At 42.4% G+C, this 72,089-nt stretch overlaps 1 protein-coding gene across 1 annotated transcript; it reads right to left on the minus strand.

Annotated features, from left to right (window-relative positions):
• Positions 1–5,070: 5,070 nt before the first annotated feature.
• On the minus strand, positions 5,071–32,244 carry LOC110472315 (metalloprotease TIKI1-like). Its single transcript, XM_077790274.1, has 4 exons — positions 32,238–32,244; positions 16,820–16,910; positions 9,680–9,919; positions 5,071–5,793 (listed from the first exon to the last, which is right to left on the minus strand). Exons 2-4 carry the CDS (start codon positions 16,900–16,902, stop codon positions 5,613–5,615), a joined length of 504 nt encoding a protein of 167 aa, XP_077646400.1. The 5' UTR covers positions 16,903–16,910; positions 32,238–32,244; the 3' UTR covers positions 5,071–5,612.
• Between the last annotated feature and the right edge of the window lie 39,845 nt (positions 32,245–72,089).

Below are 72,089 nucleotides of genomic sequence, written 5' to 3' on the forward strand. Positions count from 1 at the left end.
CTCTCTGGGAAGACAATTCCTGTGGGAACCCCAGCCTTGTTTTGGGGCCACATGTGGTGGTGAAATTCCTCCTCCAACCCGTGCTTCCAAAGAAAAACTCCGCAGGCTTAGCTGTTCGGTCTCAAGGCAGTTTATTGCTAGTTATCTAACAGATTATGTTCTTGGACTGCAGCTATTTGATCAGCGGCCTGGGTAGAGGCACACACACACCCTGACATCCTCTCTATCTGCTGTCTTCTTCGTCTCTCTCTCCCGCCCAGGGTTGCTGCTATCTTTTATAAGATATATTACGTATAACATGTTTACAATTATTCCCCAATACCTACTACCTACGTTGCCAAGTGTTTTTCTACTCTAAACCAATCTATGAGTGCCAACATCACCAAGAACATGGAGGTAAGGAAGAAGAAGGAAGAAGGATGGGTTCAGCCCACTTTCCTCCATCTTAGAACTTCTGACCCCCATGTACAAAGTGAAAACCCCCCTGTACATGTGCTAAAACCCCCCTGTACAATACTAAAAAAATTTTCCCTCTACTTCGTAACTACTTATACTATACTATCTAACCTTTTGTGATTGCTTGTTCCACCTCCAAAGTTGGTAATTCATTCCATGGCTCAAACTCAAAATCACAGTTGTTTTTCAGCTGTCTGCCAGGGTCTAGAATGCTTCTGACCAAGGCCTGGAACCTCTAAAAATGTCTGAGAGACATTTTGAGTTCCCACAAATTCCAGTGCTTTATTATTCTTTCAGTGAACATTTTTTTGCTAATGTCCAATCTATACTTTCCCTGACATAGCTTGAGACTGTGTCCTCTTGTTCTGTCAGTCATTTGTTTAGGCAAGTGACTGCCAGAGAAGCCTTGGAGGCCCTGTGGCTGCTACAAAAGGAGACTGGGGAGAAACAAGGAAAGGGAGTAGATGGGAAGTGGTATAAAACAGACTGGTTTGCTGGTCACTACACTTGTCTGAGCACACTCTGTGCCTGATCAGTGAAGTTGTTCCTATCTTCTTTATTTAATCTTTCATTAAATACAGTGAGTGGTGGTCTTTGTCACTGTGACAAGAACAGTGAGCATCCTGAAAAACAGAAACTGTGAGGGAGATCAAAGCAGGTGAGGGACTCAGCCCCAGCAGATGGACTGAGGGAGGCCTCAAGTCACAAGCACACGTGCGTGGCACCATTTGCCATGAGGCAGAAGAGGCTCTGTATCCTCTGCCAACCCATTGTGTGCAGGTGTGGGGTGCATTTCGCTGGCACACCTCAAGTTGTACCAATCAGCAAGAAGAAGGTGCTGGGTTGGAGCAGAGGTAGCAAGTAGGCAGAGGAGCAGTGCTGGCACCTTGAGGGGACCTGTGATGGTATGGGACCTGTGAGATGAGCTTGTGAGCTCTGGATCTGTTAACTGTACAAAATGGAGACTTGTGAAGCATGCAAAAGGATTCAGCATCCAGATGGGAGTGGTGGATAGACAGAGAGGTGAGCCATGCCAGTACAAGCTGATTGTGTGCAGCAAGGCAGAGATGCTACAAAGACCTCTAATGCGTTACGTTTTACCACATACAGAACAGACATAAACACCTCCAGTTGTACAGCACACTTACCCTGCATTAAAAAAAAAATCAGAACTAAGAACTGCATTAAGAAATGCAGTTGCCAAATTGCAAACATGAAGAACTTTTAAAACAAATTTGAGTTTTAATGAAATTCAGGCGCAAGAAATTCCATGTAAAGCTTGAACACGTAAGTAGAGAAAGCAGACTAGACTAAACAGATAAATCCAATAAAGCACTGGGTATTTGAAGAATATTCAGCTTCTTTTTAGCAGCTGCCACAGAAATTTTAGAAGGTTTTTTTTTTTTTCGATTTTCAGGTTGTAAACCAATCTCTGTACTATACTTCATCATTGACATCCTAGTTCCTGGGCAATTTATTGTATATTTATTCACAGTGGTACACCTAAACACTTCATGGATTATCAGTTTCCATTCCTGCTGACTAGGTGATGAACTGTTGAGACAGTATGTGGCAGCTCTTCTTCAAACTTCTGTACTTGTTTTCTTTTCTTTATAGCTATTCAGTTCTTGGGCTCAAAAACAAAGCTATTTTCAGAACTCTGGAACACAACTGACTTTCCTCAAATATGAGTCTTACCATGGAAAACAACTCCGACATTACAGCTTTACCTCCCAAGCAGACAATGGACAAGTATACCCACAACAATAAATAAATAAATAAACAATGCAGTGAATTCTGCTGGGCATAGTACTTTTAGTGTGTGCAAGCTTCCACACATCCAGAGAATTTAGGCATCAAGCTTGAAAAAGCTTGAACAAATTTGAAGAGGCTCTTCTTCTGCCAGTCCATGATCCTTTTGCAAAATATGAATGCATCCTAGGCAATGTTTGGTGATTTCTATTGCAAAGGTTCAGTATTTTCTTGTCTGGTCCCAACATATTCTCTTCTAGAGAATAAGTTCCTTTGCCAAGTAATATTTTGATTAATACATTCTAGTTCCATAGGTAGCAGTGCAAGCTAACAGCACTGCAAAAAAACCAAGTAGCACTGTGTGGCATTTAAGAAGCTGGCACTCGTGTTGTAGGAAAAGCAGAGAAGCCCAAGTATGGGATTTCTATGTAGGATGAGGTTCCCAGCATGGCTGGTGTGTTTGCACAGCAGCAAAGTGCTTGTAAACATTAAGTCCCCAAGACAGAGAGAGGGCTGCTGTACTTGTGTTGCACATCTTTTTGCCTTCCATTCCAGGGCAGGAGACTGATACTCAAGGCTCTTGTTGCTTATAGCATCTCAGCCCCAGTACTTTTAATGGCTTTGTCCATTTAATCCACTTAGGTGTGAGTTTATATCCTTGAAGCTGTACTGGTATCAGAGAACAGCCTTGCCTGGTACCAAGCTCTGGGATGGGCTAAGTTGAGTTTATACTTATAACATTCCACTACATTAAAATCAGCACATGGAATGCATTTCCTGGAATGACCCAAAAAGCCAGGTGGAAAATCACAATAATATAATGTGTGACTGCATGCAGCTGCATATCTGCTGCAACGCAACTTGAAAAGACAGTGTCTTATTTTATTTTACTGCTAATCTGAACATAATCCAAATATCTGATTACTACCATTTCTTTAGAAAAGGCCACCTCCATACAAACGATGTCTCCCTAACCAACTTTCCAGCGGCAGGCAAGAGGGCATGAGGAGGAGCTCTGGTTCCAAATCCCCTCTAGCAGAGAGCTGAAAGCATGTCTTAGTCAACACCTTAATCTCAGAGCTACCTTAGAGCAAAAAAGATCTGCTCCATCTTTTCTTGGGACTGCAGAAGCAGCTCCTCCACTGGGTGTCCACGTGTGGAAAGCTGGACCTCTGATCTCCTGCTGGTACTACCCAGTGCTACTGGGCTGGGGGAGCAGAGAGGACAATCAGCCTGAACTGGAAGAAACCACTAGTTTAGTTCCCAGATATCAACCAAGTCCATGAGACCCTCAAAAACATCTTTATTTGATTACTTTGCAGAAAGAGTCCCAGGATGCAGCCTCTGTAGGCACGCTATCCATCACAATTTAAGTACACTTCTGTTCCTCTGACAGTCAGGCACTTAGAAACAGGCTACAAAATGAATTACATCACCAGAACTGAATTATCCACAATGCTACTTCAGGTCTCTGTTATTTCAGAGCATTTTATAACCAGTCTTTCCTCAGGCCAACCTAAGAAAAACATTGATGGCTGTTTCACTCAAGCCAGTTTCCCCCACAGAGATGAAGTTCAGGAGCCACCATGGAGGAGAAAACAAAGAAAAGGCAGCCTGGGGCAGTTTTACAGCAGCCTTGTAATGGAGAAAAGAAATTAAAACTATGCTTCAACCACTTTCTCCTAGTGCTTGTAGTGCTTTTTGTGCCACAGGAATGAGATGAACTCCTAAGGTCCCCTCCAAACCAAACCAAACCAAACCAACCCAGAGAGATTCTGTGATCCTTTGTGCCCAGTTTGTCACGCCTGAAGTGCATTTTTGTAAGTAACATACACTTCATACAATCTGCTCCCTTCAGGGGACATTCAGGTCCAGCAAAATAAGCTCCAGCCCCAACAGGTCTATGACCAGTGAAAGAACAACCAGAGAGAGAGACAGGGGAGCCTGGCTGCTGTGAAAAGCCAAGGAAGCCAAGAATGCATTCAGGTACTCAAAGTCTTGCAGTATTGTGTGTAAGAAGAAATAGACAACGAGATGGTGCTGACACATTTAATTCCCCACAATGCTGCTGCTAACTGTGACACTTAGCCTCTCCTTTCCCTGTTTTCCTCAGTAAATGGAGGAAATGGAGCCTGTGCACAAGGTCAGCCCTTCTGGAAATGGATTGAAATTTGAGATCAAGAGATGAAAAGCCTGTTAGGAAAGCTGGAATTTTTGTTGTTCCTCCTCTGACATTCTGTAGAAGACTGTGAAAAAGAGCTACTTTTTACAGGCAATGGAAAAAGCAGTGAAGTATATGTAAAGGCATAGGAAAGGAAACCTGAAGGTTTGTTGTCTCGCTGGGGCAGATGATTACTATCTTTCCAAGTTACTAAGTTAAAAGTAACTCCACACAGTGGCTCTAAGTTCACCCATGGGTGAAACTTAGATCTTCCCAGGCAATGAAACCTTACTAAGAGATGAGGGTGAAATATTGCTCACAAATTAAGTGTGATCACAAGAGAATGTCCTGTACAAATACAGAAAATCCATCACCAGTTCCAAGCTTCTTTGCACTCAACGGTCAACAACACATCTACTTCACACAGACAGCAAAGGACTTAAAACAAATTGGAAAGTCTGAGCAATTAATTAACTCAGTAGAAAACTTGAAAGGATTTTCTATAATTAAGTCTTAATTGTGCAAATCACCTCTTGAAAACTTATTTTGGAAGACTCCAACATTATGATTTGTGGAGTTCACACAGATTTGTTTTTTTCTTAAATGTAACACAAATTTGCACTTACGAGACCTCTGGCCACTAGAGGTTCAGGGGGACCCACCTTAAATAGCACCAAACAGACAGCAGACATATTCTGTTCACAAGTGTTCGCTGTTTTATTCTACTGTAGGTGTTGCTATGAACCTTTATATGTAATCTGGAGCCTTAACAAGCAAGAATTAAAAGCATTACCAGTAGAGACATAAAATACCAACTGTTTTTCCCAGCTGTGCTCAGATGATAAAAAATATTCTGTTCTAATAAACAAGTCAGTGGTGTGTAAATCTTTCTACAAGGCACTGAAGGTGAAAAATATGTACTTTAGTTGGGCTCAAACAGCTAAACAACAGCTATGTTATAGCGGCATTATAATCTCCCCAAAGCATTATGGGATAACATGAAATCATTCTTCTGCAAGAGAAGGATAAATAACACTTTCATTAAAATATCTTCTCCTGTATTGGGAAAGTCAAACCAGTTAATAGAGTTAATGATCCGGACTCAGGAAAAGGAGGCAGTTTAAGAACACCCCAAATAACAAGTGTCCCACTCATAGTCTTCTATTTCTTTTTTGCATCAGTTTTTTTTATTATTATTTTATTTTTTAAGGCAAGAGTCTTGCAGCTTGTATCCTCCTGCGTTTCAGTGAAGCATTATCTTATGCAGAGTCCAAGACAGTAGTGGAAGGAAGAGAGACTGGGACAGCTGGTGAGCACTGCTGGTGTCTGCACGAGTGTGTCCGGACCATCCACGGCCCCGGGGCTGGGGCTCGACTGTGATGTAGCCATTGATGATGCGGATCCGTGGAGGAGGGTCGGTAGCACTGCAAGGCAAGAGAAGAACATCAGTCCTGGCCCAGCCCACAGCTGCCCAGCAGCCACACAGCAGGAGCTGGTCAGCCTCCGTGACCCACTGCCAGCGTTCTGGGTCCATGCGAATCGTCTCTTGCCGACGCCCACCCTCGGTCAGGGGTGGCTCCGTGTGGTGGTAAAGTCTCTCCTCCAACCTGTGCTTCCAAAGAAAGGCTCAGCAGTCTCTGTTGTTCAATCTCAAGGTAGTTTATTGCAAGTTATCTAAAAGATTTTCTTCTGGACCTGCTGTGGTTTGCTCACAGCTCAGGCAGAGGCACACACACACCCTGACATCCTCTCTGACCCCGACTGCTTCTTCTCTCCCCACCCAGGGCTGCTGCTGTCTTTTATATGGTACATTACGTGTGACATGTTTACAGTTTTCCCCAATGCCTATTACCTATATTAAATGGTGCTTTTCTATCTTTTATATGGTACATTACATGTTACATGTTTACAGTTTTTCCCCTATGCCTATTACCTATATTAAATGCTGCTTTGCTACTCTAAACCAATCTGTGAGTGCCAACATCACCAAGAACATGGAGGTAAGGAAGAAGAAAGAGGGAGGACGGGGCAGGCCCAAATCCCTCCATCTTAAAACCTCTAACTCCCATGTACAAAACCAAAACCCCCCTGTACAGGACTTAAAACCCCCCTGTACAACATTCAAAAATTCTTCCCTTTACTTTGTGACTACTTCTACTATAATATCTAAAATTTGTGACTTCTTGTTCTTCCTGCAAGGTTGGTAAATCATTCCATGGTTTAAATCCAAAATCACAGCTGTTTCCAGCTGCCTGCCAGGGTCTCAAATGCTTCTGACCTGGGCCTGGAACCTCCAAAAATGTCTGAGGGACATTTTGAGTTCCGACAGTCTCTCAAACAACTTACACATTGACCCAAAGTCTGTGGTCTCTTGTCCCTTCCTCACACCTGTGGACAGCTCCCACACCAGCCCACAAGGATGAGGTGCTACCCAGCCAAACTGTGATGCAGACTTGAGGGGGAACAGTGAAGAGACTGAGGAGGGTGATGAGAGCACCAAAATACTGGCCCTGTCTCAAGTCTGCCCAGCCTGCCCATTGCTCCCACACAGTCGGTCAGGTGGGTAAGATGACCATATCCCTAGGCCCTTTCACCTAAAATAGATAAGAACAAAACAACTGTTGTTGCAGAAGAGTGTCACTGCAGGAGCTCTTGCTGAGCCCAGCTGGAGTGAGATGCCTGTTTTCTGAGCACATTTTCCTCAGCCATGTTTCATGCACCTTAGTGCAGACCCACCTTGTTCCGATACCATATGATCTCTTCCACAGGTCAGGAATTCCAAAGATTTACATGATATACTCCAAGCAGAGGAAGAATGGCTTCCAGAAACACATCCTAGATCACCATATTCCAGAGTAACTCCCAGTGGTACTCTGAGAGTACTCTGACATCATGATGAACAAGGACAGAATTAGAGCATACATGAGCTGCACTCCCATGATGGCAATACATGATGGAGGAGAGAAATTTGTATGTTCCATGCTAACGTAAACTGACCTGAACTGGGGGAGATCACACACCACAGCAGGCCAAGAGTCAAAAGGGTCAGATACTACACAGGTTGTTGTACTCTTTGGCAATGAAGTGAAAGGAATACTTGACACCACAGCTGTGTGACTAACATACCCCCAACACCACCTGGTGCTGTGTAGAACCTGAAGACAAATCAGGACAAAACTAAAAGCAAGTTCACCTGGCAAATACAAAAAATGAGTAATTTCTTCTGCACCCAATCCCCAGACGCTGTGCACCATTCTTGTCTTATTTCAGTCCACTAAGCAAAAATGCTTTGGGAAATTAAAGGCAATTACTATTCTTTTTAAAAACACTTCACTCTTCCTTACCCAAGGGGCTCCCCAGAAGATCTGAACAATAGTCAGAGAGAGAAGCCAGCTGGCAGCACATCAAGGAAATACAGCCAGCAGCTGATGCACACAGGGGCACGAACCAAGGCCATTCTGACAAACCCACTACAACACTATTAAATCACTTGAGCTACACCTTTCACACTTTCATTCTCACAGGAGGAATAACAGAATTATGTAGGTTGGAAAAGACCTTTAAGGTCATCAAGCCCCTTTGTAAACCTGAAAGCTGTGAGTGGCCCAGCAGCTTTACCTGTGTCTGCACACCCTGAGGGATGTTTAGAGTGAGGTAGAGCCCCCCGACAGCCTGGGCTTTGCAGCACTACAGGGACAGCAATCTCCCAGGCATCCTTTGTCTTTCCCAGCACTGCCATGCAGCTTCTCCATCTCCAGACATTTAAGCTCTTCTCTGATGCTAAGGAGTCGCCCCTACAAAGCATTTGTCGTCCAACACTGCAGTAAGTTCCTAGCACAAAGAATGACTTAAATAGAAGGGGAAGAAAGGAAACATAAAAAGAAGAAAAGAAAAGGAGCATTTTCTACTCCCATATTTATGCAGAATCTGCATGTGAAACACTGAACATGGCACTGTGCAGGCATGGTGGGAGTTTGAGACAGACATTCCTTAGCATTTCAACTAAACAAACTATCAATAGAAACTCCAAAAATCCATTCACAATCAGCTAGTATCAATCACATTAATAGAAAGTAAATGGTGCACTAAGAGACAAAATTAAGTGCAATCAGTATGGGATTTCTCATGTTGGTGAATCCTTAACTGTGTGTAGGTCTGTCAGAGGATATGTCACATGAGCATTGTCTCCCAAATACTTAATACTAAGGCTGAAGGAAGGAGCAAGGAAGGGAAATTGGTCTAAAAGATCTGACAGTGGCTGAATGCCTCAAAGAGAATGGGTGCTGCAGTCACTTGTGGCCAGTTGAGCCATGTATCATTCATAGTAGTGGTACAATTAGGATCCAGGGACATGACAGGAAAGGCATAGGAGAACCCTGCTGTACCCAGTAACCCGGGGAGCAGGAAGAAGTATTCTCCAGAGGGGGGACAAAACCAAATAATGTACAGGCTTTCATTGCAAGAGCTGCCAGACTTTTTTCTATTACCCCAACCTGTCTGGTTGTTTATGGTACCACAAAAATATAATGCCTTCAAGATGAGTATGGCAGAGATATAGACACACAAAGTACAAATTAAAGCAGATTTGGGCATGTGTGTTACCTGACAGGAGGAAAACATTAAGGTATACATTCAGTCACAGGCCCAAGTACAGGAAATGAGAGAAATTGGCTTTTTTTTTTTTTTTTTTTTTTTTTTTCCCTACATGTTGCTGTAGTTCTGGTAGGTAAGTAAGCTTTTCTGGATGAAAAGTAAGGGATATGTGTCAACGTCTGTCCCTCAACACAATAATTTTTTTTATATAAACTCTGCCATCCATTAAGCTGTCATACCTTTTCAGACTAAAATAATACAGAGACTGAAAATACTGCATGAATATTGCCCAAGTACAAGGAGAGCATATGCCAGGAATGGGAGTTTCCTCATATGCAGCAGCTTTTGGTTAAAGGTTCAAGGCTTTGATCTGTACTATCTACCACTGGACCCAGCCTTCCATGAAAGAGAGGACTGCCATATGCTCACAATCCCTCAAGCCCAAATGCAGAATGATCTAGACAAGACTTCCACTTGTTTTATGCCTAGTTTTCCACAAATCTAACTATGCAAAGAAAATAAATGAAAGCTTCCTTTTGCCACTAAAAGCACAAGAAACCTCGTGCAAATACTTCAGAAGAATCACAGCAGGGGAGAAGGTCAGATCCTGTCCACAGGATATATCTACCCTCACAGGACTTTGAAGGTCTGTATTAAACCATCCAAGTTAAAGTCCAGTTTGCATGACAAGCCATTCTCCCAGTCCTCATCCATTACCTTTCTTCAAGGCGAACCCAGAGGTCGTTAAATTGTCGCAGTTTTTGCTTCTTCTGCTGCTTTTTCTTCTTCTTTTTGTACTTCCTGTCCACTTTCATGAGCACATCAATGCTGTCGGGGAATAGCAGGTGAGGCAGGAACCCTTCCTCCTCCTCTTCCTCCTCTTGTGGGAGCTCACGGGACATGACATAGGGACTGTGTGGTGATGAAAAGGTTAACAAGGTTTTGGGAGATTTTCGGCTGGAAGAAAGAGAGAACACAGGTAACATTTAAAAGGGCTTTGAGGCAAAATCCTGTATCAAGATGCATACATATAAACTAGACGTTTCTCCCTGGATGCTCATTTCTCTGCCGTGTATTCCTGCACCCTCTTCCTTAAGTCAATATTGATTTTATCATCAAAATAGTGCTCTTTAGCAAAAAATATGTCTTTGGAAAAGAGGTTGTCTGTGTCAGAGGAAAGAATGCAGTTTGGATAAGGGTAGAGTAATTCTTGGTAATAAGCTTGCCTATCTAGAAAGAGACAAAAATGGAATCACTTCTAAGTCAGGGTCAAACCACACTTCTCTAGTCTGATGTGCTGCAGAACACAGACCAGATTATTCCTTTCAACATTCCTGCCCAGAGCAAACTAGCCCAGGGGACAAGGGGAAGGGGCAAACAAAACAACTAAAGCACACCAGCTGATGAAACCAGGTCTGGATCAGCACCTTTCACTGGTGGAGAAGGTAAGAAACAAGCTAGCCCACAGACTATGATCATGGCCACAGAAACACACCTTGAAAATTGTCACCTTTGAAGGGAAAGGCTTAGCATGCCATTAACAGTTACCTGGCTGCTGGACCCAGAGAAGGATGAGGTTCTCAATGATTCTATATCTCAGTGTTCAATGGCAAGTGTTCCAGCCAAGCTGCCCAAGTCAGGAAAGGCAAATGGGAGTATGAAGGCCCTAAGCACAATGTAGGAAAGAATCAGGTTTGAGACAATCTGAAGAGCCTGAATGTGCATAAATGCATGGGGTCTGATGAGATTCATCTGTGGGTCCTAAGGAAGCTAGCAGATAAGTTGCTAAGTCACTACTAATCATTTTTGAAAATTTGTGGCCCTGAGGTAAAAGTCCCAACATCTGGAAAAAGGGAAATATAACCATCATTTTTAAAAATATGAAAGTAAAGTCTCACCTGAAAGATTCTCCTGAAAATTAAAACAAACATGGAAAACAAAGAGGTGATTGGTAACAGCCAACATGGCTTTACCAAGGGGAAACAATGCCTGTTAAATTAGATTATCTTCTCTGATGGGGCTGCAGCATTGATGGATGTGACACCACAACTGCCATTGTCTGCCTGGACTTAGGCAAAGCATTTGACACTGTTTCACACCATATCCTTGTCTGCAAACTAGATAGACATAGATTTGATGGATGGATTGCTTGGTGGGTAAAGAACTGGCTGGAAGGCCACACGCAAAAAATTGTCCAGATGCAGCTCCTTGTCCACATGAAAACCAATACTGACTGGTCTCCCTCCGGGGTCAAGAGCTTTGTCAGTGGCATGTACAGTGGGATCAAGGGCACCCTCAGCAGGTTTGGCAGCAACACCAAGCTCTGTGGAGCAGATTGCACACTGTCAGGCAGCAATGCCATCTAGAGAGGCCTGGATAGGCTGGAGAGGCTGGTTCTGTCCAAACCCCATGGAGTTCAACAAGGGAAACTGCAGGGTCCTGTGCCTGGGTTGTGTCAATCCCAGACACAGCTACAGGCTGAGTGGAGACTGACAGCAGCCCTGAGGAGGACTCGGGGGTGATGGCTGATGAAAAATTTAACATGACCCAGCCATGAGCACTCCTACCCCAGAAAGGCAACGGGATCCTGGGCTGAATCCAGAGCAGCGTGGGCAGCAGGGGAGGGAGGGGATTCTGCCCCTCTGCTCTGCTCTGGTGAGAGCCCACCTGGAACCCTGCATCAGCTCTGGGGTCCCAGCAAAAGAAGGACACGGAACTATTGCAGCAAGTCCAGAAGAGGCTACAACACTGATAAGAGGACTGGAGCACCTCTCCTGTGATGACAGACTGAGGAAGACAGACTAGGTCTGTTCATCCTGCAGTAGAGAAGCTGCATAGAGACCTCATGACAACTTGCAAGGATCTGAAGGGAAGCTGGAGAGGGACTCTTTGTCAGGAATTGCAGTGACAGGAATAACAGACACAAACACAAACTGAAGAAGGAATGCATTTAGGCTAGGTATTGGGAGGAAATTCTTTACAGTGAGTGTGGTAAAATACCAGAAGAGGTTGCCCAGCGAAGTTGTGATGCCCCAACCCTGGCACTTTTCAAAGCCAGGTTGCATAAGACCTTGGGCAAGCTGGTCTAGTGGGAGGTGTCCCTGCCCATGACAGGGAGATTAGGATCTTTGAAATCCTCTCCATTCCCTTAACATTCTATGAGTCTATGATCAAGGAATCCTTTGGGCCTTCTAGTCTGCATCAACTGAAAGCACATTAGTTTTGGCACCACCAAGTTCACTCTCATTTTCTTCTTGATGAAGGCAGATAGTACAAAGCAGTGGATTCATAGCCTTTACAAAACATCACATCAGAGGACAGGTCTGACACATAAGAGGCCAGAGCTCAGCACACCATTCTGGCATTGGCTTCTAGGGTTGATCAGCAAAAAAAACCCAAAAAAACTCTGTTCTGCCACTTAGATAAAGCACAGCAAGGAGCATGAAATTGTGGTCTTAGTGGGTTTTACAGACAAGTATGGAGGTCTACATGAAGGGGAGGAAACTGAGAAATTGCATCTCTCTCATAAGCAGAGTTGAGCTTTGCACACAAGTAATGAGTGAGTGGGAGTCAGGCCTTGGCCTTCCAGCTGCCCAGATCCTGTATTAGGCTGGTAGCATTATGGGGAATTTCAAAGGAGCTCCAATGAGATATGTCACTGAAACTATGTGCACATTCAAACTGTCCTACAAGACAAATCTTACAAGACAAACCCCAAGCTGAGCTCTCAGAAAAAGCTCTCGGGGCTATGACTATTCAGCTTCCTGTAAAGATGATAAATTATAACAAACAAAAAAATGAAAAAAAAACCCAATCAGCTTCACTCTGATTAATGAAGATCTGTTTCTTTATTTTTAGAGCAAGCAACATCTCATCTATACTCTAAGGCAGGCAGTCTGCAGTGTCCTAAAAACTCATGGCTTTGCTGGCCTACATTTCTCATTGTTTGGAACAATTTTCCCTCATTACATGTTTATGACCACAAAGTCAAACCACTCTGTGTATACACAGAACCTAGCAGGAATATCTGACTGATTTTTATGGCTACTTCATAAAGAGAAGAAATGCAACAGTCTTCTGTAACAAAAGTGCAGACTGGTTTGGGCTGAAATTCAGGAAAGCAACAGAAAACCGCATACCACCAAGCAGAAACCTGCCTTTAATCAATGAACCTTCCCCAGAGCTGTGTTCCTTTTTCACAGGAGGTGGTCTGGAAGGAAGCATTTCAGCATGGGTGCAGTCTTCAAGCTAGCCCATCAATGTATGCACACTTATTTGATAGCAAATAGAGAGTACTTCCTGGAGAAGGGGAAATGAAGTTGTAGACTAGAACATTGAGAGAGTAGATGGAAAACAAAGACAATTTGTCTTACTCACTGCAAGGAAAATTAGAGTGATCACATGTTGAAATTTATATGAGAGAATCTGCTCCTGGTTATCAATGTCGTTCAAAATCATTGTGGAGTCACATATTGTCACACTTTATCACCTCTGAACTGTCATCACCCTTCAGCTCTCTTCCTCAGCTGCTTCACATCATCCACTCTTTAACTCCAACTTGCAGAGTGATGATATCTCATTATCTCTCTCCAGCAACCTGATTTAATCTGTTTCAAGATTGCCCATAATTCCCTTTTTTGCACCATTTATTTTCACTGTTTTTGTTCCTTAACTAAGTCACAGAGTAGGCAGCACCCCACACCTGTAGATTAGAATGCCATGCTGCCTGCAGCCTTCCCTTCTGAACCCACAGCCACACCATGGTGGAGCTCAGCACTGCTTCAGGTAGCAGATGTCCTCCATCCTGCATGGTAAGACATTTATTCTGATAGATGTGGCCTCAGACACATCAGTGTACCAAACCTCCTTTACAACACTTCCTGCAGGAAATTCTTCTAGAGACCATTGGAAAAGGCACACAGATTCAAAAGCCCATCCTTCTTCCCCCCAAGGCCTATTTCCCATCACAGCAGCTAAAGGAGCTTAGGGTGTCAGCAAGCACCTTAATTTTGGCTGTGATTGTGTTGAATATTTTACAATATACAACTACATTCTAAAAGCAGGAACAACAGTTAAAGACCAAAGTGAGTCAGAAGGAGCTTGACTGAACTTGTGGTACTATTTGTAAACTATCCTTTGCAATATTGCCTGCTTGGGGCACCTCTTTTGCCTTCCCTGCCTGGGAGGCACCAGGGAGAAGGAACCTTTCTGTCTCCAGCTAGGAGAATCCACCCCATTTGCTCTGCAGATGGAAAGTACACCTCAGGCAGCCCTGCCTGCTACAGGAAAATGAGCATGATTACTCTGCATCCTTATTGGTTCCTACACTCAGATATCTACAACATTTCTCACAAGGAACTTTTTGTTTAGCCAGAGCACAGGAAGCAGCAGACTGTGCTTCTGCAGTGAAATGTCACGTTGGAGGGAAAGGAGATGACTGCAGACTACATCCTGCTTGTATTTTAGGACCTCTCAACTAATGTGTCTGACACCAGAGCAGTCATTTAAACTCTCTGTCTCAGTACAACCACTTGCCTTTTTATCCTGTCTAATCATGAGCAGTGAAATTGTCCACAGGTACTGACTGGACTGTGAGCAGCACTACACAGGACAATAGCTGTGTTTACAGTGGATCTATGACTGTGGACACAGTTCCACATTGACATGGTCAGTGCTGGGTTAATTGTCACAGGCTGCTCTGATATTTGCTCCTAGAACAAGCCCAGGATAGCAAACAAGTGAAATCTTCCTTCCAAGCCCTAGGACTCTGACACACTCTTGCCACAGGTCCTTTCCCACACCTTAAATGCTCTTTTCCTTTGAACCCACATTTTCCTTAAAATGTATTTAATATTTTTAAACCTGTTTCTGAATCATCCAGAAATGCTGACAGCAAAGCACCATCATGTTTAATATCAAGACTCCAGGGAAGGTGTTCTGTCCAATAGCCCTAATAAGAGGTTTAAGATGCAACTGATACCAAACTCAGGGCCTTCAAAGGCACAAGAGGCTGCATAATGAACTCCCATGATGTGGTTATGGAACTGGGTGCCCAGCTACTCCAAGTAACCTTGATATCAACTTTCCAGATAGGTGAAAATCTTTATTCAGTTGTCTGCCCTTACAGTTACATCTCTACAGAGCAGTATCTTGTTTATTCTCAAGTACCTATTAAGCTATCTTTCTTTAAGCTTTAAAAAGCTGCTGCAGCTGTTTTTAGGAATACCTAAGCTAAAAATTAAAAAAAAACATGAAAATATCAGTGCAGGCTATTTTGGGTTTGGGTTTTTTTTTTTTTTGGTTGGTTGGAATTTTTTTATCATCCTTGTAAACACTGGATTTTCTAGCACAACTTCAGTGTCACAGAATCATTAAGTTTTGCTCATAAGCACAGGTGCTTCTCTTTGTCACACCACGTGCCCTCTGGTAGAAACAGGGTTAGGGGCTGGCATTCATATAATCATGGGCTAAGTCTTGAATCAGTTTTTTTGGTAGAAACAGGGTTAGGGGCTGACATTCATATAATCATGGGCTAAGTCTTGAATCAGTTTTTTTCAGGGCATGTAGTTTATGATGCATGTCCATGTCAAGAATCATTGCAGAAATATGACCTGCCAGAACTTCAATATCATGTTTTCAGACAACAGCAAAGGTGGTATAAAGAGAAGGATGAAGCAGAGTATGAGAACAACAGCTGTGATTATTGTGCACCACACCTGTAGAGCCCTTGACAAAGACCAAGACTCAACACTGCACCCCTGCACAAATCCTATCAAAAGTCAGTAGTTCTGTCTGAGTGTCCCATATCAGAAGTGTGGGGGAGGAGGGACAGAGATGTAAACAGGGACACTATGCCCAGCACAGAAGATAAAAGAGAAACAGTACCATAATTGGGACCAGTTTCCAATTTTCTCATTTTGGGTTTTTAGGGGTGAAGAGTAAATATATCTGGCAGCTACATGTTTGGTAGGAGTCTGGAGAAGAGGAATGCAAAGATTACAGACTCTAAACTGGTAGGAAGAATTCCAGGAAGAGGTGAGTCAAAGCACAAGTAATTCTTGGTAGAGAGTGGAGGAGGAGATAATCTGGCATTCTGTAGTTACTGAAACCATGGAGGTCGATGAAAGCATCCAGTGAGAGTTAAAAAGAAACAGGAAGGGTATATCCCAAAGGTCAACTGCAGGATGAACCAGCACAACAAGTACCTTAGCTTAAAAATGCTAAAGAAAACGGGACATGAGAGCAATCAGTCATAAAGACTGCTTGCAAATACTCGCAATCAGATTCCAGGCTGGGAGAGAGTAGAGAAAGAATGAAAAATATCAGTATAAAAGAAGGGGATAGCTAAAAGGCAGGGCGATCAAACATATAAAGGAGAGGAAAGAGAAACCTGGGAGCCTGTATGGTACAAGACAGCATCCAGATCTAATGAACCAAGCATGCATACTCTGCAGCTGTTAATTTAAGAGTTAAAAACTTACAAGGGTGGAAAAAAATTTCCACATTAACAACAACAACAAAAAAAAAAAAAATACAAAAGCCCCAACAAACAAACAAACAAAAACCCAAAAAACCCCCATTGCAAACCCAACAACAATTAATCAATAAACCAAAGAGCTCCAACCCCCACAACAAAACCCAGAAAACAAACAAAACAACAACAACAAAAAAATCCCAAAACAAAACTAAATAAAATCCCCTTTCCACACTAGCTCAGGGAAGAGAAAAGCAAACTGCTGGGAAGGAGAGAAAACGCCTAGCTTCCTCTTAGTTATAATTCCAGCTACCATTCCTACTTCATATTGTTTACAAACCCAGCACCCCAATGGCTGCTCAGCTAGGTAAAATATGCATTACTTGTTGATGGCTTGTCCAGCTGGAGTGTGCTCTACCTCGTACCCTTCTCTCCTCAAAACATCAATCACTGTGTTGTTGCCCATGAAGTGACCTGCAGTCAAAAGAAAAATGACATGAGAACTCACCAACCACATGGAAAGAGGAGGAAGAACAACAAAGTCTTCCTCATCACAGGAGATGTGCCACACTCAAGGCAGGCAGGGCTTTATCACTCCCCGTCAACATGCAGCAGAAACACAAGTTCTCTAACGAGTGATTGCTGAACTTTCCCAAGGTCACTCCAATTACTACACTCTGCCTTTCTAAAATGCAGATGTGATTGCAATTATTCTGGTCCCACAGGCTGTTGCATAATGGGCTGCCCAGGGAGGTGGTGGAGTCACCAACCCTGGAAGTGTTTAAGGAAAGACTGAATGTGTCACTTAGAGCCATCGTCTAGTTGACATAGTGGTGATTGGTCAAAGGTTGGACTTTATAATCTCAGACATCTTTTTCAACCTGACTCTGTGATTATCAGGTCATTGTGGATTACTTGAGGGAAAAAGAGATGAAGTTTGGACACCCCTGTTCAAAAGCAGCAGTGAGCAGTGAGGTGGTGATGCAAAGAAGGTCGAATCCAGCCACATTTTAACACTCTCCACTCTTAAAGCCAATAGCTTAGATCACCAAACCAATCAACTTCTTCATTATATGCCACTGGGGCCAGAAACTTGACCTCAGCCATGCTGATGAAAGGACTTAATTTTAGAAGGACTTGGATAGTTCTGCCTGAATTCTGTGATTTACATCTGTACTCTATTCTCAGACAGCTGTGGTGGCTGGTAAGATTGTATTTTGGCATCATAGTGAATAAATGACTACTCAAAGACTGCAGGAGCTTTCCTGACTGTATGCTCTGCTCACAGAATATCTTTCACATCTTTCTTCTGAGAAGCAGAAGAAAGAGAACAAATAGAGAGCTAAAGCCTTGCACACTCCCTCATAGATCCAGCTTTCATAAAACATTTCTTCTTTTAACAGCCTACATAAATTAAAATTGTCCTTTGGCAAATTACTCATTAGAGTGATTCCTTGCTTCTGTAGATGTACACAGTGCTAAAACTGGTAAGTAACTCCAGAACAACTGTTTTCTGATAATACTGTTCATAAATACATGGCAATAGAACCAACAGAATGATTCTAGTAGCCAGGGAAAGCAAGAAGTTATAAAGAGTACTGGGAATATCAGCACCCAACAGTGCTGAGAGTATCAGGAGACATAACATAAGGGATTCATGAGTTTTCATTCCAAAAAGGGCTGAATGAATTGGAGTACAAAAATTCCAGTTTCTCATGCCACAAGAGCAAACTGCTTATGATGTACCAGATTAAGGCATGAGTCAGATGGTACCATTTGAGCACAAGATGAGCTTTCCCCCAGAGCCTAAAAGCATAAACCAATCTAGCTCAAATGAAACCTTCTAACTGAACACTGCAACGCACAACCATTGGGTACCATATCTTTTCACACAGGAATTCAATTTTGCCCCACCTCCTCAGATTTTGTCTTCAGAGGGAGCAAAGTTTATGTACCACTATGCTGACCTAACCTAATACTGATAGTATCTGTTGCTTCCCGATGGCTCAACTCCAGGTACAAGTAACCAAGAATTCCATCATATCAGCAAAAAAAGACCAGTTGCAGCAGGGAACAGGAATGACTGTAATGAAATATTGTAATTGAGTAAAATTAGCTACTGCAAAGCAAAGACTAGGTTATATAAGATGCCAGATCTAGTGCACCTCTGACCATTAACACAGAGGAGAGGTATGTGCAAAGGGAAGGGGAGAGGGATTAATTCCTCCTTCTCTAGGAGCACAGCAGAGGAAGGGGTGCTTCCAAAGGGTGATACATTCCTTGCAAATGTCAGGGAGATAGGACATCTTGGACTTGTAGAGTAGTGCCTCTCAACTGACAAGCATAGGGGCAGAGTATATTCCAAGTTCAGATGAGGCATTCACCTCATGCAGGCAATGATGCATGAGGAAAATCTCATCTTCAGAAGTGAAAAGCAGTGCCAAGTCTCTGAACTCATATTTTCGTAATCCAAGTCTTTCAGGAGGAAAGGGACAAGACATAAAAATAAGCAATCTATGGGGCAATATATGGCCTTAAAATAATTTTCCTCAAACCAGATTAAGAGCTTAGAGTTACATGAATTTCATGTGTGAGTGAGCTACTGAATAGCTGCTCACACCAGACCATTAAACATACTACTCCTCCATCAATCTTCAGTCATCCTTGCTTAGAGCAGTGATTTAGAGTGGAATGTAGGAAATCACTACAGGAAATCACTGTAGCAAATGGATGAATCCCATTTCAATCAGTCAACCTGCTTGAGTGATTTTCTGTAGCTGGGCTCTTTAATTTATTTGAATGCAGTGATAAGAATATTTTTTTTATCACAGTTATCTGTACGTACTTTCACGGAGTGCCTTTGCTCATTGTTGCCAAGGCAATATGTCTGCATGTGAGAGAAAAATGATGTGTTAATATTGTGCAAAAGAGAATAGAACAAATGAATAAATATGTGTAAAACAGAGGCCTACAAATACAAACAGGCATGGGACATTAGATTGTTCACAAGACATGATCAATCAGCCACTCAGGTTAGGAACAAAAAGGGTTAGGTGATGCAGTATTCACTTTCCAAAAGGTGGGTCATTTGCTCTCCATGAGACAGAGCTTGTTTGTGGCCCACAGGTTCAACTGAGTGAGATGCAAAATTTAAATGTAGCAGAAGGGTGAGGGTTTGAGGTACAGGACCCGGTCAGGAGCCTCTCCAGAGTCAGAACTTTTGAGTCACTACTGGGGGCCACCAGGAACAGCACTCAGTTGTGTATGAGAGATCAGATTGCCAAAAACAATGGTAAAAAACACAAGAAAGAGTCACTTCCCAAGGTTTAAGATGAAGCAGCTATTGCTGGAAGGGAGACTTAGATGGTAAGTGACATGATGGGGTGCAGGTCTCTTTCACCTGTTCTCTATTTTAGCCTCACACACTTGAATGCTCCCCAAAAGAAAGGCCCTGGGCTCTGTCCTATCAAAAACTCTGCTCTTTTCTTTCTGTACATAGCCCTGCATTATCCTCACACCACTAGGTGAAGAGATGCCTTCAAGAGGTCAATTTACTCTGGCAGGGGGTGGGGAGTCATGAATCTTTATTCTTCTGTCTTCAAGCTCAAAAAGAAACTAAGAAGCTGTTGTGTGGACCAGCTCAGCCATGCACTCTACTGGAGAGTAAATACGACCCAGGCCTTTAATCTGCACTGAAAGGAGATGGCATGCAGGGACCACAACAGGCAACGTGCTCAAAGAACAACGCAGCGTGCACTTGCAGACTTGACCACACATTGTGTGCTTCTGACCTTCCTCAACAGCCATACCCAATCCTGCAGAACACGGGCTCTGAAACTCTGAAACTCTGCCCTGAAACCTGTGTCTCCTGCTTGCAGCTTTTACTGTCAGTGCTTGCAGAGCTGCTTCTACAACCGCACCAGTTTAGGGAAGTTTAGATGACTGTGGGTTTCAGCAAAGATTTCTGGACCCAAATTTGAGCCATTGTGAGTCTGAAATATTTCTGCGTCTAGCAAAAGGAACTAGGAAGCATTGCAAGACAAATGCTCCGTTCCTGTTAATAAATTTTAATTTTTCACCGAAACCAAGTCTGTAAGACTCATGAAAACTACGCTCCTCTCTAAATTTCAATAAAATTGACATTCCAAGCAGATAAATAAAGTTCTTTGACCTCTTGGAATCATGTTAATGGAACCCCCAAGTATACATAATTCTGTGTTTTCTTTAGTAGAAAGATAGCACTTCCCATCCGCCCCAAAAGCATGTCAAGCCCTTACCATTTACAAACATCCCAAGACAATGAATCCCTTGACATACATGTGAAGACATCAAACTGTTTGTTAGGAAACCTGATCTTGACTGCTGATTTCCAAGATGTTGTGGGAACAACTAAAGCACAGAATTATAGCACTGCAACCACAAAACAGCACAAATTAGTCCAGCTACTGGGGACATCATAAAGCTGGATAATTGTTTGGACTACAAGCACTCAAATGGACTTTGATGCCAGAGATTTTATGCATCACTAAAACAAATACTTTCAAGAAAATTTCACAGGTATAGAAGTCAAAATTATTTAGAAACTTAGAAACATATTATTATTTAGAAACATGGCAATTAAAATCTACATTAATTCCTCATAATTTTAACATAAACATAGTTACACTTTTTAAGTACACACCAGGATGCAGAACTTGGAGTAAAGTACAATTATGGAGGAAAAAAGCTAGACAAAATATTTATTATGATCCAAAGCAAAAGAAGGACAGCAGGTGATGTGATCAATTAAATTACAAATCAGTTTCCTTCATACATATGCTTTCTGCACACACTTTCCAAGAGGAAGACACTGTTTTCAAGCATGAGTATGGATACATCAGGTGTACACACTTCACTTCTCCCAGAATCAGGGGGAGGAAATTTTGCACAGTTACATTAGACAATCCAAGCAACATATGGAAAACACCAATCAGTCATAAGTGGTTGGAATTCCAAATCTGCCATTTAAGTGTATCAAATACAAAACATGTAATACTAAATCCAGTAAATTCTTGCTTTTCACAGTATTTCCAAGTCCAGAAATGTCCAGGTACCAGAACAGAAACCAAAGGACAAGGAATATGGTAGTCTCACAAATTTAATACTGCGGGGAGAAGGAAATGACAAGGATTGAAGGGGATGAGGTGGCACCAGTGATGCTCTAAATCAACTTAAAGAATCCTTGAATTCACATTAGGTGTAGGAGTATAGGGATGTTGCATTCAAACACTTCTGCAAGCTTGCAGGACAAATCCCATACACAAATCTCATACAAACAGCCCTCCCATGCCCTCCTGTATTTTTCAGATGGCAGACCTCCAAACAAAATCCTTCCTTTGATTACCTATAACATGAAATATTAATTAAATACTACTTCACAAACTTCGAAACAAGGTTTTATCCTACTGAGACCATGATAAGTGCTTGTCCACAAAAAATATGATTTCCTGGAAATCTTTTATTAGTACAAAGCCTCAGTGGACCATATTTCAGTACTCTTGAACCAAATAGGAAAATCTGGTGGGTACAATTGTGGAACAGTGGTGTTCTTTATGCTCAAGAAAATACTTTCCCTAGACATGAAAAATCTTAAAGAAGTGCCTCAAACTTAAATTCACTCAGGAGGAAAAAATATAATCCATTTCCTCAAAAGTGATGTGGTTTGCTTATCAACTCACCCATGTAACTTCTCAAAGTAGTAGATGTTGTGCAAGAAGCCTTGTAAAACATGGCAAAAATGGTCTAATACCATGGAAAAGAAGCATGTGGAGTTACAATTTGCATGAAGCAAAATGAAGGCATTTTTCTTGTGAAACATAAGAAGATATTAATCTACCTGTTTCTGTCAAAAATTAGGCCTCTTAAATGTAAGATGTGAGTATTTTTTATTGCAGGATTTCCCATTTTTATCCTTGAGGAAAGTAAAACATCCTGACAATCCCAAAAAACTGAAGTTAGAAAAAGTTTTTCCATTGATTATAAAACTGAATTTATAACTAAATTAACACAGAAGAAAAGTTTGCATGCCCATATTGCTTGTTTTGTAAAAAAAAAAAAAATAATTAGTTAAGAGAAAGAGTTTATATACAGGCAGCCTTAGCCTCTGGGTATCCATTTACTGAGAGTTTTCCTAAGGTTATGAGACAAGAAGACCCTTACAGAGGTGCTATGCTAGCAGCCAGCACTGTTACCAGTAAGGGAAGGAATTACCAGTGTAATATCTCAGCTACACTGCTCACAGACACCTCTAACACTGGACCTGCTCCCTTTACACACCACTCTTTCCTTTCCTACAAAAGAAAAAGTTATTAAGGACTTGAAATTCCCCTGGCTCAAAACACACATTACATGATGAAAGTTTTCCTACTTCAGCTGCCCAGTAAAGGTAGTAATGGGCAAACCCAGCATTGATAAGAAGACTGCCAGTACCTGAGCAGAAACAGCATAATGTTTTTGGCCTGGCTGATTTTGACAGCTGCACTAATATATTAGAACAGAGGTTACTGCCTCTAATGGAGAATTGCAAAGCTTTCTTCATTTCAGTGTCAGAGATGTCAGGAGTAGTGCCCTTCATGTGAACCCTGGGGCACTGGATGTGGGTCCTGCCTCCACACAACATTATCTTTCCCCTTCGGGGGTTGTTGTTCTAATAAACCCTGTCATTAGCATTCTGAAGACTCAAAGAGCCTACTAAGGAAAACAGTCTCAAAGCTGCTGGTTGTATCTGGCATTCTCAGATTACAGAGGTACAGGCACACCTTCAGGCACTCAGCCTTTCCTCCCACCCAAGGAAGTTAAAATCCTGCTGCATTCCAGAGACAGAAGCATGCAGGCAATCAGCAAGCCCTTTGAGCCCAGAGAGAAATGAAGTGGCCCCACAAGTCTCATTTAATCTGTTTTTTAAATCTATTTTATCACTACGTTGTCTTCCTGCCCCTCCCACCAGCATTTTTTGACCTCTTCCAGGTTCCACAAATATTCACCTTCTCACAGACTTTTCATGAACTTACTCATTAAACATTTCATATTTTTTTACATAAGGCATAGGTAAGTCTACATTCCCTGTGCAGCCCCTATCTCTAATTCCAAATGTACTGATGGCAGCTTCAAATTTTCCATGATGGATTCTGAATTCCCATGAAGTTGCAAAGTGATATCTCATTTCCCTGAGCAACTTTTGTATTCTCATGGCAGATTTTTGTTTGGTTTTATTTTATGGGTATAAACACCAGTACAAGCTGGACAGATACATCCTGGGCTTAGCACTGTTGACTGCTTTTTACACCCACTGCTGTCAGGTCCTTTCTCCCATATTTTCTTATCAGAGATAATCAATCTTGCTCTTGCATAATTTCGCATCTAAAAATTCCAGATGGAACAGAAAATATCAAGAAGTAAAACTGAACAGTTCTACATGGAAATAGTACCACCTAACACATCACTCAGATATAGCACAATTATACTTGCCCTGGAATTTTTTTTTAGTTTTGTTTTTTTTTGTTGTTGTGGGGTTTTGTTGGTTGGTTTGTTTGTTTGTTTTTGGTGGCTTTTTTTTATTATTTGTTTTTTTTTCTTTTTATGACAAAAGGACTGATGGAAAAGGGTTTAGACATGCCTATGTGGCACCTAAGGCTGACACAAAACTGACCTCTCACATCCTAAGGATTACCTCAAAACCTAGAGAAGCTGAAGGAAGCCATTTGGTGGGCTACAGCAGACTGGGATAACTATTGGTGGTAACACATTCTGTCTGGGAAAAAAAAACAGTCAGTCCCTGGAGGTTTGACTCCATACAGTCTGCCTAATGCCAAACAAAAACACATTTGTTATTTCCTTTAGTAATTAGAAGAAATGGTAGCTGAAGAAGTTCTCACCAACATCCTTTTTTTCTTTGTCTTAATGGTGGCTTACCAACATCCAATATACTTTAAAGCCTCAGGATGATGTTTTGTTTTTCAGGAGCAAGGAAAAATAGCTCTAAGAGAAAAAGGAATTTTCCAGTGTTCTCAAGATTAAGAGAACCAGCTTCTGAGGTTGTCAAATCAGCCAGCCTCTCTCGTTGAAGTCAGTAATTTCTTCCACAGGGATATAAGGAATCTTAGATCCCTCTGTACTTCTTATTCATGAACTGACACTTTGGAGTTTCTCAACTGTTCAAAGAGGCAGGAGAGGCTTGAGGGAATTTAAACTTGGCTCCGAGAAGCCTGGCTTCAGCAGAGGTCTTGTCTGTCAAAATAAAGTCAAGATCTCAAGCCACTAAGCATGCTTCCTCCTACATAATAAAAACCCCAACACGTTTGTTTTTTTTTCTCTCTTATTTTTCAGCTTCTCCAAGAGAAACCATAAGTAAGCTAAAGGAATAAAATAGAATAAAATGCTGAAGAAAAACCCATCTAGAATTGAATCTGGTTAGAAACATCAAGGGGAACATGGAATGCAGCAGTAAACTGTAGGCCAGATAAATATAATCTTAGCACTGAAAGGGGCAGAAGACCTGATGACAAAGAATGTGGAAAAGGCCAAGTACTAAATGTCTTTGTTACTTTATTTAGTGGTCAAACCAACCTTCAGGAATCTCAGGTTCTTATGACTATGGGGAAAGTCTAGGGCAAAGAAGGTTCACTATGGATGGAGAAGGAATATGTTAAGGAAAATTCAAATAGACCAGCCATGCTCAGGTCCCTATAAGATACATCCAGAGAAACTCTATGAGCTTGTTTAATGCCACTAAAGGCCGCTCTCAATGAAAGTCGTGGCAAGTAGGGAAGATTCCTGAGGACTGAAAGAAAGCAAGTATAACTCTCGTCCTCAAGAAGTGCAGGAAGAATGATCTGGGAAATTATAAACTGCTCAGCCACACCTCTGCTCCTGGGGGAGGTAATGGGTCAAATCAGCCTGCAAACTATTTCCAAATGTGTCAGGGATAAGCAGATCGCTGGGAGAGGTCAGTATGGATTTATGATGAAGGGAGCCTCAGTTCATAAGGTTCTGCAAATCAAGTTCTGGACCTGGGCAGGAAGAGCTCCAGGCACCACAAAAGGCTGAGCACCAGCTGGCATGGCAGAAAAAGATGTGGCATCTTTGTGGTCACCAAGTAGGCCTTAAGGCAGCAAGGTGTCCTTGTGGCAAAGGCAGACAGTGGTCCCTGGGCTGTGTGAGAAGTGCTGCCACAGATTGAGGGGGGTGATCCTTTCCGGCTCCTCAGCCCTGGTAACACATATCTGGGTCCATCCAGTGTCTAGCTCTGAGCTTCCCGGTTCAAAAGAGAAGAGGATGCACTGGAGAGAGTGCTGCAAAGATGATAAAACAATTAGAACCATGTGTAATTCTAGGAGAGGCTGAGACTATTCTGCCCGGACAAGAGAAGGCTTGGGAGCCATAATTTATGCATAAATGCCACATAGGAGGTTGCAAAATAGAACAGAACTTTTCCCAGTAGTAATGTGCCATGAAAGGACAAGAGGCAATGGACAAAACTTGATATTCAGGAAATCCCATTTAAACACAAGAAAAAGCATATTTAGTGATTAAACACTGAAGAGTTTACGCAGAGAGATTCTGGAGTCTTCATCCTTGCCCATATTCCAGTCCTAAGAAAACTGCTCACTTTCTATGATCCTGCTCTGAGCAGAGGGATCAATCAGACAATTTCCAGAGCTCCCTGTCAGTATCAAATATCCCTTGACTCTGGAAAGATTTGCAGCACTCTTGTAAAACCTGGACAAGTGGTAAAACTCCCCACAGTACAGCAGGACAATGCAGCTCTCACTACATCAGTGTGAGAATCACCAGCATCGCCTGGCTGGAATCACATGTGCCATCACTTTTATTGGCTTAGTGTCCAGATCCTGAACGTGCCACTGCAGAATGCAGTGAAATTAAAAATGCATATGGAAGGAAGACTGCTGGTGAAAGAGTATAGCTGGCTTTGCTTCACAAGTTCCAGCACAAAAGGGAGTAGGCAAAAGGGAGTAGGCTGGGCTCGTGACTCTGGTGCCACCATACATAAAGGCCTGTCCACAATTAAGATAAATCTTTACTGAACACAGTGGAATGCTGCTGGCACTGCCAACTCTCTCTTCCCATGCTTTCTTCTAATTCCCTCAAATAGATTTTGGCTCAAAACTTTCCTTATTTGCACTCTGGACAGAAGCAAAGTGTTTTGGATCTCTTCAGCAAAATGTGCTGGTTTTTAGTTCTCCACTTTGGTGCAAATTACACCCAAATAAAAATAGTTCCAGAAATGAGCTCTGACTGTGAAGCATTTTTGACCAAATATAGGGAGAGTTTGCCTGCTTGATTTTAAAAAAAGGCATAAAATGTGCTGAATCTAATGATCAGACTGATTATGGCCCAAATTAACACACAAAATTCCATGTAGGAAGTCAACATCTGTAGCCATGCAGCTATATCAAGACCTGAAAAGGGAAGAGATTTCTTTTGCAAAATGTATTACACATCTCTAAATACCATCAATCCAGTTAGAATATAAAATAAAAAAGTATTTTCTGATTTTCCTCCATTTAAAATAAAAATACCAAGAGTAGTTTAAATAACAAGAAAAGGTATATGTAATCCTACAGTCACCCACAAACCATGATCTTGCTTGATGAATTTATGACAAAAGTTGTTTTTTCAATGGTATTTCATTAATGGAAAGATTGCACTTTCCTTACAAAAAAAAAGCCTAGCTGTTTTAAAAATAAATACAGGGTGAAAAAATCTGTAAAGGAAATAAATTAAAGTCTTCTCTCCCCTTCTAACTGGGAGACCCTTAAATATCCTACTACCATTTTAATACAACCTTGTTCTGTAGTTTATAAGCTACTGATAGGATATACTTTCTTCACAGGTGGTCAGAAGAGGGCAAACCACCACAAAGTCATGATTTATTTCCATTCCTATAGCCTTTTTTTTTTTTTTTGCTTCTCTTTTCCTATTGCTCCTTCTAACCTGCCTTGTATGAGCACTTTCCTGAAACCTTTTCTCAGTAATTAACAGCAGTACAATTACAAGCAATGTTTAAAACTGATCACAAGGTATTTGTCCATCTTCACTGCTTGCTGGCATAAAAATAACTCTTCAACATAATTATCTATCACATACAGCAATCTGCATAAGCAAACAGCTGAATTAGCTTGCTGGAAAACAATGAAAGCCTGCATTCACAATTGCAATATGCACTCAGGAAACCTCACATATCTGTAAAAATTGATCTGTTTTCTGCAATGTATCCTGTGATGCTACTTCTCGTTTAGATGCTTAATAAGAAACAAATGAAACAAACAAAACAAATATATGAACAAAAACCCACAAAAAAACTTCATGCAGCCAAATAAGGGTGTAATCAAGAATTGTGCTGTTAAATGTGGGAGGCTGGCACTATCCTTTGAACAGAACTATTTGGAAGAGCAGATGAGAACAGAGCACAGACTGGTATCAGAGCCAGAGAGTAATTAGAGACAATTTCAGAATCAGTCCAAAATCCCCACAGAAGACAGGGAAGCTGTCTGGCTTCAAAAGTATGATGGAAAAGCATTAGAAGAGCACACTGGGTGCTTGGAGATCAAGCCATGTACACATAAGCCAAAGATCAAGGGTGTTCATTTAGGCACAAGGCTCCCGGGAGTGCTGCAGTATAGAAATGTTGGCAGTCAAGACACAGAAAAGGAGGGAACTGGGAAAATGAAAGGAAAAAGAAAAGCAAGATTCCAGTAAACTTGGGAAAGGATTTTAGTAGTGTCATGAAAGCTGAGAACAAAAAAGCTGAGAAATTAAGAAGAACAGGGATCTGTCCTGGTTCTGCAGTGCTTCTGGGCTCTGGGGCAGTGCTGTGCACAATTAAGACAGTCTGGGGCAGGAGGGCAGGAACAGAAAGAAATTGATGGGTGGGGAAACAAATGACACAAAACCATCTAAAGACATGTGATTTGAAGCTGCTAGGATTCAGTGTGTGTGGAAGGAAGGGAAGAAGCTCTGTCCTCTCAGAGGATCTTGCTCCTGGAACATGTCAGAGCAGCACATATGTCTGCTTATGTGGGCTGCTCATCACTGAAGCTGTGATGCAGCAACCAAAGCCCAAATATCTGCAACTGGCCTGCTGGCAGAACAGTAGCTACCTGCAATAGATGCAATTTGGACTTGGACCTGGCATATATTTTTGTCAGAAACATCAGTGCAGCAGGTCCAAATGTGATCAGAACTTCAGCAGTGGAGCACAGCAGAGCCCTGGTCTTAGCCTACAGAAAGACATGACCAGAGTCTACACAACCAGGGCCTGCTTCACTGTTCTTTGTGACAGCAAGTTGCACAGAGCAGTGATACTGCAGGAAGACTGCAGGTTACAATCTTCACACACTTCTGAGCAGACATGGACAGCCACCTTCCCTGACATCCCAGCTCTCACATTGGGCATTTGGCCCTTGTTATGTTAAACTTGTAGCCACAAACTTCCTGTTGCAAGTACAGAAATTCTCACAGACTCTGAATAAAAATGCTTTTAGTGTTTAAGTAAGTATTTTCCTTGCCTGGTCTAGATCTTTCATCTTTACTAAAGCAGTATGCACTGAGACTGGAAAACCACACATGGATGCTGACACCAGTCTCAGCTTTCCCCCTTTCCCAAAGGTCATATGGCTTATGGTGGAGGGGATGTGATGCTTCTCTGTGAATTAGCACCTATCTTTTTTAAAGCTGATCCTAATTTCTTCCTTTTCCTGGAGCTAGAATAAAGAATGGGAGTCATGGCAAAACAATCGTGGCAACACCTAGCCCTAGTCTGAAATGTAGATGATAACATTATTGAGTTGGATGTGCTGCTGGATGTGCCTGTAGAGTCCTGCTGACTGCTAAGAGGCAGAAATGAAGTGGATTTTCCCCATCTGAGCCCACTGTGCTGCTCCGAAATAGCAGCAGTTACAACTTCCTTGAGGAAGCGCAGTGAAAGAGGTAAGGAGGTGCAGGAAGAAGAGAAAGGTGAAATTGTGCCTTTCTTTTTCCCTTGCATTTATCAAGTCCCTTAGATTCACACAAGTTGGCATATTCTTCTTTTGAACGTGTCCTTGAAAGGTTAATTCAAGCATTTGTGCAGCTTCAGATGTGCTGTTTTTAATCTCAGTTCCCTATTGCTCCTCTTGCACTGGTTGCCCAGACAATAAACATGTGAATGCCTATGACCAGGTCCTACTGTGCATGCACTGTAGTTGACTCAGTATTTTTACCTCTGCATACTACAAATATGTCTGTAATTAACAGATATTGCAGTAAGCACGCTCACTGTGAGCTCTTTGCACACTGAGCAAAAACAGTTTCCTACTCTGAAAAGGTTTTCCTACTAGGGTACAACTATCAGGGAAATGCTGAGCTCCGTGTCCACTACAGTAAAAATACTGACCCCTCTTTAAACTGAGGCAAGCATTTGTAAAATGCTTCTAAACAACGGGGGAAGGATGAGTTCAGGTGGAATGGCATCACATACCAGCTCCAAATGCAAAGAAGAAACTCTTGTCTGGCTGCTCTTCCAGCAGGTCCTTCACCCTCCTGCCCATTCGCTCATTTCGTTTGTAGATGAGCTCCTGACGGAAGTAGCTGTCTATTTCTTGGGCAGTAATGCGCTCATGGGCTGGAAGTGTAGCATTAATGAAATTTGGGACCTAAGGTAGGAAAAAAAAAAGTCTTCATGAAAGGGGAATTTGTTTCACAGGCAGCCATTATGCACAGGCACTTTTGCTCCACACAGAGTGTAGCAACTGCCTCATCCCTTAAGGCACAGCCAGTAGGACAAAACCCAAAGCAAGCTAAAAAAATACTTAGCAAACTTCTAATTATGCATGGCGCTTCATTTCTCTCAATACATCATTTCATAAGCTAGACAGATAGATTTTTTTTAATTCAAAGTCAACAAATACTATTATTTTGCCACATTGAAGATCCTAAATCCTGGTTGCTCAGTTGAAGTAAGTTTTGCCCCTAAATGCCTTTAGCTACATACCTCTTTCTTAAATTGCCATAGGTATGACATAACTATAATGATAATTATGCTCTTCTAAGAGAATTTGACTGGTATCAGAGCCCTCAGGCTGACAAAAAGTAACAGTGCAATTTGAAGTAGTTAAAAAAAAATCTCTAAGAGGGACAGATTTTCTCAAGAAAGAACGTGTTGCCACCTCCAGTTGCTCTGTCCTGACGGTATCTTTTAAAATGCTGGCTTCCTCCCCTGGGGCTCCCAAGGACAGCTGTGGCTGCACACCATCCTGACCTCTTGCCAGCAGAGAGAAAATGTGGGTTGCAGCAATTCTAGCTTCTTGACAAGTAGCTTTATACATTCAGTTATGGGGATTGTTAACTAAAAGTCTGCAAGCAGTGATTTCTGGAGAGCAGAGCCACGAATAAGCCAGGTGCTTTCCCTTGCAAGGCTGGGAAAATGCAGAGACTTTGGAGTCCCTCAGAGAGACTATTACAGAATATTCCCAAAGGGTAGGTAGCCCACATATTCTGGGCAAGCATGGAGTCAAATACAGCTTACTGAGAAGTTCTACTTAAAATATAAACTGACAGTGTGGCAAACTATCAGTATTCAGCTCTGCTGCCAAAGAGAATGTCTGGAGGTGGAGCCCCTCACATTAAATAAAGGACAGCTTTTCCCTTGGCAACCTGCCTGTCTCATGGAGCTGCTCTCTCCAAGGACCTAGGGGCAATGTCTGCAGTCTGTAATATTTCCACAGGACAGTGATGCAGCATCTGCATCCTCTTAAAAAGCTGATCTCCTCTGAGAAATCCTTTGAAACCTATGCATGGAGTGTAAAAGCTAGGCAGTATTGATGACCAGATGCCTGCACCTGTGGGAGGGTGGGTGTGTGGGATGGGAAGACAGCAGCACACACACAGAGCTGGGCACCAGAGAAGCAGGAGTTAGTATGACCCTGCAGCTCTGCACCGTATGTTTCAAAAGGTCATAGCAAAACGGTTATTCAGCACAGAAAGCTCAGGTATCAACACTTATTCAGCACTCTAAGGATGGAGCCTGTGTTTTCATTGACATGCACAAATTGCCAGGCAATACCTCACAAACAAGAACAGAGAGGCCTGATGTCTCAGCCTGAGGTTAGTTAATCTAACAGCCCAAATTGGTCCCTGCTGGGCATTTTCTCATGGTTTAAAGATCAGTGTTACATTCCATTGTGCTGCTTAGGAAACCATCTCCATAAACCCAAGTCTGTGAGGTCTCAGAAGGTCTCTTTTCCTTCACATTCAGTCTAAATCCATCTTTTCTTTGTTTCACTCCATTTCTCTTCTTTGGGCCGTGTCCACAGCACACAGTCATACTGATAGGGGACATTAAAAAGCTTGTAACTCACCCAGCCTTACAAAAGCGTCCAAATCACGAGTGCATTTCTCTGTTTTATTTGCACAAGAGAGCCTGCTGCTGCCTTCTGTTGGCATTAGGTTTGCTCATACCTAACCTAGCGTAATTCCACAGGATCCTTAAGAAAGTAAATTATTAACTCATAGAGATTTGATGGTAAAGTGAACAAGGCACTCATCCAAAAGGGAAAGCCAGGCACACCTTCACTGCTTGGGTGCAAGAGAGGGGTTGAGGTGGTGCAGACTCCTGGAACAGGAGGCTGAGGAAAGCAAACATACCAGGGAGCCAGCCACATGCCCCTCACCCAGAAAGGACCTGCCTGAGGAGAGGTCAGCACGCATGTTACAGGGGTTAGCACTACTTGTGTGCAGTACAGGGGCTGCAGTGGCAAGACTCACTTGAGAAGTGTCATGGTTGAAGATGATGGAGCTGAGGTCCCCACAGTTGTAATGCTTGATAAGGTCTTCTGTCGTAAAGGGGATCTGGAAACTCCCTGCTCGGAGGCTCTCCTGCTGCAAGAGAGTCTGATTCAAAGCAAAGACCACCTGAGGGAGGGGGAGAAGGGAGGAAAAGACAGAGTTCCTGGTAAGTTCTCTTTTCATCCCATGAGAAGGTCGCAGACGCAATGCCACTGACTGAAGGCTCTCTGAAGCTGCTCCTGCTCTGAGCCTGCCAGTGTAGACATCACTACCCCATGCCTCCTACAGCTCCACAGGCACTCACCACACCTTGGATCCTGGCTGAGAATGGACTCACCACATTTAACTCAATGGGGTTTTGCCTGTGACCTGACTAATAGAGATGATACAAAAGGGCAGGCTGAAGCAATCTTGTTCCCTTAGACGACAGTTTGCCTGACCACCACAGAGCCCCCAGGGCCTTACAGGTCCTATCCCCACAGCTCCTCAGCCACCTACCTAAATTAAGCATGGCTTCTCCTTCCCTTCCTTCCCTTCCTTCCCTTCCTTCCCTTCCTTCCCTTCCTTCTTCATCTGCAAGAATAGTCACAGGCTGTTGTTTCCTGCTTTGTGTCTCCTCTCAGCCACATCTGGCTCTCTGGAGCAGGCCAGGGAAGAGTGGTGGATGCTGTGGGGCACAGGTGGCTGCCCTCCCTGCACTCAGTCTCTCCCAGCTGAGCAGCATTCCTTCCTCCTCAGCCTTCTCCTGGGAATGCAAACATTCCCATCCCCTTTGCCTCAAGGAAAACTATCCGGCTGGCACAGCTCCTACCCCCAGGGACCTCTCTGCTGCCCACGAAGAGAGAAGAACAGGGAAGATCACCCTCCAGACGTGGCTGCCTCCCCACCTCCAGCACACAGGGCTGTCCCAGGCTGGTGGCCTCAGGACTTGACCCAGACACTGGCTGCTGATCCAGCATCCCCCTGCCTTGGACACTGCACAGCCCATGAGCGTGGCAGCCACTTAAAAGGGACAAGAGAGCACTTTGGGCCAACAGGTGTCTCTGAGGCCAAACAGATGCAGAATCTCTGTGCCCCTAGCCATGGCAGACAGCAGCCACCAAGCTCCAGAAAGGCAGGAAGCCAAGGAAGGACTTGGGGTGGAAACTCCCCAGGCTGAACATGGAATGCCTGTGGGCACCTTTGGTGAGGCATGGAGCTGCAGTGCCAGCACCAATCCTCTGTCAGCACCTGGCAAGTAAAACACTGCCATCTCTTCATGCATACACTTATGCTACCCCTGGTTTTCACACCAAAACTGGACAACTTTCTGACTACCGACTGGTTTATTATTTTTATTTTTAAAGGAAGCTCAGATAGACTGCTTTGAATTTTTTCAAAAATTACTCGTAAGAGTGTTATTTTGTAAGCTCTGGTTACTCTCTGTGTAATTAACTCCTCCTGGACATTTGCCTCAAACGCCATCAAAGGCAGTCTAGAATGGAAAGTATTTGCCAACACTATGAAACTCACACATGAGTAAGCATACTCAATGTACTGAGACTATGTGAACCAAATTTTGGGATTACAGAGCAGATGTGGAAGCAAACAGGTGCAACTTCCCCCCCTCCACCACCATCACAACCATCTGTCAGAATTTGCAAAGAAAGGTGCAAATTCCATCAGACTGAAAATCATGCTGTCCCCACTACAGCTTAACTTACCTCTTTGGATCCAAATCACTAAGTGTGCAAACCAATATGAAAGTACATAATGTAGCATTAATTCTGGGAGGGTGAATAGCAACATTCATTCACATCTCGTGTTTGTAAAAAGGGAAAGAATTCACTTTGTTGGTACAAACTGCCCTCAACTGAAATAACAACTCCATGAGGACACTCAGGCAAGTTACCTCAAACTAAGCAGTGGCTATCTTGCAAAGGACCTCTGTTAGATTTTAAAGTAAATTTAACAGAACCAAATTGAAACTACTTTACAAAGGTTTGCTTGTAGGCTGGGATTTATCATGCTCCAAAGTCATCATTTTCCATTTGTTTGGCTTCAGAGAACTTTTAGTGGATGCTAATGACCAGACAACATTCACTGAGAGACAATCCAAATCCATCCTGAAAATATGGGACTTCTACAGCCATGACTGCTTGGCCATGCCAGAAAAATGTCATATGTACAATCAGTACATGAGAATGGCCTATTTTTAAGCTATTGTACACCTCCTGCTTGATTATTTACCATTAAAGCAGTATGTCCTTTTCCAGTCTTCGAAACCATGACCAGACAGTCCCTGTCCAGACAGCAGTCAGGAAATGAAAAGCCTCCTGAGCTGGTCGGGTAGCACTGCCTCAAAAACATCAAAAAGGCTTTGCAACCTGTTTGATTTTTTTCCAAACACAAACCAGTAGAGGGTAACTGGCTTCTGGGGAGAAAACACCAGCCTGCTGGGTGAGACATGAGAAAAAAGACAATCTCTCCCTGCTGTAGCCCTGCAGCCTGTACTCCTGCTGTCGCTTGTTCTGCAGGCTGCCCTCAGGTCCATACAGGTCTCTTCCCTCCTCCCTTGCAATGTGCTTCAGGTGAAATAGATTCAGTCTTGCCTCCAGACAGACTGAGCCTGCACTGCAGCAGCCAGGCCAAGCCACAGAGGCATCTTCCTTCCTGTGAGCACACAGTAAGCTTCAAACAGCTACACAAATCTGCCCCAAAAGCACAGCATACTGCCCCAAAAGCACAGCATAAATTTCAGTGGTGACCTACAGTTATGGAGGATCACTGCACACAGTTCATAGAAACAGAGGCAACTCACCCCCTCTTCCTCCATAATCTTACCACTGACGTGACAAAAAACTGCCCCAGTGAGGCAGCTTTGGCAGCTCTATGGCCTTTGCTAAGAGTGCATCTTTATTGTTGGAGGTGTGAGAGTTGATACTGGAATAAGAAGAAATTTCAGGATGGCAGCAGGTGAAGGGCTTGCCTGCCCAAATGGGAAAGCACGAAAGACCTTTTACAATGAGGATGCTCATGTTTCATCTCAAAGAAAAATTGTCCCAGCTCAAGACTCCTGCATACCCTCCTAACCACAGCTGCCTGGGGACAGAGCATCCAGCAGCCTGCCTTGGACTCCATGGCCATTTTGGTGGTTTGTGTAGAAATGCATCTACTGCTTTTCTTTGTCATGGAGGACTACAAATGTTCCCTGACAGGTCAGACTCCCCCACAAACAACATCTTTCCCCACTCAGACCTGCATCCTATCACTGTACAAAATGAGGGGGAGTCACACAAGAATCACCTGAAGTTCCTGACATAGAGAGCGGGCTTCCACCTTGGTGCTGTGAGGGACAGAGATAGTCTCTGCTCTATTGAGGACAAAGCAGCAGGTCCACTCCTTCTGCACAAGCCAAGATAAAACCCAGAGGCATAAATCAAGAGAGCATCAATGTCCTTAACAATTAGAGCTCCCTAATGAGTTACAGTAGTTCATGCATCAGGCTTTGCACAGCTGGAGTACAGGAAATTCTGTTGTCAAAAATACTCCTCTCCACATCAGCTGGTCTGAACAGAGCGGTGGCATCTGCTGGAGGGGGAATGATGGCACATCCACTGAATATAGGATTACAGTTTGCCATCAGCATGAGCCTACAGCCTCTCAAAGCAATGTGATAGCTCTTCTCAATTCCTCTATCACTCCTATCTTCTTGGGGGAATTCAAATTCCTCAGCCAAAAGAGAAGGGGATGTGGGGGTAAAGGGGTAGGATCTGTTTGTGATATCAGAGGTTGCTTAAAGCTCTGTCCTGGTGAGAAGGTTATCTTCAGTAAATAGGAATGGATAAACATTGTCAGAGTCTCAAAAAAAGGTACGATTCCTGAACCTACTGTTCTTAAAGGATTTAATTTACTGAGATGGGTCTTGCTCAGAAGTTGGTAACTCATTATCTGTCATTATTTCTCAAAGAAAACATCAGACAGGTGCAAAGTGATGCTTAAAAAAACCACAGCCACCAAACTCTGAAAATTGTATCTCAGTCTTGTTTACCAGATGTGAAAAACTGAAGAAACAGAGCAGAAGCAGGGATCACAGCAGCAGCTGGTCTGAAATTGCTGTATTTGCTAGGCACAAATATTGCTTGCCTTTGGAAATCCTCATTCAGTTCTGCAGTCCTTTCCTAGCAATTCTGAGCAGTTAAGAAAACAGCAAATATGGAAAGGTTAAAAATAAATTCTTTATTTTTCTTAGAAATGAAACCTAAGAATGCATCTCTCTTGCAGGTATCTCTTGCATTACACTATTTTACTATTTCCAAGATCTTTGCTGTGTCCAGATTTCCAGATCTTTCCTGAATCCACACAAATCACTCTACATTCATCCTCCTTGCAAGACTATTCTTCCTCATTTCACACACCCCCTCCAGCAACTCCATCCTACTCTGCTCCATTAAGTGTATTCATACTAGCATCAAAGCATCTTCTGAAGAGATGTATTTGGGGAACAAAAGTAACAAGTTTATTAGAAAGGGATTTTTTTTATCTCCCACATCCCATTTTCACTGGGATCTCTGTTTCCCCCCAACCCTCTCCCTTTTTGTACTGTGGAAAAAATCGATTAAGCTCTCCAGTATACATATTGCTGCAAACCTCATTCTCCTCCTGGAGATTTCTTCAGCTGTCAGGAGACACTTGTCCCCTTTGCTAGCATTGTTGGAGTGGCCTGCTAGGCTAAGGGGTGGGGGAAAGGGAGTTAGAGCCTGGCAGATGCCTTTTTTGTCAAAGACAAAAGACCCCCTGCCATCCTCTCCACTTTTCAGCACTTTCATCCACATTGGATCAAAGTGCTATTCTGCATATGAAAGGAACCTGGCATTATTCGCCTCAAATTAGCCTATCGCCATCCCGCTAGCCTCCAAGTCTTCCCAACAAAAGCCCTCACATCTGTTCCATCGTTTGCCTCATCTTCGGGTTTTTTTTTTTTCTTTCTGCTCTCAGTTTTTGAGGGCCATTCAGCCCCTTGAATTATAGGCTGGGGAGCATCTTCCTTGCTCTGGGATCGCTCAGCCGGACAATTTGCTTTTAATTGTCTTAAGGAATCATGGGTTGCTTTTGGGTCCTTCTCAGAGACAAACTGCATCCATTACAGCTTCCATTCAGCCTCTTCAGCCAATTCTTTCCCTTTTTCTCCTCCTTCTCAAAAGCATGTTTCCCTCCTTGCTCTTCACCTGGAGGAGACCATTGCTTCTCTGGGCCAATGAACAATATTGCCCCAAATCAAAGCAGGCCTTAAATCAAAAGCATCATGACTATCAAAGTCAATAATCCTCCTTTGACATGGTAATGATCCAGGAGGCCAAGCGTTGAGAAGAAAGCAGGGTTTCTTGATCCAGTGTGATGCAGCTCCTTAGAAGTCTGGTGAGCCTTCTACAGAAAGTTGGGACTGGCAATGCCAGAGCCTGGAAGCCTGAACCCACCTACCATGAGAGCCTGCACATAGAGGCAGGAGAAGTCTGATTTTGGCATGGGTTGAAAATGGCAAAAGGAGGTTTAACCCACCACCTGCAGCCTTCAGAGTGGAGTAAGTGAATTTCAGAACTGTTGCTTTAGTAATGAAGAGAGAAAAATGAGGCAAATTCTCACACTTGAACCACTTCTGTGAGAATGACTGGATTGAAGCCATTAGCACAGACAGGTTGTATGAGGGACCCGCCCAGCAGACAAGAGACAAACAGTAGAATTCAATGAAATAAAAGGAAATGGAAACAACTTTAAGTTACTTATGAGTTACACATTTCTTATGGGTTTAATTTTATTTATATTTGGGTTTTTTCCTCAAAGCCAGCATTGCAAGTAGAGGGAGCACCTTTTCAGCAATGGGATCATCTAAGTCACTTAGATGACATCCAGTTTGCCTCAAGTCAGACAACACAATGCTGACATAGCTAAAGGCAGTGAAGAATTTTATGTCTTTGCTGACAATAAACTCACATTAACACATGCCAAATTTTTGCAGTGTGCCTTACCAGGACCAAACAGAAGACACTGAAAGCTTTAAGTTGTTATCTGGAATTTAAATAGAAATACACAAACCAACCCTTTTTCAACTAGGAGCTATAAAAAACAAGGCTTTAGAAGCAATTAATGATTTTTTTCTTTCTATTCTTATTGCAGAAGGATGGTTGATAATGCTGAATCAAAGGAACACTACTTACAGCACTGCTGGAAGAAGTGCAATCCATTTACTTGTAATAGACTGCACTAATACACAGCCTTTTGTCTTAGTAATTTACATTGATTTACAGTGTAAAATGTAACTTTTATTTTTCCACTGACTGAGCAGAAATAAGTGCCCCAGTATGTGCTGAATGTGAAATAAGACCAGCGGTAGTATAGGCTGTTGCCATTTCTCAGGATGGTTTAAAATTCACATTTGGACACTTCCAAGACCTCGTGGGAACTTGCTCCCATCTTTCTATAGGGTTAATTATGTGACTATGAACCTGTAGCTACCCTCATCCTGAGAAATCTCCATCCAAGCTTATTGGGATTCCTCCCTGTCCTGCAGGAATCTCCCAAGCTTTCACAAAGTGCATTCTTTGTACAGTATAGAAAATCCTTGAACTGGTGATCCATATTTTTACATTACTGGAGAAGGGGTAGACTTTTTTTTTTTGAATTCCATCTTTGTTAAATATTTTGTAAATGTTAGCTAAATTTGCTTCTGAAACTTTCACATATCATATCTCCATCAGATACATTTTTACTTCAAGAAACAGGAGTAGGGACTAGCCCTTTGTCTAATTTCATGTTTCTGCAGTCCTGAAGCAAAGTTGAAGGCAAAAAATATCCCCTCTATTTTCAACTACTATACTTAAAATTCCTACATATCTCCTACTCAGCATTTCTTCAGTTAGCCACATCCAGCTTCAAAATCATTTGGAACAATGATCCAAATGAAATGTAAATACTAGCAATCCTGATTTCTCTTAGAATAAAGTCACTTTCCAATTTACAGAACTGTCTAACCAGTACACTAGTAGGAATTGTTTCTTTCTTTTGCTCAATACTTACCCACTTAACAGAACAATCTCAAGATTGTATTAGAAGAATAAGCAAGTTGCAAAGCAAAAAACCTCAAACTAGGGTTTCTTGGGCTGAGACTATCTATACTTTTGAAATGCAACATCTGCAACTGATGTTTTAGTTGGCTTTTTGCTTGTTTGTTTTAAATAATCTTCCACTAAAATAGTTGCTTTGATCCACTCCCTCCTCCTTCCTCTTAGTTGGATAGTCTTAAATGCAGTTGAAACAAAACTAAAATACTGAGGTTAATAAAACAAACTTCTTTTTTTACACTTTTTGACATCTGTACAGGAAAATTATCTTAGAAAGGAAACAAATTTGCTTTCCAACTACAGAATACATTTAAAAAATATAGAAATTATGACACTTAACTGTGTTTGTTACTGTAAGGATTAAGCTAGTAAAATTGCTGAAGAATACCTATTTTTCACAGCTTCAAGGACAACATTTAGAAGCATTTTTTATCTTCCTGACCCACAATTACAGAAACTAAACAAACTTGGTGTTAATGACCTCGGATTTAGCCACCATGTTTTTTTTCACTCAGTGCTCATAGATGTTCTTTGGAATACTGCTAGATGAAAGAAAAATTCTTACAATTCCCTTCTAGCCTTCAGTATTTTTTTTATTTTTCCTCTCTACCACAGGCCATATATAGCTTAGGACTAAACTCAACAACAGCTTCAAAGACTGCTTCCTTAGAATTTAGAATAGTGAACATATTCTCACCAGTATTTGTACATCTCTTTTTTTAGTGGAATGAAATAATTCAGAACATATATTTTTAATTGGCTGGAATGCTTCCCCCTCTTTCTGCAAAACTGGTGTACATTACTTGCATGATTCCTGTAGGTGTGAACAAATGAAGACTGTAAGATTATTAGAGTAAACAACATAACCTTGCAACACCATGAACAAGCCCAGAAAGTTAGCACATATTTTCTGGTAACCATGCAACAAAATCTTTGGATTTTCTTGAAGTTCCTCCAGGTAGGAAAGCATGTTCGGTATAAAACATTCAGCACTGATAAAACATTTTTTTCGCTCAATAGAACAATTAGGCCAGGACTTTGGCTGCTGTTCCAATCAGAACAACAGTTTTGAACTAGTGTTTGTGTTGTAGGTAATTAGAAGCATCTTTAAGAGAAGGTTCTGGCTTCCCAAAGGAGCACAGCAGAGCACCAGATGACCCTTCCACAGGTACAGGGGTGAAAGGAAGAATTTACATTATATTTCTATGTTTTTATATACTGACACTTGCAACAAAAAACTTCAAGCAAGAACTGCTGGAATGGTCCCTATCTGGTTTCAAGATGATCAAAGCCTGGAAATTCTCAATGCAAAAGCTTTCCAAGAGGAATAGCTCACGAATTTTCAAATAGTGAGACACAGGCCTAAATCTCTGGTCTTCATAGTACCTGTGAGCTCAGCCACACAGAAAAAAACCATGTCCCAAGGTAGGACAGGAATTTACAAGCCACCAGCTGTGTAGTAGGAACCCCCTGAGATGATACTCTTGAAATTAGTATTGGATGCACTGCCAGATGGCACCTCCATTCACCTCCCTGGCTGATCACATTAGGACATGACCACTTGTCCCAGTCCAACCAACACACCAATCTAAAATATTTGGATTTTCAGACCCAGGGAAATCCATCTACTGCCAACGCCACCAGGAAATTGCTGAGTGTTTGGCACTTCTGAGCAAAAGGCTAATAAGTATCTGAGTGGTTTTGTTATGTTTTTCTCTTTGTTTTGCTCTTGAAAAGGATTGTTGCATGCCAGCAAGAACTCCTCAGGAATTTTAGGTGTCTGTCTAAATTAAACTGATTTGCAAGACATCTCCTATAAGGTAAACTGTTGCTGGCAAAATATGGAAAATTTTAACCTGTGGATTTTACTGAGCCAGTTTCAGTGCATCCAAAGCCAGAGATTTTTATTTTCCTCTGCTAGCCCTGAGACTTGTTCACTGTACTACATCTCTTTATTATTCAAATTCCCCTGCTGCCTACATTTGAAAATAACAGTGTTATATAATCAAAATGTAACTGCACTCCATCAAGATATGAAGGCAGAAGGATGCTAGCTCAAGTTGGACAGCAGAAGCCTTATTAAAGGTCTACTCCATCACTACCACTTGGAATGGACAAAAAAAAAAGAAAGGTATTGCAAGATTTTGTGGGGCAAAAAGACAAAAAAGCTATGAGAATATCTCTGAACTCAAATAATTTAGACCAACTGAACAGAAAATTCTTAAACATCTCAGTGAACAAGGCAGAAAACTGTTCCAACAGCTGACCCTATCTTCTTTAGCACTTTTGAGCCCTAGATAGTCAAAAAAATTTTTTAAAGGCCAGGGCATGTCACCTTCCCCACAGCAGTTCCAGTACATGGTCACACACACTTACTGTCAGGGTAAGTGTTCTGGGTAAACATTTGCTCAAAGATCCCTGAGAAAAGCAGAGCTATCTGCCAAGAGCTCAGAATTTTTGCAAAGTCACCGTGATTATGTAAGTCTGACTGTCAAGATTAAAATGGTCCAAGATAAGCAGGCAGGCTCTGGGGTGTGATGAAAGGAACAGAAACAAGAACAAAGGATGTCAGGATTTATCTTACGGGCATGTTACAATTTGGCCTCAAAGTGAATTACTGGGTAGTTTTCCTGGGCTAGGCAGGGCAGCGCTTTTCAGAAATTACATTAAAAGGCCACAGTGTAACTGGTATCAACTCAACCAGCAACTCTCTGTATGGAAAAATGCAAGAATATATTGACTTATGGTCTGTAATATTCAACACCAAATCAAGAAGCTCTGGTACAAAAAATTGTAAAGAATGTGAAAACATCTTTCTCCAAACCCAATTTTGAAAATAACAAGCAATATTTTACAACAGCAGTTGCTTAGTGAGTAGTTGCTGAAACTGTGACAAAAACAAAACAACAAGCAGGTAATCGGGGGAAAATCATTCAAGTGGCTGAAATATTCACCCTGCCCAAGCTAGGTAGATTCTGACAAGCTGTACTTAGAGACTAATGGGATCTTTCCCAGGCATTACCAAGTGACACAACTCATTTTTTTGAACAACAAACCCTCAAGAAGGTCTGTACAGCATAGGCATGAGACCTGTGCTTCAAAAAGTCTACCCTTAAAATTTACATTTGAATGAGAACACAACACGCACAAAGTCCTGGGTTAAATTTCAGTAGTGTTATCCACCCCAAAGACCTGCTGAAGTATGCCTTCCTCCTGCATAATTTCATTTTTAGTGGTGTGCACCTTCTCAGTGTCAGGCAATACCTCCTGGAGTTCCTTACACTTCTGTGTCTTCAGTTAAAATCTGAGATGCAGGTCCACAAGCCTTGTGTCTATGCAGCGTTGTGACACTGGATTAAGGATAAAAGAGTTCAGAGATTACTCTGATATCAGTCTGTGATGATATCAATCACACTGGATCGTGACACAGAATAAATAACATAAAGCAGAAATTCAGCCCTTGCAATATTCTACATATCCCACACCATATAGCTTCTACAGAGTTTTAAAAAATATTCATATACATGAAAGAATTTAAACATTCCTCTCAAACTCATATGCAAGGAACATAAAGCTGGAATTTAAAAACTTGTGTCAAAATCTATCACAAAGAAGAAAGAACCTCTCATAAACATGAACTCCTATAATTCTTTATTTGAAAATATAGAATTAGGAAAAATGCCACCCTGTTGGTATTTCTGACTTGTCTGTAAACTTTCTAACTAGCAATTCCTGATAAAGCTGCCTCCTAAGAGCAGGACATGTTGTGTCTGTGGGTCATTCCCTCCCCTTCCTTTTTAGCAGCTGTTTTTTTTCTCAGATGCACTTCCTTGCTTTCTACTAGAGTCCACATTTGGGAGATTTTTGGCCTCCTTACACATGAGCAGGACAGGGCCTCACTGACAACAGAGAAATGTCAGTATTATTTCTTGCCTTATTTTTTCAGACACAGCAGTATTTCATCTGGGAAGAAAAGCCCACAAGTGCCCTATTAGTTTAGGAATCTTCCTAGACATTCTCCTAAGAACACTAATCCAAAACCACTCCTCCACCAAAACCAGACTTGTGTTTCTGCTAGCCATGCCAGGTTTTTAAGCTCTGCGCCATTCAAGATTAAATAAAACTAAACAGAAACCTAAAAGAACAACAGAGATTCCTGTTCAGAACATGCCATATTTATTGTGTTGTTTAATGCACTTGGTGCAGAAAAGAAAATTCACATCAAAAATCTTGTTAGGAAATCTTATATAAAATAACATCTGTTTGTGACAGATAAAACATGGAAAGAAATCACTGCATTTCAAACTCTTTTATAAATAAAAAAAAAAACCTCTGAAACATGGTCACACTTCCAGAATCTGCTGAGAGGTTTGGAATTAATGTAAAAGGAAATGTAAGTTTTTGAAGAGATTTGAGAAGCGACTGGATATTCTTCATATCAGCCTCACTGTGATCTATGTGATCCCAAAACACAGTGAATGCACATGTGAATTTCAAGCATAGAGGACATTAAAGCCTTTTGTCATGTGCATACACACCACTTTCCAAAAATTCAGCCCCAACCAGCTCCATGCTTCCAGCTGAACAGTGCTGAAGATTAAGTGTAGCACTTGCTAGTGTCTCACTTCATTGCTTCTAAATCATCGCCTTCTTGCTTTCAAAAATAGGATTTCACACTACATGAGCACGTTGAGCTGGTTGTGATACATGGGCTGAAGCCTTTCTTCTTGCTGCAAAAACCAGAACTCTATATAAATTCTCTTCCTTTTCCATTCCAAGGCCTCTGTTCCAGGCTTAGTCTTCCTCTTCTGCTTACTTGTGACCTGCTGGCGTCCACTTTGGCTGTGTGACCCTCCAAAAAAAGCACTGAGTGGATGAAAGTGCCATTGGTGGACTGGAGACCTGACAAGTCCAGTAGGAGCTCACTCAACTCAGTGTTCCCAGTTTTCTGCTGCTCCAAAGATGGGAAGAAGGGTAGGGTCCATTCCTGAAGATCACATCAAGCTAATATTAAGTGCTGTCACATTTGCTTTCTCTAATGAGGCTCTCCATACCTCCCAGATGCAACAGCAAAAGGTGTCACTATTTCAGTATGAAATTCGAGTTGCAGGGTGGTGTATCAGATTCTCCTGACATGGCAGCATTGAGTCTCTGCCTGATGACAAGGAGCACTGTGGAAGGAAGTGCTTTCACATCCACCCATAAATGGTGAGAATGAGATCATAGGGAAACAATTAATTTCTTTGTTATGTCTTCCACTCAGCATCAAAGCTTAGCACCAAACCCAGAACCCCAATCCTCTATCACCTGCCAGCCCCCTGCACAATTCCTTCCAGGAGACCTTTCAGATGAAGTGGACATGACTGCTACCTGAGAACAGTCCTGCTTGTTTTGTTCACACCAGAACAGTGCAAGCTCACAAACACAAAAACTGCAGCACCACTGCTCAAAAGGTGCAAACCTGTCTTACAGCAGGCTCTCAGCACATCCAACTGCATATACATTCCTGAACAGTTCAAACCAAGTAAAATAAAACTTGAAGGCTGCACACCCTGGCAAGTAACTACTTCATTCTCTATTCTTGGCTAGGGAAACAAGCTATTCCAGCAATGGAACGTGGCATTTCTCTGAAGTCCTCTTTTTGCAAGAAGGATGTCAGATAAATGTCAATCCAAATAATAAATGTGTTTCCAGCCTGTCTGCTACAGATACACAGCCTCTGCTGGGAATATATCACCCCTCTATAAAGGCCCTTACAAAATATTTTAGCACATTTATTTTTTATCCAGGTTGGAACATAGAGATAATTTTACTCACATTTCAATTAATCCAGGCCCATGTTTTCAGTTTACTCAGCAATCACACAGCTATGCTCCAGAGGCTCTCAAAATTTTGTTAGCACAACCCTTTGTCTTGAATGGCTCCATGAAACTCAAAAGTAATTGGGTCAACCCTCAGTACATTGTGTCAAAGATGTATTTGGTGCTGCATAGTGATGTTTAAATTTTGGTCAGACAGAGGAGTCACCCAGGGACACCAGGCAGTCATACATGAAATGACTGCACATTTTGAAAACCATCATCAAAAATCAAACCCAAGCAATCATGAAATAAAAATAAGTCATTCTTTAATCCAATAACTCATACTTTAATCCTATCATAATTTTTTTCTGTGCTGATCAAATTGTTGCAACAGCATTGCACAGAATGGTCTGCAATATTCTACTAGCAGAAAGGCCTAATTCAATTTCAATTCAAAATAGCTCAAAAACTGGTTTTGATAGAAGTGCTGACATGTTTGACCTTCATAACATTTGAAAATTGTTTTAATTCAGCTTTCTGCTTAACAGTTTCCAGGGACATGGCTTTTATCTTGTCAAAGACTTTTACTACATTATCCTAGTTCAGTCTGCTTGGGTGTCGTTTGTTTTCCATGAAAGTTCAAACAGGCTGCCCAGCAGTTTGCACTATCCTGTACTAGTTCCTTTAGAAGCCTTGGCTGCCTGTGCCTGCTTCTGCTGGTTTTTAAATAGTTAGTTTTACAGGGTATCCTCTCACCCTCCCCTCATCAGTAAGTTTCTGACTAAAACAATTTCAATTCTATTCTTTTCCTGATAGTCCATATCAGCATTTTTTTAAACAAAAATACTTGCTTACTTCAGCCTTTCTGCCATGCTCAGGTAGTCCAAGGCTGTTCTTTCAAGTCCTTCTCTCCTCTCATCTTCCTCTCCTACCACCACAGCTTCTGCTCCCCTGCTGCAAAATGGTGCAATGAATATTTGGGCATAACAAGGGCAGACCTGCTGGTGGACAGTCCTCAAAGAAAAAAAACAAAACTGACCACCAGAAAAAATATTTAGTACATTTCTTGCTTATGTCCATTCCATTTTCTTTTCACACTCATTAGACTTCACAGCTTTATCTACCCTCTAAGAAAATACCTAATTTAACGAATCAAAGGGAAAAAAGTATTAAATGAGCACCAATCTGTAGTCAACTTCGCTCATTTGGAAGGGAATGCAAGTAACAAAATATCAGCTGCATTAGTAACTGGTTTGGCTAAACCCAGAAAGTCATCTGAAACTTTTATCCCAGTTTTGAATGGCATTTAGATATTTACAGGTTACTAGAGGGGGCGGGCATGACTGTAGAAAGGAAGTCCCATGGTCACCTTCTGTACAAAGTTTTTTTACAGTCTTTTAAATTCTTCACTGATGACATCAGAAAATATGTCTGCGTTTGTCATGAAGTCCTTAATCCTCAGCCGTGTTCTCTTAAAAAACCAAGAATGGGGGGGGGTCTTTCAAAAGTATTGTCAAGAGCTAACATACGGAAGAAGCCTTGCAGAAAACACACACTCTGGAGTGGAAAAAAACCCCCACAGTTAACAAACAGCCCAAGTGCTACCATGAGATTCCCTTTTCACAGACTGACCAGATGATGAACCAAGCCTGTTGGAACAGCTCACCAGGAACTGCCTTAGAAACTTGGAGCAAGGGCTCACTGCTGGCACTAAAGCTTCTAACTGCAAAAAATCCTCCTCTGCAGACGTGAAATATCACGACCTCAGACACATTGCTAGAGCTCCCAAAACATTTACTACTTCCCTTTCCAAGCAATGCACACCAAACATGGACTTAAGCTAGAGCACACACACTGCCCTGTGCTACTGAGCACAGCTGTACCATGGCTTGGGATTCTGCAGACACACAGGGCTCGGGACTTGTGCAGCACTGCAAAACACACTGCACTCAGCATCACTGCACAAAATGGCACAGCTGAATAAATTACACCACCAGAATCCTCCATTCTGACATTATTTAATAAATATTTGATATTCAGTAAATGCTTATGGGATTTAATGCATTAATGGAATAAATGCACAATTACAATTAATTTATAACATCTCTGACAAATTTGGGTTTCAAGCCTGTCATATCTCTTGAGCTTCCAAACCAAAAGGGCACAGAAATCAAAGGACTTTTTATACTTAGGAACAGGCAGTATGTTTAGGCAAGATAATTTATGAGGTCCTCCCAGGACAGGGGCTCTCACTGCAAACTGAATGTGCCTTTCTGTAATAGGCTAAAGAGCTAAAAATAACAAAATTGATTGTGAACTCCTGAGTCTCTATTACAACAAATTTTGGTGGGCTTTTGGATTGGTTTGGTTTGGGTTTTTTTCCTTTTTGGCCAGTGGTGTTTTAATTCCAAGATCAAAAAGGTCACCAGAACTTCCTCTTTGGAGATAGCACAATATTTCACAACAGTTATGGTAAAATGAAAGGATAATCTCAGGTGGATCAAATCAAAATATGGGAAGCAAAAATGAAAGATGAAGACACTGGCTTAGTCAATTCAGGACAAAAGAAGCCTGAGGAAAGAGACAGGCATCACCACAGTTCATCCTGCCTACAGAGGAGAGCTAACAAACAAAAGGATCAGCAATTATGGTCCACAAGAAGAAGACACCAGCTTGCATCAGCAAATGTGTTTGGTATGAGGTGAAGCCAATATGGAAAGCAAAGAAGAGAAATGGCTTTCCCTGGGTCACTGTACAGTCTGCAGCAATGCATTTAAGACACCACTAGCTTCATTTCCATGCAAGATTTTGGTTTACATCTACCTTGGGACATGAAAATTCATTTAAATTCCTCAGCAAGTCTTTTCAGCAGTCATAACCAAATGGTCTCATGCTATAAAGTATATGCTTCTTCAGACACGAAGACAGCAATTCTAGACAGATAAACTTTTAGGAAAGGCTGAATTGCAACATCTATGTGATAGTTCTTCAGCCTTTGATGCCTAACTCATCACGTGCTTACCACTCTTGTCAAGTTATATTCTTAAGAGAAGGATGCTCAAAAAAATGTCTCATTTCAGAAAATAAGTAGAATACTACCATATGACCTTTATTCAGACAAAAAGAAGTCAAATAGGGAGCAAGTTCTGTTCTTATAAGCCATACTAGAATTCATGGACAAAACCAATCAAGGTGTCTCTAAACTGTCATTTCCTACAATAAAAGTATAAATTGAATTGCGGGGTCCATCTCCATTTTGAACTGATGTAATACTTGGCGATTTTTGCTTTCTAAAAGGTTTGTTGCCCTATTTTCATAATTATCTCTGAAACAGTCCCAATCTTCTGGGTCAGGCTACTTTGCCCAGAACTTTCCTGTTTCCAGTGATACCAGAATACCAGCTCTTACCAGCCCTGAAAAAGAAATTGCTGAAATGAAACCAAGAGTTCTATTGACTGACAGGTTGTTCCACCCTCTAGTCTTTTCTGCACATTTGTTCTTCCCTATTGAAAAGGTTTCAGCTGCTGCTGTAACACTGTGCTGGTTTTGGATGGGATAGTTAACTTTCTTCACAGTGTCAAGTATGGGCCTGTGTTTTGGGTTAGTGCTGCACGCAGGGTTAATAACATAGAGATGTTTTTGTTATTACTGAGCAGGGCTTACACAGAGCCAAGGCCTTTCCTTTTTTTGTATGCCAAGCATGTGAGGAAGCTGGGGGATGGCTGGAAGGATGGAGATGTGAAACACCTGCCTGCCCACTGGAAGTAGGGAATGTGTGTGGCTTTTGCTTTTCCTTTTAAACTGTCTTTATCTCAACCCATGAGTTTTCTACCTCTTACACTTCCACTTCTCTCCCCAGTCCCATTCATGTGGGAAAAGCCAAGCTGCTGCCTGGAGCTTGGTTGCTGGGTTGCTGGCTGGGATTAAACCACAACAACTACAAACCTGTAATTGGGTAAAACCAAAATATTGTATGCAGAATAATTAAGAGCCATCTAGAGCAGTGAAAATAAATGTACGCAGAGAGAAAGTCAGTGATCAAAATAATAAGATAATCTTCCAAAAGATTAATTTCTGAGAAGACAGACTATAAAAAAACATATGCTTCCTAGCAGTTTTCTTAAACTCCACAAACCCACAAGATATGAAATATTTTTGTTTGTTACATGCGGTGGTGTGTTTTTCTTTCATTTGATATTTGTTTAATATCTGTTTCCCCCCCCCCCAATCCTCCCTTTCCCTGCCCCTTTCCCTAGAACCTTCCCTGTCATTCATTCTAGCCCCCTCCTCAGCTTCCAGATGTTAGTTCTGCCCTAAACTCCTCCCCTGCTATTCCCTCATTGGTTACTGTTCCTACACCCGTCCTCCTGAGTTCTGTATAAAACCTTTGCCCCCCCGCCCGCCGGGGTCTTGGGGCTCATGGAATAAAACCATCTCGTTCCCCCCCAAGTCCCGTGTCGCCTTCGTCTGTCCCTGCGCCACGAACTGAGACTGCAGAGCTTGCGGGGGAAAGCGGCCGCCCGTTCTCTTCCCTCACCGCCCAGCACGGCACCGCTCGGAGTGCAGCGGCGAGGAGCGCATGCCGCGCCACAACATATGGTAGCGAGAGGATGGTTCCCTCCTTCGTCTTGTAGAAAAAACGGGCAAATTCGTGGGGGCGCCCGCCTCACAGAAGAAGAAGGAGGGAAGAGGAACATCTACGGCCGTAAAAGCTCTGCCTGATGCTAAGAGGAGCTGAGCGCCGAGCGAAAAACTGACGCTCCGGGACCCTCTGTTCTCACCATCTTCCCGCCCGGGAGCAGCCGCGCTGCACGGGCAGCCGGGCTGCAGAGCTTTTTGGCGGGCAGACTTACCCGAGGACACAGAGAGTGGTTTTGGCAGCGGCTCGGGGGAGCCTGAAGAGGGACTGACCGAGAAGAGGTTCCTCGGTCAGCATCTGCAGCGAGACCACCGGAGGCTGATAGTGGCCGAAACCAAGGCTTCGGGGACGAGTCTTGGTTTAACGGGAACACCCAGGCTTCCGGAAGGGCCAAACCGAAAGAGAAGGAACATCCCCAGTTTTCAGCGCGACTTTTCCATCGAGTCGAGGAGAAGATTCAAGCCATCTCCGTCCGAGCCTGCAAGGTAAGGTAGGCTACACGGGGTGGGGGTCGCCCCGACGGACGGCTGGGTTTACTGCTTTTTTTTTTCTCGCGTTTTAACCCCCGTCTGCGCCCAGACTGGGGCTGTAGCCGTGCATGTCCCTGGCAAGCGGGTGGGTTTTCTTTTTCTGGGGGAAGCTAGCACTGAGTGCTATCCTTCGCCTAGTCTTCTGTGGGGACCTAGATTAGATCGCTTTTTCTTCTCCTCGAAAAAGTTGTCTTCTCTATCCTCCCCTCCCCATTCTGGGCTGGACGGAGGGGGTAGAAAAGACACCAGTAGGGATCAGCTAAGAGGGCGACACGTTAGCTATAGGAGCGTTGTTAAAAGGGGCCCTTTACACCCACGCATTGCGCCGACATCCAGCTGCGTCGTGCGGCCCCCCCCCCCCCTATAAATTTCCCCTTTTTGCTTCTGTGAAGCTCCCTATATCCCCATCCCCTCAGACTTTCCTAAAACCCTTTCCTATCCTCTCTTGGGGATTGCTGTGGCCGAGCCGCCCCAAGTGCCCTGCCGGACACTGCTCAGGCCAAGTGCAGTGTATCTGGCACCCCTCCCAAGATGGCGCTGGCCACGCCGCTCGGGACCCATTTCCCGCCTTGACCCTTCTTTTCCGCCCCTGGTTTCCCGCCAGTCCCATCTCTCCCCCAATAGCCCTGCACCGTCCCTGCACGAGGCTAGTCCCTATTGTGGGGAGGCGGGGTTGGATATTCCCCCATCCTTCTTCGGGCTCGTCCTCCGGGGGGAGGGTCGGGAGGGATCTTCTCCCGAGGAAATGGAGCCGAAACCCGGGACTGGGGATCCGTCATTTTGTCTTCCCCCTAAAATGGCGGCGCCCCGGTCCACCCCTTACCGATACCCCCTGTTAATCATGGCAATCACTAATTAAGTGATTGTCTGATTCCCCTATCCTATTCCTTAATGTACCCTACCCAATACTCCTTTTTATTTAACTACGAATTCCTCTTTTTGCTTTTGATTATTTTTGAATAATCTGTTTGTTGAGTTATATTTTATAGAAAAAAAAATCATCCCAGTTAATTAATACTCAAGATATTATGCCCACCTCTCAAACGGACATTCAAATTGAACAAACCACATCGCTATCTGCTGACTCTGCTTTAAGACAAGCGCCGTTATCCGCTAACTCTGCTTTAAGAATTTGAGAAGCTAAACATCGCAAGCGCCGCGATGAAGCAAATTCTAAATCAGATGAAGTCACAAATCCTGCTGTACTTTGTACCCTTAATTTGGACTTTCATTTAAGTCAATTTTATATATTCCAGATGAAGTTTTTATATATTTCATATGTTGTAATCACAATTAGTTTATCATTTTTTAATGTCTTTCAATTTATGTTTTTTTAATAATATGTAATGTTACAATTTGATTTTATATTAAGTTGTTTTGTTGTAATTATAATTAATTCAGTCTTTTCTGATATTTTTTTAACTTAAAGGCTGTGTTTAACCATTATTGCTACAGGAATCACTCAGCTACTATATCGCTTCAGGCTTGCTGCATTGCTGCGAAATTTAAAAATTTATTAATTATATTTAGTTGATCTTTTATTATATTTAATTCCAATAATTCCATTTAATTATTTTATTCAAATTAGATAGTTGTAATTTTAATCATTCTAATTAAATTTTTTAGTTTAATTTCTGTCAATTATTTCATTCTATTTCAATTATTTACATTATTTTAGATTGTTACTCAAAGCAGCAAAACAGCAAGTTTTGTGCAGTCTTGTGTCTAATTTAAGCTGTTACTACTCTTCCTGCCCTATAAATGCAATAATGTGTCTTTCATGTCCTTTAAGTAATTTACAATGTTATCATATGATTTTATATTATTTGCATGTTTTATTAATTTGCTTAAACCACAAAATTCTCCTTCTTTTTGTAAAGGAAAAGAGGGAGATGCGGTGGTGTGTTTTTCTTTCATTTGATATTTGTTTAATATCTGTTTCCCCCCCCCCGCAATCCTCCCTTTCCCTGCCCCTTTCCCTAGAACCTTCCCTGTCATTCATTCTAGCCCCCTCCTCAGCTTCCAGATGTTAGTTCTGCCCTAAACTCCTCCCCTGCTATTCCCTCATTGGTTACTGTTCCTACACCCGTCCTCCTGAGTTCTGTATAAAACCTTTGCCCCCCCGCCCGCCGGGGTCTTGGGGCTCATGGAATAAAACCATCTCGTTCACCCCCAAGTCCCGTGTCGCCTTCGTCTGTCCCTGCGCGCCACGAACTGAAACTGCAGAGCTTGCGGGGGAAAGCGGCCGCCCGTTCTCTTCCCTCACCGCCCAGCGCGGCACCGCTCGGAGTGCCGCGGCGAAGAGCGCATGCCGCGCCACAACAGTTACATGGAAAAGCAATTCATCTTGGAGATTATTTACATAGTGGTGGTTATAATTTTCTCAGAATCGTGAGACCTGGTTATAATAAAATTATCCTCATCATATGAGAGCAGTAGCCATCTGTAAAACAGCTCAGTCTTTAATAACTGCCAACTGTAGGTCCTTCAATTTCAATTTTATTAAATTAAACCAGTCAGTTTATCTTATAAACCTACTTAATATACCAAGTGTCATTGCTGAATTAACCGTTAATTTAGTTACTAAAAAGAAAATATTAATGGATACTCACAGAGCTCAGAGGCCACTCAACTTGTTCCTACAGACACTCTCAAAATATTTCTAGTAACCAGAAAAAGCTGGAAGACTGCAGCCAAGGAACTGCACTAATCTCTGCCACAGATGAGTCCCTTCTACAAGTCTTTAGACCAGAAGGCAAAAAAAAAACCCCAAAATCCCACTGAAATAATAAGTCTCACAAAGAGAATTTTGATTTCCCAGTACTCCAACCCTTCTTGGCAAATCATGTCTCTGCCAAACCCTATCTGCCAACTCCATGTCTTTCTCAGATCCCCTTCACATGTGTCACCTCCCAACACACTGCTGCTTCAGCTTAACATGCTTGTATGACAATTTTATAGGAATGTGTATCACAGAATCACAGAAATCACAGAATAATCCAGGTTGGAAAACACCTTTGAGATCATAAATCCAGCCTATGACTAAACACCACCTTGTCAAACAGACCACAGCACCCAGTGCCATGTTTAGTCTTTTCTTAAACACCTCCAGGGATGGTGACTCCACCACCTCCCTGGGCAGCCTGTTCCAATGTCTGTTCAGCCTTTCTGAGAAGAAAACTTCTCCTTATTCCAGCCTAACAGAATTCACAGGTGGGGAGTTCTAATTTTTCCCTACTGCCTGCCAGAAGCTTGAAAGCCCATGAGAAATCTGCATAGAACAACTGGATCTTTTAATGACTGCCAAGATAGCAAGCAAACAGGCACTCTAGGAAATACTGGCCTGAAGAAAATCAAAGCTATCAGAATTCCAGAACAAGCCCAGGAAGTCAGCACAATGCATTATCCATCCAGCTATCTGAAAACCAAAGGGGTGTTTTTCAAAAAGGGCTATCCAAAGAGTCAACTTCGATTGAATTCCTGTACATAAGATATTGCATTTCAAAAGTCCTGTGCCTCTTTCAGCCCAATTCAAAATCATTGACAGTCAGTACCTCTAAAAAAATATTTAACTTTTGCATACAAATATAATTAGTCTTAAAATTTAAAAATTTGGAGATATAAAATGGTCAGAGTCCTTCTAGGTTTTCTGTAGTCACAAATTTAAAGTCACACTGCAATTCAAAACAGACAGATCTTACTGAAACCAAGAAAATTCTAGTGGAAAAGTAAACCCTTTCCCACACACTTTTAGTTGTACCTTTGAAAGCCAGGCCAGAGAAAATATAATTACTTGCCTTCTGGCTATGAACAATCCAGTGGGAGAGAGAGAATAAGCATCAGCTACCAGAGTTGTGCTGAAAGACCCTTTAAGCTACAGAACTCAAGGACATGGCTTGTCTTCCCCAAGTCAGTCTTCCTCCTAATTTATTTCCTGTGATAACAATGCTATATCATAACAAAAATTGTGAGTTTTGTGTGCAAAAGGTTCAAAATCTCCTTTGACCTGAGTTATACCATGCGCCAACATCACAACCTGAGACCACTAAAAGATGATTGTTTTCACCTATGATAGTCTTTGTCTAGATGTTTGACCAGATGATTGTCTATCCCTCCATCTCTGCTGTAAGGATAATCCATGGAAAAGATACTCAGCAAAGCACTTGGAAAGTAAAACACAGCCTCCATTCTGCCCCAGGCCAGAAAGTGTGCTCATGTTTTCCCTTGGCATCTCTGTTCCACAGCAACACTGCTGAGAGCACAGCCAGCCCAGCAAGGAGCCATCTCCTCAATCTGAGCTGTTACATTGCACTAACAGCTGGAAAATAACTTGTTCACACTCCTTCTGCACTGACATTGATGATGGGGCTGTCACAACACAGGCGGAGTAACAGTGAGGAGATTCAGACCCAGCATCTCCTGACAATCTCACTGAAAAGAAATAGGACCTTTAAATAGCTCTTTCAAAAATCCATAATTGTGCAGGCTTTGGGTTATCCCAGCAAAGATTTTTAGATGTGGACTGGAATATAAGAGTCTAAATAATACTGAGGCTAAAATTATTTGTTCTTGCAACCCGCCTGACCCTTTTCAAAATCTGCTTCAGCCAATGCATATTTACTTATCTGGCAAAATTCACATTCAGGAGTAAAGGGATGCTTTTCACACTGCAAGAAGTCTACGTGAAATTGTACATTACCCCCTGCACTAAGCACAAACCCATCGACATGGGCTTGAGCTAAAACTTGCCGTGACTCAGCATAACTCATTTAACCATGAGACAGAACACTCATGAGACAAAACTCTCGAGAACATTATCTTCAGACCAATAACAGCATCTGCCAACACACCCTCTTCCCCAGTCTAAAAGCACTTACCCTCCTGCTGTTTTTTTAGCAGGCCCATTGATGACAGAAGTGTGAAATACTGCTCCAGTCTCCAAAATAATTCAATTTACACTCACTAGAGCCTTGAAAATAAGCAAACTGGGAGACAACACCTATCCTCCCAACCACAAAACTATGTAAAGTCACTGGTGCAGTGCTATCCTCTGGACCCACTTGTGTTTTAGGATACAATCTTCCCTAACATGACAATCTGAGGTCTATTAAGAAGCAAAAAACAAAATACCCAGCTGCTGCTGGGTCTCTGCAATACTGGGCCACTGTCAATCTAAATGAAAATTGTGCTAAAATTAGACCAATGTAAATTAACAAAATCCACATTCACTAAATTCACAGCATCATCAACTGAGATAAAAAGACATTAACAGATCAGTGGAGAGAGTAAGCAAAATAACCCTATTCTGGTATTTGCTTTTCTCCTAGGTAATTATTTGGCTGTTGCTTATAGGACAGATTTTGTACCCATTCAGGAAAGTGTGTGTGTTGTAATCTTGATGCATGCTTTCCACTTTTTTACCAAAGCTACATTCTTAGCTCTTCAAAGAAAATATTTGAAATCTAATTTATTAATATAACTTCACTGCATGTGATAAACCTAGATTTCCTGGGGAACTAAATCCAGCTTCATTCAAAGCAGACTGATTGCCTCACATGTTGCCTCAGCTTGCTTTGCAGTAACAACCCCGATCTACATCCCTAAAAGGCTACTGAAATAGCTTGTTACTAATAAGGGAACTAGATTCTCAGACTAGGGAAGGATCAAAAAAATGAACCTAGACTGTGACTACAGCACGTGGACAGGCTGTATTTGTTTAGGAAAGGCAACAGCAGAAGCAGCTGCTCCTGTGGACTCTATTTCCAAATACTGGCACAGCATATTCATTGCAACATCTCCACGACAGTTCCGCACAGCACTGTTAATTCTGATATTATACAAGGAACAGAAGGCACAGTACAGTCAGAAAGGTAATGGCAGGTCTCAGAATTAAAGCCAGGCCTTCCTAGTATAATTTCTCAGCCTGCAGAAACCAGGTTCTTTTTCCATCATGTATTACCCCAAGCATCCCAAGCATTCTTCAATGGAAAAGAATGCTTTAGCAAAAACAATCCCAAACAAAACCCAAACCCACACAACAGTCACAATATAGTCTTTTTCTAACCATCATCAAGATTACATTAACATGGTCATGGTTTTCTTTCAAACTTAGGTCTCTCTGGCCTTTTCCCAAAACTTTTGGTAGAAAAGAGTTTCGCTCAGATCCTCAGAGCAACTCTAGTCACAGCCCACTACAGAAGTGGCAATCAGGAACTGCAGTGCTGCCACAGCACTGGGCGAGGACACAGGGCATGGGTGAGACATGGAGGGACTACACCACTCGATCACCCAGTACAAGATACTACAAGATACGCAGTACAAGATACAAGGGAGTCTGCAGGAACACAACAGCAACAGCACCCACTTCCCCTGTAGCACACAGGACCTGTTTGCAGACACAACGTGCAAGTAAGACTCTCCATCTCCTTCTCCTGAACACCAAAGCTTGCTCCTACTCTACACCTTGTTTTGCAAGCTTTGTCTGGCATCCTTGAAAACATCCTTTGGGCTCAGCCTTCTTTCCTTTTCACTGGATGCCAAGTCTCTGGTATGTGTCAGAACTAATCGCTGGAGACAATGATGGAGCAGAGGTAAGGGAGAAGAGCTGTGCAGCCAGGTGTTCTGACACCAAGAGCATGTCTTTGAAGCTTCTAATCCCTGCTCGTCCACTTCACATATCCCAGTCCTGCAACATCATCAGTGCTCTATGCTCATCTCTTCAAGAGGAGATTCATTGTGCACAAGTAGGGCACTTGCAAAACATGCTGCATTGCAATGCAGGGTCCAGGCCAGCCTAGCTTACGTCCTGTGAACAGTTAACATGGATGTGTAGCACACTGTTCCTCTGAACCTATTGCAGTGAGCTAATTATGCAATAGCATTTCTTGCACTCTGATTCACTCCTTTATGGAACTGCATCTTGTTCAAGTCTCCCTCCTGGCTACAGCTGGATAAGGAGCTAGCCAGGCCTTGGAGGGATGTACCAGCTGTAGCTCCAGCTCATCTGCTACTGCACTGCATCCCAGCTCCCTAGTGAAATACTACACTGCTTGCCTCTAGCAGACAAAGTAAAAGCTAGGAAACCGTGACCTCAGAGGATAAAAAAACCTGGAAAACACCTAAGGCCAACAATTACTAATTCAGCTGATCTGATTAACATGTTTTGACCTTTTGGAACTGTGGGAAATAATAAAGGTAAAAAAATTTCCAGAAAGCTGTAAAAGCAGGCCTTAGAAACAGAAGGAACAGAAAACATAGAGCTAGCTGCGGCTGCAAAATCTGAAAGTAGAAAACATTACAATAGTACAGCAAACAAGGACATGAAACAATAGCTTGAGTTTTAGGCTTGGCTAAGATAGACTTTAAAACTGCAGAAAAAATATGCTTAGCAATTTAGCAGGTTTTAAGCTTAATAATGAAGTATTGTGTATTGTTAATAGAGAGCAGACAAGCAAGTACAAGCAGGTATGTGTGCTTTTAGTGATTGGCTAGAACAATTGTCTGTAAGCTTTAGCAATATGCTATTGGCTAGAAAGTTTTTTAAATGCTCTGTAACAAGGAAATCTTTGGCGGCTGCTGGCAAGATGTGAGCTATTGCCATCTTTCTATTGTCTCAGCAATGCAATGAGGATGATACCGCAATAAAAGCTCAAGGAGCATATCGCAGCAGTGCCATCCTGTTCGTGAAAAAAACACCAGCACTGGACCTATCAGAAGGTCCAGGTCAGCAGACACAAAAATCACATTACAAGGTAGATGGTTGAATGGAAACTTCTCTTGTAGATCCAGTCCCAAACTAGCTCCTTTTCCTAGGCTCCCTTCCCATTTCTAGGGAAGTTATCTACTTCTACTTTGAAAGATCAGGGGAGACAACAGATAAATAAGTCTGTTAAAGTGTCTCATTCTCCTGTAGAAGATACAATTATGTTTTTCTATAATATACCACTGCTAAGAGTATATCTGGATCCTCTTCTTATCCTTTCTAATTTCCTTGCTTCAAAATGCAATTTTCTGCATGTATTTTCCACTGTGTTGTGGACAAGGGTCATCACTGGACCCTTCTCTGGTTTGTAAGCCATTGAAGTATATGTCTTCTATGTTTTCTGAGTAATCTAATCCCTAAATTTTTCAATTACAAGCTAGAATCATAATTCCTAGTTTTTACAGATAAGCACTGAATGCAAAATTGACATTAATGAGTAAGGCTGTGTTGAGATGGTGGGAACAGCTATGTTCAATCTCTGTCCAGGAATTTCATGTTCCACTGCTCACTGGGAAGAATGTAAGTGAATAAAAGATGTCTTGCTGTGCAATTTTCAGTTGTAAACTGCTAGCTCAGGAGAGGGTAGCTGATCTACAAAGCATAACTGGAGTCGTTGTAATGTCTGATTAGATGGAGCACAGAACAGCAAATTAAATTCAGTGGAGTCTATGATGCAGCAGGCATCAGGGATAGATTTACTAGCTGTGTCAGCACAAATCAAAAGATGAAAAGGTAAGAAATACTTCTGTCCACCACACAGGAAGAGGACTCACTGCTATCACAGGTACACCACTAATAATTACTGATGCAGTACTAGGCAATCTTTGGTACAGTTCTGCAGGCAGCTTGCTGTACAGCATAATAAAATTGCAGTCAAATAGAAACCATAATGAGCTACGATCCAATGGGCTACGATCCAATGGGTCTTTCCATACTCCAACCTGTCTGCTTCTTGCCAACACAACTCTTTCTTGTGATGTTACAAAGCCCTGCTTAGCCACAAATCAGCAAAGGGGTTCATGGCTGACAAAGCTATGTGGAGTCCTCACTGTTTCACCCGGACAAGTTGTGAAACAGCTCCATGGGGGACCTCAAACCAGCTGGACATCTAAAACCTGAAGCGATATATGAAAAATGATAGAGAATATCAAGCATCTCTCTCATGAGCTGTACCCTGTGCTTTTAATTCTGCAGTTAAGCATTGCTTTATGTACCTGCCACTCCATTTGCCACATGAATCGATCCACAAGTGATTCATGCCTCTGCCACATCTCAGTGCAGAGCCTGGTGTAAGAACAACCTTGAAAAACCTTAGAGCCAAATTCTGCAAGGCTACGCATTGCCTGAACATCAGATAAAAAGAGTGGGAGCAGATATGCATGAAATGTAAACTCTTAAGAGCAACCAGATGTCTACAGGACGTGCCAAGTGCTGCCACTGACGTAGCCTGGAGAAGCAGAGGGGAAAGCAGTGATGCCAACACTGTGAGCTGCTCTGTTGTGCCACTTATCACACGTTGTCACTTACTCAATGACAGCAGTATCTCAGACTTACAGTCTCTGTCCTTGAGAAATTTGACTTCAGCCTTCTCCACTCCTGCACCAACCATTGCACAACCCATTTTCCCACAGCTGCTCATGCTGAGCAGTTTTGAAGCCTGAACCAGCAATCCCTTTGCTGTTTGACTCATGCTGGGACAGAGCTGTTTCCTACTACAGTTCTGCCACTGCTAAATAAGATGGCATTTGACTGACGATAAGATCATCTTCCTGGTAGGAGCTGGAGCTGAGAAATGGATTGGCTTCAGTCACCACTCTCTGAGACCTAGATACTTCACCAGATTTTCATTCCTGTGAGCTTTAGCAGCAAGATAATACCTTAATTTTCTCCTGACACTCTTATTAGAGGTCATAGCAGAGATAAGGGATGACTGCTTCTACTAAAATCATTCTGAGGCAAGTACAGTTTCTCCCTTCATTAAAACTAAATGCAGTACAGCTTTCAGAAAAGTGCTTTCCCAACTGTATTAACTCTTAGCTGTGAAATCACATCAATAAATAGCTGTCTGTAGCCTGGATAAAATTCCTGCTATCAGCTAACTAATCTGCAATCACTCACCTCTAGGGAGTGAAGGGGATGGAAGAAAACATCTTGTCCAGGGCAAATGTTATTAGAATTCAAGTAAGCTATCTACAGGATGTTTGAAAACCTTGCGTAATACTTACAATACCTAATGTGAATACTCATACATTGGTGAATCTCCAGGTTTCCATTCTATGCCATACAGCTAGATCCTGGATGATAAATTGACTAGTTTCTAGGAGTGCCAGGCTGGATTAAAACTGTGAACAGAGAGCAAACAGGAGTTCAAGCAAACCAGCAGTGCCAATGCAAACCCTTGAGCTCTGACACTGTAGAGGCAGGCATTTGCAAGCAGAGATCCTGGGACTGAAGAAGATCAATTGGCCAATTTGGTATGAGATCCCAGCTTCAAAGAAAATGTTCCTCCTAATTCAGCAGTACTGCACCTCTGCCTGGCATGGGTGACAGGGAAAAAAAAGAGGAGAGAAAGAGGGGAAAGAAAAAGGCTCTGAACAGAAGCACTGCATTGTGCCCTGGAACAGTGTGGTAACATGGGGAACCTCTGGCTCACTGAAGTCCTTGAGAAAGGCAGGCGAGCTTATAAAACCAGGAACCTCAGCTAGAGAGAAAATAACTGGGAAAACGCAGCAGCACTAGAGCAAATGCCTTGTTCCCAGCCTTGAAACAAGTCACGTTTTTGTTCCCTCTGCCAGGCAGAAGATGATGAATGTCTGCACAGCTCTCACCACTGGACCCTGGGAAGCTCTTTAATCTTCAGTGGAATGGCACTGTCTACGTACAGCACGTGCCCTGGTGAGCCCACATCATCAGCCCATGCTCCCTTTCCCAGCTGGAGGGAAGAACATTCCTTTTTACTTCACAAGGAGCTGTCAGTGAGTGGAAACCTAAGCTTTATCCCACCCCTCCCTGCACCTCTGGCTGTGCAACCTGCAGAGCATGCAGAAAGTACAAATCCAGCCAGGAATGCAGTCCTGCCTGGAGGGTATTTTCAAGCAGTGTGTAGCAAAGTCTTGGCAGTCAGACTGGCAGGAATCTGGGTTTCTTTCTTGGTCATCTGGCACACTGAGGCCAGGAGCACAGTGGGGAGACCTGCTGCCCCGAGCCCGCACCAAGGACATCACATATACTGCATGTGATGCTGGAGGAAGAAACCTTCAGCAGACACCAGCTTCCAGGAGGCTTGCTGCCACTGCAACAAGAGTTCAAACAGCAATGCTTTTTCAGATCTGATGCCTGTCACCCAGCAGTCAGGAAAGTTTGCTTAATGGTTGCCTTTGTCTTTAAACATGAAGCAAAAGCGCTTGCTTGATTACACTCAGAGCTCAGGCACTCCACTGGTTTGCATCAGATCTACCCAACTGTGAAAAGCAGTGTGTATTCCAGGAAAAATACATGAAAGGAAAAAACCAAACCAAACCAAACCAACAAACTTCTGGCCAAGTGTTGATTTTAAACTGTAAAAAGGAGACAGGCAGGAATGCAGTTAAAATTCTAGATCTGCCCTTTTGTGCTTCTCCCAGAAAAGAGCATGAGCCCAGAATTTGGCAAAGGGGAAAGAAAGAAGAATTCTGCTCATCCTGAAGAGGAACAGGACTGAATTTCTGATGCCTGTGGAGTTCAGAGGCAGCAGAGAAAATGACAACAGCAGGATTATATGGAGCATCACAGTACCAGGCAAACCAGACCTGGCTTCAGAGTTTCTATAAAACTAGGTCCTGGATGTGGGACAAAAAGAAGAATGATTATCTGAAGCAGAAAATGGGAGTAACTCAAATCCCTATGCTTTTACTTCTCCCATTCAACTAGACACACACACATTGGGGTTTGTTGTTGCTGTGAATACAACCATGTGAGCACCAAGTAACATTTAATTTAACTTCTGCAATCAGCAGTGACATTTTCCCTAAAACACACAGCTGTTAAGATAGGGAGAAGAGGAAAAAACCCAGCTCAAGGGAAAGTAGAACTGAACATGAGTGTTTCTATTGACACTGCATCCAAAGCTCTTGACCACTCTGTCTCCACATTGCATGGCTGATGCCCTGCTGAGGTCTAGTGCCATGCAGTAGTTCTACAGTCCTGCTTGAACCAGCAGGCTCTCAAGAGATCCCCAGCATCTATATTAAGAGCAGTAACAGCAAAGCATTCAGCACATGGGACCACAGTTGTGTAAACTAGGCAGATAATACCAAGTCACTCCATCACTCCACTGCATTGCCTGAAAATTTGCTTCAAGCCAGCATCCAGTTCTGCACTCCCTGACAAACCACAGCCACCAGCTCCGAGTTCAGCAAAGAGCCTGCAGGGTGGTTCCTTCCAAAGAGGTATTGTTGATAGGAGCATACATAGAAGCATCTCCTAAAGACAGTGGTATGTGGAAACACCCATTTCTCCTGTATCATGGTCACAAAGTATCACAGAATTAACTAGGTTGGAAAAGATCTTTGAGATCATCAAGTTCAGCCTATGAGCTAACATCACTTTATCAACTAAACCAGACTCTAATTAATTTAGGTTTCTGATCTAAGGACATAATTCCTCTAATTTTAAATGTCCACTTAGGTGCATGTGCATACATGGTAAATGAAAGATAAAAGCAGTGCCATGGACTTCCCCCTGCTCAAACAACAGAGGGAACCTCTCTTCCCTAATCCACCACAACAGGGAGCAGATACACTCAACACAGGTCTTCAAAACACCATAACATCCTTGAACCACTACCTGTTAGCAAATTACCTGAGCAACACAATGTCTTTGGCCAGGTTTCCAACCCTCACTGAGCATGGGGAGGACAGAAGACATACCCCCACCTAACTACAATGCTATCTCTAACAGTGACAACATAATGACATTTTGGAAGCAGATTTGCAATAGTGGCAATGAGCTCCAACTATTCCTTTGGTAAGCTGGAAATGTTAACTTTTATTGTCAAACTGGACAAGCCTAAAATAACAATTCAGTTTTGGCTGAAAGAAAGTAGATTACTCCTAGTGAATTCATTACAGTGGCACTGTGTGTACATGCTGCAGCTTACTCTGACTGTATGAACCTCAGCTAGGGAGGAAATACTGAGAGAATGAACAAAACCAGTGAATTAATTCAGGTACCTATCATCACCACTGCTGCCATAATTTCCTAACTCGATGCACCACAAGATCCCTGACACTGCTGCTGTCCCAGTAACCTTCACCAACTGCTCTGGGACCAACTCAAGTGCACAGGAAAGTGTCTAGTATTACAGGACAGCCTTGAATTAAGGGGACTTGGAAACACAGGCTCTTCTTCTATCATTCTTCATCTGTCTGGTGCTCCCTGTGCTCAGTGTCACACACCAATGACACGTTGGGGCTGTTATTACCTACCAAAATCCCAGCAGCACTATGTATGGCAAGGGCTTTTGTGGATGAGGGGTCCAGAGTCACACCACACTCTGTGCACCTGCCATGCATCCCTGCACCTTCCACACTCTGGGGGCCATCCCCTACCCTGTGCCAGACAGAAAAAGGCCCTTTACAGTGTCTTGGAACAGGGGTAAACCATTAAGGTTAAGGCAAGGCCTTGGTGAGATGAAGGCACTGTTGAAGTGCAGTGGCTCATTCCTGACTAACCTGAGCAGGAACGTGGCTTCCAGGCAGCATTATGGCTTTAAGGCCCCACTTCATTCCCTGCTAAGCAGGTAAACAGAGCTCAGAAGAGGTGGTACCTGCTCCTTAGGGATCTTTCTCTGCAGGCATTGCAGCACTGCATGCAGACCTTCAAGTCTTTTGGTTCCTGTCACACACACACACACAGACACAGACAGACAGACAGACACACATACACACAAATACACAGAGCTGATGCCTGAGGGCACTTCAAACAAGGTAGCAAGGATCTCCAGTACCTCAGATCCCTTGTTCTCAACGTTCATTTAAATGTTCCTAAAAGCTCAGACAATTTGCAGAGGATGTGAAGCAAAAAGCACACAGCTCTAGCCTGCAGTTGCGAATTCATTCTTGCCTGCTGAAGTCACAGTACCTCTGTTTTAGAAAACATTATTGTCTATGCCTATTGTATATGCCTATATGTCATATGTCTATTGTCCTATGCCTTGTTGTAAGAAAAAAGTCTGGTTTCACATTAGAGTGAAGACAGTCACTGGCCAGATAGATCAAAATGTACATTGATACCTGGACAATCCAGCAGCTACCCAGGAACAGTTTCTGTTTCAGAAAGATATCTGGTGGCAATTTGAAGTCTAAATAGTGGCAGTTCCACTATGTCTTAAGGAAATTTGTTAAACTGCCTAATTGCCTTCACTAGAGACCAATTATATTGAATCTAATTCATAAATATGTGTTTCCTCAACACAGAGGCCACTAGACATACAGCATTTGTTATATTGCCCTGCTGCCTTAAGTAGCCAAGTGAACTCAAGGAATGATTTGTCTGTTTCTGTGAACACAACTTTTCAGATCAAGCTTGGTTTTTGGGATTTTTTTTAACTTTTTAAACTTTTGTTATAAAAGCATGGTCTTCAGGTCCCAGTATCCAGCTCTTCAATACTCACTGAAGTGCTGACACCAGGACTTGGCAATATTCCTGCACTAGGGTCCTCAGAACATTTATCCCCTACTTCTATCACTCTCCTGAGGACTGCAAGTTCCCTCTCAGCTGAATTACTGAGCTTGACAGTCATGTTAACTGATATCTTCGAAGATTGTTGCACCACCAGGATATTCCATTCTAAACAAGGCCTACAGTCTTGCTAGCTGGACATCTGTGCCTTGCTCTTGATGTACAGCCTCACACAGAACAGCTCACCTGTTGTTTACATCCCCTCCAATTGCACCATTTCCATGCTTGTGCCAACACTTATGCACTATTTGTATCCCTGGCAAAGCCACTGGGTAACACAGGTCCAGGAACTGACACCTTTAGTACTTCTTGAGGAGATTTTTTTAGCTTCCCTACTCCCTGGTGGAGGATGACTCCCCATCTGCAGCTGTTTCATAAGAATGCACAAATATTCTGGGATATTTACAATGTCCCACTTTGATTTTGTCTGATGTGTACTCCTATATCAGAGTATCACCAGGAACAAGGTCAAAAACTTCCAAAGCTCTGTGTAAGTATGTCACCATTACCAAAAATCATACTCATATGAAGAAGTTTTCTGACAAAGCCAGTTTCCCATTCAGGGAAAATTGCCTACTACCATACTATCTTCTCTCAATTCTGCACCAGCTGCAGAGCTTATCACACTTTCTGTGCTCTGACAAAACTGAACTTTGGGTAGTCTGGCAGGCTACTCCGCCATTGTCCCAGAATAATGCTCTTACAGTAGTTTTTTTTCCACTCCCCTGAATTTTTTCAAGTGCAATTAATGATTCAAAGAGCTCCTTGGCTTAGTCTCTAAAAATTATGGACTGTGAGTTAACCATTGTTTTGAACTTTTAAAAACAATGACATTTAACATTTTTGCCAATTACTGGAAGCAATTTGTCAGCAGAGCAGAAAACATTCTCTTATGACCAAGCTACAAATACAGTCTTCTCTTTTCCAAACATCACAAAATAAATACTGATTATTTCTGCCACCGCTTTTTTAGCATGCTTTTTCACTCCTGGTTAGTAAGGAGACTAGAGCATTGCTAGGATTTCAGGAATCCCTGATACCTTTAAAGAATTTATTGTTCTGATCTGCTGCCCAAAATCTCTCCACTGGTACCCTTCAGTTTCCCCATCAATTGTCTTGCAGATTACTTGTTTATGTTGCTTGCTCTATTTTTCTATTCATTGTATTTTGAGGTTTTCAAATGCTTTAATGCTTTAATCTCCTTTGTTAACCAAACCTTTAAAAAATTTGTCTTTGTAAATGCAGAATTGTGGTTTATCGGGGGCCTAATTAGGATTCTTGAACAGCTCTCAGTTATAATTCCTATTTTTATACTTAAGTTCTTCTTTCTACTTTATTTGGCCTATAATTCTTTCCTGTTTCAAAAAACTAACCCCTCTTAGACCACCAATCAGACATATTATTAGTTGAGACTATATATTCTCTTTTCACACAATAATAAAGTTATTTGTACCTAAGGAAACATCCTTTTCAGTTGAGTGATTAATTCATTTTTGTATTAACCTGGATGAGATCTGAAATTGCATTACTCCAAGACAGCATCAATATACCTTCTAGACAGTGTTATTCACATATGTGTTTTAGGTAAATAGCTTTCTCAGAGTGCTGAAGCATGGGAGTATAATTTTTCTCTCGGTCTTCTCTGGTAGAGTTTAAAAGAGATGCTCACCTAGGCAATGTGAAATACTGGTAACAAGTACTTCCATCCCCTGCACTACTGCTGATCAACTAAAACCTTGAACTTCCCATGATTTCTTTTTTGACTTACCAACAGCTTCAAAGCAAATAAAAATAGATGTGGTGTTACGTTCTCTTCCTTCTCCATTTCATCCTTCCTAGAAAACATGGCTGTGGCTACTTTGTTTTTAACCATTACAAAAATGCAGCTTATCCCATGTGACTCCAGCTGTGACAATAGCCCATTTATCTTTATAAACAGGCCTTATAAATTCACACATGGGTGAAACTTGTGATCAAATTACCCTAGCATAACAACTTACTGTACACTGGCTGAGCAGCAGAGACTGTGCAGGAGCTCAGACTTGGGCTACACAGTGTGATTTTTTTCATCAGAAATGCCTCCATTAGAAGCTTCCAGCCACTCCTGAAATGACTGCATTTTACAGAATCAAGCCATTTATACAGGCTGTTGTGAAACTGGAAATGCAGTGGCCAAGACAAGTCTGAAAGGTACATTACCTGTATTATCTATATTAGTCACTCTGGTCTCAAGGAGCGTATGGGTATGCCTCATCTCAGGATATCTGCAAGTACCTGAGTGCAGACATTTCAGTCTTAAAAAGTTCTGGAGACCATTTTGCCAAATATATCAACAGTGACAGGATTTAGCTCCTCTCTCAAAGAGCAACCAAGGAGTTTTTATGTTTGCACTTTGGAGGATACCCTGAAACTCCAGGGGCAGGAATTTCCTCAGGCATACATGGAAGTCAGGGGAATTCTTGTAAGATTGTAGGCATTGTCTACCACAGGTGACCCTGTGGTTGGCTCACTTGGTTAGCCTGACCCTGTGTGGGCCATTCACTCAAGAGCTAGATTTGATAATCCTTGTGGATTGCTTCCAACTCTGAATATTCTGTAATTGGAAATTGTGGTTCTGCGATCAGGTGATCAAACTGCTGCACATTCCCAGCAGAATGGATTGTTTTGGCCAGGATAAACTGAGCTCAGAATAGAAGCAAATTTGTTTGCCTAGCAGAGGCCAAGGGTCTGTCTTTCCTGCTGAGACAGCTCTGGTCTTAGCTAGCAACCACAGAGTTGCCATAGCTCTGAGTGAGATGCCTGGTGACAGACCTGGAAGAGTTAGCTTTGTGCTGATCCTGTGTAACCATGGAAAATAGCTTTGTGTTGATCCTGTGTAATCATGGAAAGATGAGCTGCTTTAGTTTTCTTTACCAATGGATTCTGACATAACTTACTAGGAAGAAACCAGGGGATTTTGAGCATTTGAATGAGTTAGCCAGCTCCTGTCTTGCAAAACAAACCAAAACCTGCTTTTCACCCTGGCTCTTTAGGTGTATGCAGGAGCCAGGACTCAAAGGTTTGCAGTTGAAGAGGCAGGAAGATGTTTTGGACAATGTCTAGATGAAATTTTCTCAGTGGTTAAAATCTTTAAGAAGTTAATCCATTATCCAAAACAAAGGTAAAGCTTTTACCTCACACAACTGAAAATTTGGCCTGCACTGAATCAGGAGAACTGCAGTGTCAGCACTAGAGTCCTCAACAACAATTTGTGCTGGGATACTTCCAGCAGCATGCCAGAGCAGGGCTGCAGCTCTCCTGTTAGTGTAGGACATCTGGTGTTATTTATGAGCAATATGTTCCCATGAGAAACACAAACACTACCCCTGAGCTTGGAGGAAGCTCTTCAAAACACCAAAAGATGATTTAAGAAAAGATGATGGAAGAGCAAAGCCAAGGAACTGTATGGTGCCATTCTGTGCTGACTCCTCTCAAGCAGAAGCAGATAAAGGCTTGCATGGGCCCTCCACTCAGCCCAGTGAAGCACACCATAAACTCATGTCCTTGGTGGCAGTAGGATGGTTCATTCTGTGTGACATCCCAGTGACCCAGCTGAAAGGCAGAGGGGCTAAATCTACAAGGGGCACTCTCAAGACAGCAACAAGGCACAATATTGTCCCCATAAACCTTGTCTCAGTGGGGTCTCCCTACAGCTATTACAGTTTTTACCTTGGAAAAGATGGGATAATGCTTGCTGCTTGCGTCAAGTAGCACCAGGAAGAACTGATTTCTTTGCAACAAATTCAGCCAGATTTGATGCATAGTTGCAAACCCAGTTAATTTGTGGTTTGACAGCCTGATAGTACTAAAATACATATAAATATTTTTCACACATGGTGCTCTCTGAGGAATATGGAGGGAGTGGGGTACACTGATGATCCATATAGAAATGAAGGGTTTGAGTGAGTAAGACACAAATCAGTCTCTAACACTGCGTTGGTAATGAACACACTCAAAAAGCAAAACAGGTCACACACAAGCACATGAAGTCTGCCATTAAAAAATTAAAATTTTATTTTCTAGAACAGTCTTGTAATCCATTTCCCAGACTTGACTGTGCAGAAGTCAAGTGAGTGTATCTATTTTTGTCAAAGATTAATCTGAGTTCTGGCTGAAGCTAGTAATCCTGCTAATCTTGTTAAGAACAGAGGGATTGAGAAATGCACAAGGCCAGTTACCTAAATCTTCTCTCAAACAGTAATAGGACAGGATTGACATCGCAGTTAATTACAGACTAAACATTTTTACACATTTGGTCTTAATTGACAGGACTGTTTTCAAGATCCATGGATAAACCTTCCTAAACCTCTCCCTGGTTTCAGATTTCACAGCCAACTGCTCCCCACATACTCGACTGCTCACATGTGACTTCTGAATGCTCAAGAAAGATAAGTTTTGTGAAAAGGGAGAACATGTGGGCATCTGAATTCTCCACCAGGGACACTGCCAAGCTTACTTCAGCTGACCTATTCCATATCAGCTTCCAAGCCCATCTCAGTTACATTTTGGGAACAGGCTGTCCACATCTGCCCAGTGGAGCAGAAGCCCACAACCTACAGAACAACTCCTCCACTCACAGCTGCCCCCAGTTCAAACTCTCAGAGGCTGAGAGATGTCCTGAGCCAGAGATGGCACTTGGGACATGTATGAGTTTCCCTGGTGTGAAACTTCATTAATCTGTCTAATCCCTTTGAAACTGTTCACACACCTGAGTGTCTGAGCATTTTTTATCCAGGCATGCTGGAAAAGGATGATGTCTGCTGTAGATGTGCATATAGCTGCTAAGCTTGCTGGATTATAAGAATTTTATTGAGGAACCCAATTTTTCTCTATTAACAACAAAAAATGAAGACTTGTTCCTACTCTTTCCTTTTTGCCTTAGGCCAGAAAAATAAACAGTTATCTCAAAACTAAGTTCAGCCTCATCCTATTTGCAATCAATCTCTCAAATTATTGAATAAAAGCCTTCATGGAGATTATTTCAAATAATTATAGGATATAGACATTTTAAATCAATAGATGTAATGGAAACCATACCCTTTCCAAAAACCTTGATAGTGTTTTGCAAGTTTTCTGCAGCAAGACAACTATCAATGAATAGTTTTCTCAAGAGAGAGTATGGCAGTAGGAATTTAGAGAAATACAAAACCAACACTGTGCATCCTGAAGACATGGGGAACACAAGCAATATTTTAGAAGACCTGAAAATGTAAATACAGATGAGAAAGAACATGAAAGTTCACCTTGACCAGGGAGCAGATAGGGAGTGGAGCAAAAACAGCAACACTTTTTTTTCCCTGGGAAGTAGTGTGAGTAAAAAGGATTTCGATAGCCCAAGCCTGAGCACTCAAAAAACTGCTGTGCCTGAAAGAACCACAACCAAACACAGATGCATAAACAAGGGAAGATGAGGACAGAGACAATGCCACTACACCAAGCACAGCCATGACTGTCGTATCACAGGACAGATGCTGCTAGGCCGGGGAAGAGCTGAGTCAACAGTTAACACATAGAAAATGTGCAATTCTGGGACAGGCTCAACAAACAGAACAGTAAAGGACAAACTGGTTACAGCTGTAATGCTCACACAAGTACAGCAGAGGCTCTTCTGTGGAATACAAACCCTCACAAAATCAAACTGATGGAAACTAAATCTGGGCTTTATTTTTCATCTGGATTTGTTCATGAAAACTAAAAATCAGGCTTCAGACCACTGCCATAAGTGAGAAATGCTGTCAGTTGGGATGGAGGAGCCAATGTGGATCTTGCAATCCAGTCTGGGCCAGAAGCACCATCTTACCAGTACTGGACAGGAGGGTGATAGGAGTGCAGTCCAGTTCTGAAGTGTGAAAGGAAGCTGTCTTCCACAACTTCCACAGGCATGTGCCTTTAAGATGTCCAGACCAGTTGCAACCCTTCTGTCCAAGGGAAAAGCTGGCAGCTAAAGTCCCATGCTTTGGGTTCTCTAATGGCATTAAGTAGTGAGCTCTTGGGTTCAGGCATCTGACAGAGCCACAGCATCAGACCACTGTGATCCATCACTGTAATTCTATCAGAACTTGAGAACATGCAGAACAAAGCTTCGCACAGGGGCACCCAACTCCTGAACAGCTGACTGAGCCAAGGTCATACCTCTGCCCTGCTCCACACTCCTCACTTCTGGCTGAGATGCTCCAAACAGCATTCAGCTCAGAGCTTCTGTGTGCTATCTTGGGGATCCACTGGTGCCTGGCACCCCTCAGCCTGCTGACAGGGCTATGCTCCTCTGCAGCAGCTCTGCCCTCATCCATATCTGGAGGATCTCAAGTGACACCCAGTGCACCTGCCAACCAGCCCACCAGTTTAGCACTACTTGTCAGAGGACGGTAGGATAACGCAGTCACAAGAGCTCTCAGAGCTGTGCACACATCTCATGGCCCAGCCCTTGCTCACTGAGTGAAAAGGAAAGTGCCCTAGCATGCTCAAATTGTAAAACTGGCAGCCAGACACTCACAAGGAACCATCAAAGAGCATCAAAGACAGAAGAAGCCACATTTGCCACCTGACATCTTCTGTTTCTGTTGTGGAATATGCTGAACTAAGGGCATTTTTAATGGGAAAATCCAGCTAGCTGATAAGCATATGGAGTACAAGTGCAAGGAGCAAAGTTCATAGTCTGGGATTTCAAAGCCCTGCCACAGAGTCCAGGCTGTTTGAAACCAACTTTGCACCCTTCTGTATGCAGAGGGGGCATATCACCCCTGAATGCCACTTTCACTGAGGGAAGAGCCCTGAAATCCCCAGACAGTTAAAAAGATCTTGATTAAACTGTAATTATTTCAATAGATAGGCAAAGCCTTAGTTATTTTGGTTCCCACCAGCCAGCCCATTTCCCATCCCTGATGTCTAGACATGGAGTCAGCAAGTTTGTTTACACACAAGCTGAAAACAAAACAAATCTAGGCCACAGACTCCAGCAGCTAAAGATGCAAATAGGATCAATTTGGTTGCTCCAGCTCCAGTTCATGTGCACAAAACCCTGATGTTCCCATTTCCTGAGGAAAGAAGTTTGATCCTAACAAAAAAGTCTCGAAGTTACACCTGTGGGGAAGCAGATGCAACCAAGTTACTGCAAGCAGTGCGCCCAACTTGTTTAGCAATAAAATGCTCTGCTCCTTCATTAAGCAACTGCTCTTTGCTTGCTCTGCTCCAAATCTGGACCTAAACCACAGAATCTAATCAACTCTTTGCAGATTTTGTATCA

This window comes from Lonchura striata, chromosome Z (assembly GCF_046129695.1).
Source record: "Lonchura striata isolate bLonStr1 chromosome Z, bLonStr1.mat, whole genome shotgun sequence".
NCBI classification, from domain to species: domain Eukaryota; kingdom Metazoa; phylum Chordata; class Aves; order Passeriformes; family Estrildidae; genus Lonchura; species Lonchura striata.

Bases quoted from the DNA above. Each gene is read 5' to 3' on its own strand.
- LOC110472315 (XM_077790274.1), bottom strand. From the start codon at position 16,902: ATGGGCAACAACACAGTGATTGATGTTTTGAGGAGAGAAGGGTACGAG. The intron at 9,920-16,819 runs GTAATGCATATT...TCTTTCTTCCAG, and splicing joins GCTGGACAAGCCATCAACAA to CCGAAAATCTCCCAAAACCT. The intron at 5,794-9,679 runs GTAATGGATGAG...CTTGCCTTGCAG, and splicing joins TGGGTTCGCCTTGAAGAAAG to TGCTACCGACCCTCCTCCAC.